Here is a 72,089-nt window from a genome sequence, read left to right as displayed (position 1 = left end):
GCACGTTCCAAGCACCTACCACTCTCTGTGTCAAAAAAAACCTGCCCCACACATGCCCTTTAAACTTTCCCCCTCACACCTTAAAACTATTCCCTCTAGTATCCAACATTTCTACCCTGGAAAAAAGATTCTGACTGTCTGTCCTATCTATGCCTCTCATAATTTTATAATCTTCCATCAGGTCTCCCCTCAGCCTCCAATACTCCAGAGAAAAGAAGATTGCCAACCTCTCCTTATAGCTAATACCCTCTAATCCAGGCAGCATCTTGGTAAATCTCTTCTGCACCCTCTCCGAAGCCTCCAGATCCTTCCTGTAAGGGGGCAACCAGAACTGCACACAATACTCCAAGTGCAGCCTAACCAAAGTTTGGTCATGTTCCTGATGCAGGCAGTTGACAAAAGCTGGCACTAAACTGCTGCCTGACAAAATCTGGCACCTACAATAATGTTGTAATTGGTACAGCTTGTTGCTGTGGGCATATCTTGAGGCTTGCCCGATGAGATTCCTCAAATATTCCCAGGTTTCTGGAGATTGCATAATCCTGGTGTTTAGGATTGACTTTTGTTGGTTAGAAAAAGCATAAAGGAAATTAGGCATCCATCAATTGTGTACAGAACAGCCCATTTCCCTTTGAAACAAATAAGTTCCTTAAAAAAAAGGGCTGTTGGCAGCTCTGGTTTCAGTGGCTTGGGAAAATGGCAGAGAAAGTTGATTAGATCCCAAGGATGCAGACAGTCTCACTGGCCATGAATCCTTGTGTCTTCATGACTCCCAGTGACTCTGATACAGTCATAGAACATGGAATATAGAACAGTACAGCACAGGAACAGGCTCTTAGGCCCACAATGTCTGCACTGACCATGATGCCAAGTTAAGTAATCCCATCTGCCTGCACATGGTCTGTATCCCTCTATTCCTGCCTGTTCATGTGTCTGTCCAAGTGCCGCCTAAACATTGCTTTGTGTCTGCTTCAACCATCTCCCCTGGCAGCACCTTCCAGCCACCTACCACTGTCTGTATAAAAAACTTACCTCACAGATCTCCTTTAAACTTTCCCTCTCTCACCTTAAAGCCATGACCTCTAGTATATGACCTGGGAAAAACACTCTGACTATCTACCCTGTCTATGCCTCTCATAATTTTATGTATTTCCATCTGGTCATCCCTCAGCCTCTGATGCTCCAGGGAAGACAATCCAAGTTTGTCCAACTTGTCCTTGTAGCTAATACTCTCCAATCCAGGCAATATCCTAGTGACCCCCTTCTGCACCATCACCAAACCTTCCCAAAGTGTGGCAACCTGAAGCGCACACAATACTCCAAAAGTGGCCTAACTAAAGTTTTATACAGCTGCAACATGACATCCTGACTTCGATACATAATGTCGCAACCAAAATGGAGTCATCCTCCATTTCCAGCAGTTTCTGTCCAAAAAGTGGGAACATTGGTTAACATCTAAGTTTTTATATATTACTAGAACTGGAAGATTGTAAAGTGCCTAATAGTTGAGCTTCTGTTCCTAAAGCTTATGCTTAACATCATTGAACAAGGTCAAGGGCAGAGAGATAAAAATGAGGGCATGATAGAAAATGTCATCTATCAAGTGATCATAAACTTAAGGTCACATTAATACCCTGAACAAAGATATTTAGCAAAGCAATTACCTAATCTGCATTTGGTCTCCAAAATCCTGAGTAACAAATACTATATACATAGTTAGAAGAGTGCAAGAAAGTTGCTGATTAACCTGCTTTGGCCTTTGGAAAATGGGAGGGAAGGGGTGGGAAAGGTAGTTTATGCATCTCTCCATTCCCAGAACCACAATGGGATTCCTCTCATTCTCATTTTCCACTCCACTAGGATTCACATTCAATTGATTTTCCTCTGTGATTTCTGACAGGATGCATTTTCCCATCCTCTCCACTTCCAGCATTCTGAAGGGACCATTCCCTCTGGGATCCTCTAGTTCACACTTCCACCTCCACCAATACCACTCCCCTCGGCACCTCCTCAAGGAACAGTAAAAGGTGCAACACTTGCTCTTTTACCTCCTTTCTTCCCAACCTGAAGTCTAAGGCATGGCTCTGGAACGTTACTTGTTCAATAGTCATTCAGCTTGGGAACCAGTTTAGGACTCAATCCTCAAAGACTTTCTACCTGAAGCAGTGATTTTCTTGTACTTGTTTGATTTAGTATACAGTATTTGCTGCTCACAATGTAATCTCCACACTGATGAGAGTAAACCCAAACTGTGTGATCACTTTGCAGAATGCCTTTGTTCAATCCTCAGCTTCCACCTCCCATTCTGACCTCTGTCTTCAGCCTCCTAAACTGTTCTAATGAAGCTCAACATGAACTTGAGAAACAGCACCTCAAATAACTAGGCACTTTAGCTTTCTATACCCAACACAGACTGCAACAAGACACAAGAAAGGTCTTGACCCGAAACGTTGACTGTATATTTCCCTCCATAGATGCTGCCTGACCTGCTGAATTCCTCCAGCATTTTTTGTGTGTTACAGACTACAACAATTTCAGATAATCAGCATTTCAAGCATTTTTGCTTCAGATTTCCAGCATTCCTTTCAAATTCCTTTGATACTTTGAGATAATCATTCTGCATTCTCACCTCTGGGCTTTTGTTATTTTCCCTTTTATCATTTAATCTCTCCTGCCTTCCATTCTATTTCAGACCTTCCCATCCTCTCTTTATATCACCAGTTCTCTCATCCCCTCTTTATATCTTAAAGTTCGTGTGTACTTTTAACAGTATCCATTTTTGATGAAAACTCATCAACTCGAAATGATAATCAAAAAAATTGCAGATGCTGGACATCTGAAATAAAAGCATAAAATGCTGGAAACATTCAGAAGGTTAGGCAGCACGTGATTTTATTGAATGATAGGCAGGCAGATGAATAACGGTCACCGTTGAGGACATGAGATCAGTCTTCTGGAGAGTGGACTCACAGAAAGCATCTGGTCTGGATGGTGTCCCTGGCCCTACATTCAGCTCTGGAACATCTGGACAGTAAAGACACATACATTAGACTATTGTTTATTGACTACAGCTCTGCCTTCAATACAGTAATTCCAAGCAAGCTTGTCACCAAACTCCGAGACCTAGGACTCAACACCTCCCTCTGTAACTGGATCCCTGACTTTCTAACAAACAGACTGCAATCAGTGAGGATAGGCAGCAATACCTCCGGCACGATTATTCTCAACACCAGTGCCCCACAAGGCTGCGTCCTCAGCTCTCTACTCTACTCCCTATACATTCATGACTGTGTGGCCAGATTCTGCTCTAACTCCATCTACAAGTTTGCAGATGATACCACCGTTGTAGGCCGTATCTCAAACAGCGATGAGTCAGAGTACAGGAAGGAGATAGAGAGCTTAGTGGAATGGTGTCATGACAACAACCTTTCCTTCAATGTAAACAAAACTAAAGAGCTGGTCATTGACTTCAGGAAAGAGGGTGGTGTACATGCCCCTGTCTACGTCAATGGTGCTGAGGTCGAGAGGGTTGAGAGCTTCAAGTTCCTGGGAGTGAACATCACTAACAGCCTGTCCTGGTCAAATCACGTAGATGCCACGGCCAAGAAAGCTCACCAGCGCCTCTACTTCCTCAGGAGGCTAAAGAAATTTGGCATGTCCCCCTTGACACTCACCAATCTTTATCAATGCACCATAGAAAGCATCCTATCTGGATGCATCACGGCTTGGTATGGCAACTTTTCTGCCCGGGACCACAAGAAACTGAAGAGAGTTTGGACACAGCACGTCACGGAAACCAGCCACCCCTCCATGGACTCTCTCTATGCTTCTCGTTGCCTCGGTAAAGCAGCCAGCATAATCAAAGACCCCGCCCACCCGGGACATTCTCTCTTCTTCCCTCTCCCATCAGGCAGAAGGTACAAAAGCCTGAAAGCACGTACCACCATTTCAAGGACAGCTTCTATCCTGCTGTTATGACTATTGAACGGTTCTCTAGTATGATAAGATGGACTATTGACCTCACAATCTACCTCGTTGTGACCTTCCACCTTATTGTCTAGCTGCACTGCACTTTCTTTGTAGCTGTGACACTTTACTCTGTATTCTGTATTGTTTTACCTGGTACTACCTCAATGCACGGTGTAATGAATTGATCTGTATGAACGGTATGCAAGACAAGTTTTCTACTGTACCTCGGTACAAGTGACAATAATAAATCAATTCCAATTCCAATTCCAGAAGAGGGGAAATGGACCGTTCCTGCTGCTATCAGTTAAGCTCTTATAGCAAGGGTACATCTCCATCTCATATTTCACAGGCTCAGAGTCATTGAGATGGAGTGCAAGTTGCAGGCTGTCTGACGCAAAGAAGCAGGAAGATGCTTGGAAGTTTGCTCCTAACCTCGATCACACCTTGTAAAGAGGTGCAGAATCAATTTCACCAACTCCTTACCAACAACTAACCCGCAAAGTTAATATGCCACCGTTTCCTGCAATCCCTTTCAACTTTGCAATGTACTCCAAATGCAGAGACCGTAAATGTAAGGTAATCCTTAATAAAGCCAAATAGGAACTGAGGAGAAACTTCCTTGCACAGAGTGTGGAAAGATTGTGAAATGTGCTTTTATTTGGAATAGGTAGTTTAGAGGTAAAGAAGTCCATGGTCTTCTTGGGTGAGATATGGGTGGAGGGACAAGTTAGGAATTTGATGAATGTGCACCACCTCCACGTGTATTGCATTATAGTTTTAGAATAATAAATTCTTTTGGACTACGTTTCCATTTTGTCCAGAATTTATATTTACGGTAATGCTTTCTGAATCAGGATATAAATTTTCAGGCAAATAATATCAAATGGAGCAAAATGATGGATATGGCGGTTGGTTGTTCATTCAGAACACATTTTCAACATTGTGCTGCAATGAGTTTGACATTTAGTTGAAGTTATTGTGACTAGACACTGCTGAATGCCTTCTTGGCTGTTGTTCTATTGCTTCAGATTATTGTTCAACCTATCCTCCTTGACAATAATTTAGCCTTCCTCAGCCACTGGTTGTATCTTGTTGGTAACATTCCAAAGCCTAAGTTAGTAATATTACACAGGTTGTCGCACATGCCTCAGGCATGTTTTCTATTATACTTGATTTCAGGTACAGTCTGTGCTTGCAGACTGTTGTATCTCTGATCTCCCAGGGTACATCCATCAATCTAGCTATTCTGATAAATAATGAAGACACTGTGGAGCTAGCATTATATAAATTAACTGAGCCAGCTGGCATTCACCTTTGTAATGTGGTGAAAACAAGCACATTCAACCTGTGCATTGATTTAAAGGCAACAGAAGCCTATAAATATCAGAGGGTGAAATAATAAACCATGTAGACCAAGGGGTTCAGGATCAGTATGTAGTTGAGGCTAGTTGGCTCCGATCTTTGACATGCCCTGAGCTATGGAGAGTATACATTAGTAAGAGTTCCTTTTGATGATGAAATGATTTTGCTGCAATATATGTGTTGAGGCTGTTTGGCTAAGCTATTGACAGCTGCCAACAATGATGGAATTATTCACAGCAAGAATCATAGCTGGAGCTACTAGACATTGTGCTTGGGAAATCATATCTTACAAATCTGATTGAGCTTTTTGAAGAGGTGACCAAGAGGATTGATGAGGGCCTTTAGCAAGGCCTTTGACAAGGTCATGCATGTAGACTGGTCTGGAAGGTTAGGTCACACGAGATCTAGGGTGAGCTAGCCAACTGGATACAAAATTCACTGGGTAATGGGAGTCAGAGAGTGGAGGGTTATTTTCACTGTTGTTTATTGTATATATTAATGATTTGGATGACAATGTTGTAATATTGTTAGTAAATTTGTGGATGACACCAACATTGGTGGTGTGATGGATAGTGAAAGAGTTTGCCTAAGGTTACAACAGGATCGGGATCAACTGGGAAAGTGGGCAAAGGAATGGCTGATGGAATTTAACTCAGACAAGTGCAAAGTGATTCATTTTGGGAAGTTAAACCAGAGCAGGACTTACACAGTAAATAGCAGGGTGTTGTAGAGCAGAGAGACTGAGGGGTACAAATACATAGTTTCCTGAAAGTGGCGATATGGGTAGACAGGGTGGAGAGGAAGGCATATAGCAAGCTTGCCTTTATTGGTCAGGGCATTGAGTACAAGAATTGGGATGTCATATTACAGCTGTACAAGACAGTGGTGAGACCACATTTTAGGATTGTGTGCTGTACTGGTCGCCTAGCTTTAGGAAGGATGTCCTTAAGCTAGAAAGGATGCAGAAAAGATTCACAAGGAAGTTACTGGGAATGGAGGGCTTGAGTTATAAGGAGAGTCTGGATAGGCTGGGGCGGTTTTCCCTGGAGCGTAGGATGCTGAGGGGTGACCTTACACAGGTATATAAAATCATGATGGCCATAGATAATGTGAATGGTTACATTCTTTTCCCCTAGGGTAGTGGAATCTAAAACAAGAGGGCATAGAGGGGAAACAGTTAAAGGAGATCTAAGAGGCAAGTTTTTCGCACAGAAGGTGGTAGGTATATGGAACAAGCTGCCAGAGGAAGTGTTAGAGATGGATACATTTACGACATTTAAAAGACATTTAGACAGGTTCATGGATAGGAAATGTTTAGAGGGATATGGGCCAAATGGGACTCGCTCTGGTAGGCAACTTGGTCGGCATGGACAATTTGGGCTGAAGGGCCTGTTTCCATGCTGTATAACTCTATGACTCCGTGACATTTTAGGGAAAAAGGAGAGAAAACTTGTTTCTGCTCTCTAGTAATCCTGATGTTACCAGTTGTTCCTCTGTTAGCAAGTATCTGACTGGATACTTGGATAATCCCATTTTCTGTATAATGGAGTGGTGGAAGACTGAGATCATAGATCAGGGTTTAACTTATCGACACACTGGAAGAGGCAGAAAGGAATTGATCTTTCAAAGGGTGTATCTTGTTTCACTGAATGTGATACTGGAGCTATAGAAAAACTGCAGGGGGATACTTTCAGCTTCCAGTGGGAGGAAGAAGGTTGCCATTGAAGTTAAAGAAGCAGTTCTGGAGGATTGTGGGACCACACTTGGTGGTACAATACTAAGAAAGTTTTGAATAATATAAGCAGTGCAGGAATGGAAGTACAGTAGCCCATTCAGAGGCCACAGGACATTCCAAACTGTTTTCAGCTGGGCAGGATTGCTGAACCTCAAAGGACATCAACATAATGTTTTACCAATAATCGGAAGGAATATATGATGTACTGGCAAGCAGCCCAGCCACACTATAGAGATTTGGTCAGAATTGGAGGAATCCATTTCACGAATTTGCGGCATAAAGTTAGTAGTCATTGCAGTGGTGTCTTATGATTTTTTTATATATAATCATTCAAGGGATGTCAGCTTTGCAGGCTGAGCCAGCATTTAATTGTCCACCCCTAGTTGCCCTTGAGAAGATGGTAGTGAGCTGCCTTCTTGAACCACTGCAGTCCTTGAGGTGTGGGCAAACCCACAATGCTGTTAGGGAGAGAGTTCCAGGATTTTGACCCAGTGACAGTGAAGGAACAGCGATATAGTTCCACGTCAGGATGGTGTGTGGCTTGGAGGGCAACTTCCAGCTGGTGGTGTTCCCATGCTTCTGCTGCCCTTGTCCTTCTAGCTGGTAGAGGTCGTGGGTTTGGAAGGCGCTGTCTGAGGATTCTTGGTGAGTTGCTGTAGTACATCCTGTAAATGTTACAAACTGCTGCTACTATGCATCAGTGGTGAAGTGATGCGATGGTTTGTGGATGGGGTGCCTATCAAGCCAGCTGCTGCCGTATGTCCTGTATGGTGTCGACTTTCTTGAATGTTGTGGAAGCTGCATTCATCCAGGCAAGTGGAGAGTGTTCCATCACACTCCTGGCTTGAGCCTTGTAGATGGTGGACAGGCTCTGGGGAATTAGAAGGAGAGTTACATGGAACATCAAACCCATTAAGTGAGTAAGGCCAGCACACCATAAATGCTTCTCTAAGTTGGACACTTTATATCTCAGCCTTGACCCACTGATTTGCAGTGAAGTGTTGTCCAATTCATTGGCAGTATTGATCAGCAGCTGGACCATGAGAGAGAGATTGGTGAATGGGGGACATGGAAGCAGAAACACTGCTCAAAGCCTGCCCACTCAGTAAATCTTCTAACTACTGCCAAAAGGTGAAGTCTGCACCTGTATAATGTGAAGGTGGAGCAACCTTTGCCAGCACCTTCACCGGCTCCAAAACCAGAAGTCATCAGACAAGAACATCTCAGAGTGGGGATCTGTTTCACCTGCCTGCCTCTACCTCCACTAAAGCCAGGTGTCACACCACATAGAAAGGTTAAGAAAGGGAAGAGTAAAGCTTTGTAAAAGAGGAGTCTCTGACCTCGGGTAGATTCTCAGGCAGATGGGATTGGGTCGCTGGGCAACATAGTCAGCATGGAAAGTTGGGCCGAAGGGCCTATTTCCATGCTGTATTACTCTATGACCTGACACATTAACTCTGTTGCTCATTCCATTGATGCTGCCATGACCTGCTGAGTGTTTACTGCATTTTCTGCTGTTAGTTCAGATTTCCTGCGTCCACAGATTTTTGATTTTCAGTAGGGTTTGTGGTTCATTGAGATTATGCGCATGGATGTATTACACAGATTGGGTTGGAGAGTTTCTGTTTAATTTTGAGACAGCTAAATATTATTCCTTTCCAGCCCTTTATTAACTTTCCTATTTTTACTTACTGGCTAAGAAGTCGCCTTTTGTTATGAACAGTAAGTCACTGAACAATGCAGGGGCTTTGTAATTTGTGGAACTGCTTTGTGTTGGGTGAAAGAGTGTTGGATGGGGGTGGGGAATGGATTTTGCACATCATTTTCAGATAGATGTACCAGGAGAACCTAACATAATCTCCCAATAACAGTGCATTCCCAGCAACAATGTATTTCACTTCTGGTACACTGACTGCAAAATGTCCTGTCTCTTGCTAAAACTGCCTGAGGTGGCTCTGCACTCTGTGCCTTGTTCCTCTAACAGGTCCAAACCTTCTTGCTGCACCATCACAACCATAGTCATCCTAGAAATCAACTCCAGGCCTTTCAAGGTACCTGAAGAACATCTTCAGCAAGTACGAAAGCATAGACACAGAAGCCAGAGAGAAGGGAAAGTGAAACATTGCAGATGCTGGAAATCTGACATAAGTATAGAGACTGCCGGAAATACTCAATAAGTCTGGGAGAGTTTGTTGAGCGAGAAACAAATACGATGTTTCAGGATGATGACCTTACATGTGGTGAATTTTTCCAGCATTTTCATCTTTCAGTCAGAGAGGAGGACTTTGCTGGTAGTTCTCTACAAGATCACTGGGTAGTGGAAGATAAGTCTCAGCCCATTTTAATCAATATTAACCCACTGAAATTGGTCACTTTCCAGGGTGGGGGTTGCTCACATGTAGCCTAATATTCTGCGATTAAATGCGGAAGGCAACAGGTTGGAGATGGTTGCCTAATGAACCAGTATTTCCCTAGTTTACAAGATATCCCTTTTCCCACTGCATCTTCTCCCAATCTATGTGTTTCCACATATTAAAATAATGTCCACAGCAACACACAAAGGAGCCAGAGGAACTCAGTGGGTCAGGCAGCATCTATGGAGGCAAATGAACAGTCGACATTTCGGGAAACCCCCCAGCTCCTTTGTGTGTTACTACAGATTTCCAGCATCTGCAGTCTCATGTCTCTCTCTTAAAATTCTGTCCCATGTGTGCTCTGCATTCTTTGTTTGAAACCACAAAATGCTGGACTCAGCAGGTCAGGCCCTAAGTGTAGAGACAGAAAGGGTAGAGACAGGTTAGTGACCTGCCATCAGGATATTCCAGAAAGTTCTATTTTTATTATAAAAGAATTAATGTTTCAGGTCAATGACCTTTCAACAGAGCTCCCAGAAGTGAGAGATTTAACAGTTTAAAAAGGTGGTTAGGGAAACAAAAGAGAAGGAATGTAATGGGGTGGAAACTGAAAGAATATATGACAAAAGGGACAAGCTTGCATGGCAAATTGGAATTTTAATGAAACAAAACCAAAGCAAAGTGGGTTTAGAGGAGGTGCAGAAGGTCACACAGACCCATTTCAAGTGACTGCTGTCCAGGAAAATGGGAGTGGATGTTATAACCTAAGGTTGTTGATCTTGAACCAGTGTGATTTGAAAAAAACTTCTAAATTTTCACTGCCATTTCTTCTTTTATAGTCTAACAACATCTCCTCTTGCTGACCATCAACACAGGTGCACCTCAGGGCTGAGTGCTTAGCCCCCTTCTCTACTCCCAATACACGCACGACTGTGTGGCTAAGCACACCTCCAATGCCACCTTCAAATTTGTCAATGACACCACTGTTGTTGGATGAATCACAGGTGGTGATGAGTCAGCTTACTGGAGCGAGATAGGACACCTGGAGACACAAGAAATTCTGCAGATGCTGGAATCTGGAGCAATATACACAAAATGCTGGAGGAACTCAGCAGGTCAGGCAGCATCTATGGAGGGAAATAAACAGTCGATGTTTTGGGCCGAGACCTTCATCAGGACTGGAAAGGAAGAGGGCAGAAGCCAGAATAAGAAGGTGGGGGTAGGGGTGGAGCACATGCAGGCAGGTGATAGGTGAGTTCAGGTGGTAGGCAGGTTGAGGTGAGGGGGTGGGAAGGTAGATAGGTGGGGGAGGGGGAAAGATCTAATCAGCTGAGAGGTGACAGGTAGAAGAGGCAAAGGGATGAAGAAGCAGGAATCCGGTAGGAGGGCAGTGGACCATGGAATAAAGAATGGAGAAGGGGAGGAGAGGAGATGGGCAGATCATCAAGGCAGGGAAGGGAGCCACAGGAATAAGGGAAGACAAAGGAGTGGGGGGGGGGCCGCGGGAGAAAAAGAAGGGGTGGTGTTACCGGAAGTTAGAGAAATCGATGTTGAGGCTGTCAGGTTGGAGACTCCCAAGGTGGAATGTGAGGTGTTGTTCCTCCAACCTGCGTCTGACTTCAACATGGCAATAGAGGAGGCCATGGATAGACATGGCAGTATGGGAGTGGGATGCGGAATTGAAGTGGGTTCCACATCGGGAGGTCCTGGCTGTTGCGGCAGATGGAGTGAAGGTGCTCGACGAAGAGGTCACCCAATCTGCGTTGGGTCTCACTGACGTACAGGAGGCCACGCCAGGAGCACTGGATGCAATAAGTGACACCCTCAGACTCACAGGTGAAGTGTTGCCTCACCTGGAAGGATTGTCTGGGGCCCAGAATGATGGTGATGGAGGAGGTGTAAGGACAGGTGTAGCACTTGGTGCGGTTGCAGGCATAAGTGCCGGGGGGAGGTTATCAGTGGGGAGGGATGAGTGGACAAGGGAGTCGTGGAGAGAGCAGTCCCTGCGGAAAGCAGAGAGAGGGGGTGAGGGGAAGACGTGCCTGGTGGTAAGATCCCGTTTGTGCTTGGACTTCTGGCAGTAGAGGAGACCAAGGAGGAAGAGCAGCTCACTTTCCACCATGGAACCTTGCAGCCTAACAGCATGAACATTGAATTCTCCCACTTTAAGTAATCCCCACAACATCCCCCCACCCCCCCCCCACACACACCCAACCATTTCATTTCTTCCCTTTCCTAGCCTATCTTTTTTCTATCCCCCTTTTTCCCTCCATACCTTTGACCCATCCCCTGATGGATCTGCTCCTCCCTCCTCCCCCGCACCTGCCTGTCACTATCTCTTACCTGCATCTACCTATCACCACCTTGTGCCCACCCCACCTCCCCTCATTTGTCCACCTATCACTGCTCTGCTTTTCCCTCCTACATATTGGGCTTCCACTTCATCTATCTTCAGTCCTGAAGAAGGGTCCTGACCTGAAACGTTGACTGACTGCTTTTCTCCACAGATGCTGCCTGGCCTGCTGAGTTCCTCCAGCATCATTGTGTTTTTCATCTGGATTCCAGCATCTGCAGTCCTTTGTTTCTCTAACTTATCAGATGACCTGTCCTGCGCCCTGCACATGGATGCACTCACGAAGGAAAACGTGCCAGCATCTTTACTTTCTTAGGAGATTGAGGAGATCCGGCTTGTCACTGAACACTTTAACAAACTTCTATATATGTACTGTTGAAAGTATCCTGACTGGTTGGATCATGTCTGGTACAGTAATTTGAATGCGCAGGAACGTAAGAAGCTGCAGAGAGTAGTGGACTTTGCCCAATACAGCATGGGCACATCCCTCCCCACCATCGGTAGTATCTACAGGAGGCGCTGCCTCAAGAAGGCAACATCCGTCATCAAAGATCTCCACCATCCGGGCCATGCCATCTTCTTGCAGACACCATTGGACAGGAGGTACTGAAGCCTGAAGTCCCACACCACCAGGTTCAAGAACAACTACTCCCCTTTAACCATTTGATTCTTGAACCAATCGGCATAACCCTAATCACTAGAGTTTAGCAACACTATGACCACTTTGTTCATTTTTCACTAAAATGAACCTTTTTTTGTTCTAATTGTGTTCTTTCTTGTAAAAATTGTGTATAATTTATGTTTAATTTATGTTTCACTTGTGAATGCTGCTTATATGATGCAATGTGCCTGTGATGCTGCTGCAAGTAAGTTTTTCATTGCACCTGTGCACACATGTACTTGTGCATATGACAATAAACTCGACTTTGACTTTGACTATCATTTTGATAAAAATCACAGGTACAGTTAACTTTCTGTAACTCTCATTTGTTATCAAAAAGCAAAAATTTGCGGATGTCAGAAAAGTGAAATAAAAAGAGAAAATACTCTCCACAGATGCTCCCTGACACCTGCCGCACATTTCCAGCATTTTCTGCTTCTATTTCTGATTTGTTATGTTTTGTACTCTGGCACAGAAGCACCCGGATTTTAACCCAACCCCATCTGGTGAAAACGTCAAACAACAGCAGATGCTTGAAATTTGAAATAAAAACATAAAATGCTGGGAACACTATGCAAGTCAGGAGCATCTGTGGGGAGAGAAACAGTTAACATTTCAGGTCTGATTCCCAGGTCTGTTCACCATTTCCTTGTCCATAGATGCTGCCTGACATGCTGAGTTTTTCCAGAATTTTCTATTTTTATCCTACCTGGTCTGATCAGGGTGGGTTTAGATATTCAGTTCATACCCCATCCTGTTTTGGAGCTTGCCAATATCTTGATTCACTTTAGAGCTGGATGTTTTGGGCACTTTCCATATGGTGTATTTAGGGAGTGAAATTGTTTCACTAAAAATCAGTGCAGTTGGGCTTAAGTATTGCCTGCAGGAAAGTTTGCAATCATTGTATTAGTGGATGGACCTGATTTGTCTTGCCTCTTGATCTGGAATATTCTGTTCAGACAGGTCCCGTGGAAGTGGTTGAGCTGTCTGGCTTGTCTGCTGTACACTGTACATGTCTCAGAAGCATCGAGTAAAGTGGGTATGACAACAGCATGGTATACCTTCAGCTTGGCCTGTAGGCTGATTCCTCTTCATTCCCACACTTCTCAATCTTCCAAAAGCAGAGCTGGCTTTTGCTATCCTGTTGTTGACTTCATCGTCAATGTTGACTGATCTTGAGAGAGTGAATACTCCACATCAAGTGGCAAAACAAGGTTCCAGAAACACAGATTCTGTCCTAAACAAACCTCTCCAGCATTTACACATTGCTGAAAGAATCAAAATCAGGGGAGCAGGACATGTCAGAAGAATGTTTGATGACACAATACTAAAGCAGCTACTTTATGGAGAACTGATTGCAGGCAAACAATCAGGTGGTGGACAGAGATTCAATGACTCCCTTAGAACATCCCTGAAGAGCTTCAACATTGACACATACCATTGGGAACAACAAGCATTGGACCTGTTTGGTGCACCTGCATTAAAAGCGGTGCTCACTCTTTTGAGGAAGCTAGAATGGAGGAAGCAAAGAGGAAAAGGGAATCTCGAAAAGCAAGAACCACTGCCACTGCAGCATCCCTACACATCTGTCACCTGTGTGAAAGGAAGTTTCAAGTCCAGATTGGTCTAATCAGCCATCCCTGTACACATTGCAACACTATACTCTAGATGTCATGATCTTACTAATGCACAACAACAACAGGATGGACCTGCCTTTCAGTAGTTGGCAATGCATGCATCCTCTTTGAAAAGACTTAGTTGCAGATAATGCATAATGAGAGTGATGTGCAACTAGTAGAAAGAACACGCTTGATTCGTGAAATTGAAACTGAAATTGTGCCTCAGCTGGTGTGAAGCAATGAGTGCCACACTGTAAAATATGTCTCTTATTATCACCATAGCAACCGTATTGTTACGCATATGTGTTTATTGTGTACCCATTTCTTATAACAGATGAATGCAACAGAAAATGTCTCACAAGCAAGCCTCACAAGAGCTCTCAGAATCATCAGTAGGGTTAGGAATGCAACAATCACTCTTGTATCTGCTCTGATATTTGTTGGATCATGGCTCATTTGCATATTAACTCCTCTTCCACAGCTTTGCACCATATTCCTTAATAGTTTTCCCTTACAAAAATCTGCCTCAGTCTTGAATGCTCCAATTATTCCAGTATCCACAGTGTTTTGGGAGAGCAGAAACCTGACTCCTGAATGATCCAGGTCTAATTTTGAGATAATATTCCCTTGTATTTGATTTCCCCTATCAGGGGAACTATTTTCTCCATTGCTACAATTCTTTAAATCTTTTGAAAACCTTGACTAGATCATCCTTCAATTCCCCCATTCAATAGAATATATACTAAGTGTGTGGTGATTGTCGAAACATAATAGTCGCCCTTAAACCCCAGTATCATTCTGGTTTTTGCACTACACAAATTAAAATAGTCATTGAATGCACACCATAAAAATTTCCAGCAAAGCCCACATAAAAACGTAGACTGGGTGACATGGTGATGCGGATGGTAGAGCCGTTGCCTCACAGCTTCAGTGTCAACGGGTTCAATCCCGACCTCAGGTGGGATCAGCATAGAGTTTGCACATTCTTCCTATGACTGTGTTCTGGGTGATCTGGTTTCCTCTCACCTCCTAAAGAGGTGCAGGTTGGCAGGTTAATCAGCCACTGTAAATTGCCTATAGGTCTGTGGCAGAATCTGAAGGGAATTATTGGGAATGTGCGGAGAATAAAATGGGATTTATTAGAATTAGTTTAAGTGGTCCTTGATGGGAAATGCAGACTTGGTTGGCCAGAGGGCCTGTTTCTGTGCTGTATGTCTCTATAATGCTATAAAAGTATAGCAGGAGTAGGCCATTTGGCCCTTCAAGCCTGCCCTGCTATTCAATACAATCATGGCTGATCCTCTCCTCATACCCCTTGATAACCTCTGTGGCTAGAAGTTTATTCAAGGACTAGGGTTCCACAGGCTTCTATGGCAGAGAATTCCACAGGTCCAGTGCCCACAATCACTTTTTCCATATGCTTATCTCCATTAGTGACTTGGTTAACAAACCTGTCCCTGCTGTAGATTAGCAGCACAATGACAATGCAGCTTTGGAGATGCTGAAAGTGGGAGAAATGTGGATGTTAGGAGTTCAAGAGTTAAAGTGAGCTTTCATTGTAACTGAGTGGAGATTTCACAGTAAATCCCTAGCAAGAACTACTTTTTAGAACAGTTCATAGTACAGTGACTAATGAATGCTATATGGTCAGTATCATTGGCACCAAAAAGAAGATAACTGTACTAATTTAAAAAAAAGAAACTCGCTAATCATAAAATGATTCAATTATATACATGCAACTAAGAAGCACAGCTCTTTTATGATTTAGGACCACTGTGTAATACTTCAAATGAATGACTATAATAGCAACATTGAAGAACTCTGAAATGAAGCCTGGTTTGCATTGAGCAGTTTATCCAGTGAATCCTATAGGCCAGAAAGATCATGGGTTCATTTCCCGGACTGTGCTGACTTGATTCATTTTAATCAGGTGTCAGCATGTATAACAAACACAGCATGCATTTATATTGCACTTTAAATAAGATTAGAAAAAGCATTCAAAGGGGTTTCACATGAGTGGTCAAAACATGCACACCAAGCCACATGGAGAGGTTTTAGAAGATGGGATTAAAAGCTGGGTCAAAGGGATAGGCTTTAGTGGGCATCTTAAAGGAGGAGAGAGAGGTGGGGAAGAGTAAAGAAGTTTAGGGAGGAAATTTCCAAAGCAATTTGGACATCAAATAGACTTTATTACCCGAATGGATGATTAATTGTCAGTCAGACAGTGACTTTCTGCTCACCTACTACTTTTATAACTAACAAATGAAAGTGTACAAATAATTTTTTTAAGGATATGATTTTTTGTTTATTGCTTCCAGGTGCTGGCAGCAGTGTCCTGCAGATTAGTCTAATGTTCTTGACAGGTTGGTAATACTGTGTACAAACCATGAAGATATGCCTGTGGACCCCCTGGACGGCAACACAATTGAATGTTGTTCTTTGTCTTGTGTTGTGTGCACATTGTGACCTACTTTCCGGTGGGGTGCAGCTGCCTCTACTGGCAGAAGTGCAAAAGGGTTTATGCCACTGATCTCTGCTGTGCTGTCACCAGGAAATAATTTTCAAGGAGATCAGATTTCACATCCTTATAAGAAAAAGCAACAACATCTTGCATTGATATATCGCCCTTCATATAGGAAAACATCCCAAGGTGTTTCACCAGATAGACATCAAACCACATGTGAGGATATGTGACTAAGCAATGGTTTGTAAAAATCATCTTAGACAAAAAAGGATAAAGGAGGAGAGAAATTTAGGTAAGGACTTACGGGACTCTGAGCCTCTGTAGCAGAAGGCATGGCTACCTATGGGAGTTGATTAAAATCAGGAATGTATAAAAGGCCCAAGCAACAAACAATCTTCTGGAAAAACTCAGTGGGTCGAGCAGCAACTGCGGGAAGAAAGGAAATGTCAATGTTTCAGTCGAAACCCTGCATCATTGTTTAGTGCTCCAGATTTCAGCATCTGCAGTCTTTTGTATTTCCATGTGTAAAAAGCCCGAATTGGAGGAATGCAAACATCTCAGAGGGTTGAAGAGTGGGAAGATATTACAGAGATGGGGAGGGTTGAGGCCATGGAGGGACGAAAATAAGGGACAGAATTTTAATATAGAAAGTGGACCTGGAGATAGTGTAGGTGTAAGTTGGAGTGCGAGCTATAGAGTTTTGAATAAGCTCAATTTTACAGTTAGAAGCTAGCCAAGCAACCACTAGAATATTGGGTGTAGAGGTGGCAAAGACATGGATGAAGCAAGTAAGGCAACTGTTTCTAAAGTACTAAAGTAGCTAACATGTTTTGAAGCCATGACAGGCCATGAAAATGGGCCTGAGATGTATACATTGGAGACAACAGTTGTTACCGAAACCTATCATTGAAAGGCCTCTCCTTAGAGTCATATAGAGTCATAGAGCAATACTGCACAGATACAGGTCCTTTGACCCAACGAGTCCATGCCGACCATGGTGTCCACCCTGCTAGCCCCAGTTTCCTGCCTTCGGCCCATATCCCTCCAAGCCTCGCCCCTCCATGTACCTATCCAAGTGCTTCTTAAATGATACTGTTGTACCTGCCTCAATCACTTCCTCTGGCAGCTCGTTCCATATTCTCACCCCCTCTGTGTGAAAAAGTTTCTCCTCAGGTCCCTTTTGTATCTTTCCCCTCTCAACCTAAATCTATGCCCCTTAGTTTTGGACTCGCCTACCCTGGGGAAAAGACTGTTACCATCCACCTTATCTATGCCTCTCATAATTTAAACATCTCTATAAGGTCACACCTCATTCTCCTACATTCCAAGGAATAAAGACGTAGCCTGGCCAACTTCTCCCTATAACTCAGGCCCTCTCGGCAACATCCTCATAAATCTTTTCTGCACTCTTTCCAGTTTAACCATGTCTTTCAATTAACAGGGTGACCAAAACTGTACACAGTTCTCCAAGTGCAGCCTCACCAACAGTTTATACAACTGCAACATAATGTCCCAACTCCTATACTCAATGCCCTGACTGATGAAGGCCAGTGTGCTAAACGTCTTTTTCACTACCTTGTACCTGTGACGCTGCTTTCAATGAACTATGCACTTTTCAGCCCTTAAGTTCAAAAAGTTTTTGATTAAAGCATTGCACCCATTTAGGTTGGAAGCATTGCTTCTCTGATGGGTTTTGATGTAGCCAACCAAGAAAGGGGTATCTATTCTACCAGTGACATAGGAGTGTAATGTGGCCCCATTTTACGTGTCTGAATGATGCATAGTAAATGCTAAATCATCTATATTTGTGATCATGACGTGATTGTCAATTGTGACAATTATTTCAAATACAGACTAATGTTAAGGACAAAATCACCTTTGTAACCACAATAAATTGGACAAAGATTAACTAATTGGACAAAGATAAACTAACAAAAAGAGGAAGAATTATGTATTAATAGTCATTTGCAATTTAGGATTAGTTTTAAACCATTATTTTTTCTTCTGTATCTTTACTTTCTGATTTAGCATTTTTTTGTATTATAAGCTTAGAGGAATTTGGTTTTTTTTTCCTAAACATGATTCTAGAAAGATATTTAAGTAACCGTATGGAGGCAATCAGATGTAGATAAAACAATGCACAGTTAAAGGAGTGATGGTGGACATGTGATATAGCAAAACAAGGAGAATGTTAGGCTTTACTAAAGGGCAGAGAGATTAGTATGGTTTAACACAATGTCAGGTTCCACAAGAGGGCTGACGTCACCCAGTTGTATCTCATCAACACCTCTCTTACCCACCTTACCGCAACCCCCCCCCCCCCCCCCCCCCCCCCCCCCCCCCCCCCCCCCCCACATCCCCCAGTGATCCTGATAGACTGATTTCCAGCTCTGGGTCAGCAGAGACTTCTTCAAAATAAAAATGAGGAAGACCAAAACTTTTGGGCAGTATTTTGTGGGACTCAGTCTGCTGCCTGTCTTGCCTGCTCACTCACACTCACCTGGATCAGATGCAGAGGGCTGAGCTCACTGGCTTCAGGCAGCTAGGTGGAGAGGGCTGCCCCCTGAATACCCTGACAGGGCAAAGCTGGGGCTGGACCTTTGTCAGCTGTGAAATCGTTAAGGCATTTTAACACTTTTAAACTGTTTCTCACATTCAAAGGCATTTCAAAGCTACTAAAATTGAAGGAAATATTTTAAATAATTCTTTTTTCCAAAAATGTTGATTACTAGGGCACTACAGTGACTCAGTTGGTAGAGCTGCTGCCTCACAGCTCCAAAGACCTAGATTCAATCCTGAGCTGTCTATGTGGAGTTTGCAGCTTCTCCCCGTGACTGCATGGGTTTCCTCCGGGCGCTTCAGTTTCCTCCCACATTCCAAATATGTGCAGGTTGGTAGGTTAAATGGCCACAGTAAATTTTCTTTAGTGTTTAGGTGAGTGGTAGAATCCAGGGGGAGTTGATGGGAATGTGGGGAGAATAAATAGAACTAGTACAGGATTAGTGTAAATGGGTGCTTGATGACTGGGGCAGACCCAGTGGGCCGAAGGGCCTGTTTCTGTGCTGTATCACTCTATGACCATATAAACATTTGAAATGATTGAAGACATTAAACTAAATTAAAACAATTTAAAACAAAGAACAGAAGAACTCAGCAGGTCAAGCAGCATCTGTGGAGGCAAAAGAAGGTGTAAGTCGACATTTCAGGTTGAGATCCTGCATCAGGACTGAGAGTGAGGAGAAAAGATAGCCAGTATGTAGCAATACGTATAGGGGGCTGGAGTGGGACAGAAACTGGTAGGTGATGGTGGAGGGCAGGATGGATAGTTGGAACCACGTGAGGGGTGGGGCAGATGAACAAAAGGAGAAGAAAACTAGGTGGATGTGTGAGTGTGTGTGGGAGGAGAACCACAGGGGTTTGGGGTTACCTGAAATTGGAAAACTCAATGTTCATACCATTGGGTTGTGAGCTACCCAAGCAGAGTATGAGAGGTTGAAATTTAAAAAGTTTATTTACCTTTTCCTTTGCCTCTTAATCCACAGGCCTGGAAACCCAGTGGGGTTTCTGTTCTGATACCGGAGCTTACCTGGCACAGGGCTCAAGTGTTGATTCCTCTGTGTAACACTGTGGAAACCTGGGCTCTGCTGCTGGGTTCAAACAATGAAGCGTTGTGACAGGTGCAGGGCCATCTATCACTCAATGAGTCTCAGACTTTCGTGTTCACCAGTCCGTGCCTGGAATTCCGAGAGTTACTAAAGTTTCAACAGCTGAAAGGGGGCAACTCCAATCAGAACCACTGGCTTCAGCCCAGTGCAATTCAGTCCATGGGCTTTGAACCCTTCCCAAGCTACCAATTGACCCTCTCACTGGTAAATGTTGGAGGCTAAGTTGGACTGTTCACAATCCTGGTGTTGTGATAGGTCCTGAGGTGAACTATTGACCTCACATCTGTTCCACCAGGATTGTCCTGGTGTCACCAGGAATGGAAGATGAATCTCTGGAGCTCTAAACCATACTAGAATTAGACAATGTGTTTCTTTATCAGTTTCTCTGACCTTTTGGAAACCAGTAGTGAGAGACTGGAGGCAGCAAGTTGTGTGATGAAATCTCTAATATTGTATCAAATCAGAATTCATGTTATATGGACATTCAGATTAGGAGCAGGAGTAGGCCATCATTTAATAAGATCTTGGCAGATTCCCATCTGCCTGCTGTAGCCTTTCTGCTACCACAGCCTTAAAAATATTTAAAGACTCTGCTTCCACCATCTTTTGAGGAAGAAAATTCCAAAGACTCACATCCCGCTAAGGGAAATAACTTTATCTCTGTCCTAAATTGATGATCTCTTATTTTTAAATAGTGATCCTAGTTCAAGATTCCCCCTACAATAGAAAATACCTTCTCCACATCCACCCTTTCAAGATCCCTCAGTTTCTAACATGTTTCAATCAAATACCCCTTCACTAATGTAGCTAATTCAGAGGAGGGATCAGCCATGCAGGATGTCTGAAAGCTTCCCATCTATGGTCCCTTAATGCTGTAGTGTCAGCAGTTTCCCTTTACAGTTGGAATCTGTATTGCAGGAGCAAAGTTGTAATTAACATTAACACATGAGCAAAATCATCCTCTGTAGGGAGGAGATGTTCCATTTCTCAAAGTATTTTGCATTCAATTAATCATTTAAAATAACAGTTTGTGTTCTAAGCAGAGGTCTGGTTTTCTAGGTGTTGACTGCCTTTCACTTGATGTTTGCCCCTGCTGCACACACAATGGCTTAGTTGGGAACACTCTTGCCTTGGAGATGGATGGCTATATGTTTAAGACTCACTCTTCAATCCCTTGAGCACAAGAATCCAGGCTGACACTTGATTCCTGTCCTTTCCCTCGGATGTGAAGTCAAGTCTGCTCTCTTAGGTAAGACTCTCATGACATTATTTTCAAGAAGAGCAGGGGAAGTGGCAACTAATATTTATGCCATGGGAGTTCCGGGCAATGATGGTCTCCAACAAAAGGGATTGTTGATAGTGAGGAGGGTAGTTTTAGCCTACAGGATGACATTAATCCGTTGGTAAGATGGGAAGACCAATGACAGATGATAGTTAATGCTGATAAGTGCAAGGTGATGCACTTTGGGAGGACCAAAAAGGGTAGGACATGCATAATGAATGGTGGGGCCATTAAAATTTTGAACGGTACGGTAAAATTTTGATAATCCACTATCTGACTATTCAGAAATCCCAATAGTTCATCATTAGTCTCACAGGTGATGTTTCCCATGCTCCCCTGAAACTCACTGAGGCCCTGGTTCCCGCACTTCCCTGAATCTCACTGAATAGGGTAGATAGTCGGAAACTTTCCCCTATTGCAAAGGTGTCTAAAGCCCGAGGGCACAGGTTAGGTTAAGGGGCAAGAAGTTTAGAGGAGATCTGCGGAAGAATATTTTCACCCAGACAGTGAAATATGGAACAACAGTACGGTTGGAACACACTGCCTGAGTGGGTGGTGGAGGCAGAGGCTCTCACAGCATTTAAAAAGTATCTCGATGAGCTCCTGAACTGCCAATGCATAGAAATCATGGACTAAGTTCTGGTAAATGGGATTAGTATAGATGGGGTTCTGATGTTCAGTGTGAACACGGTGGGCTGAAGGGCCTGTTTCTGTGGTCTATGACTCTATTACTCTATGGCTATGACATTAATCTTTCCATTTGCCTGGACGAATGCAGCTCCAACAACGTTCATGAAGATCAACACTGTTCAGGACTGGCAACCCATCCACCACACTGAACATGCACTCCTTCCACCTTGGCACTTCATGGCTGCTGTGCGTACCATCTACGAAATGCACCGCAGGAACTTGCCAAGGCTACTCCAGAAAGAATAAAAGCAGGAGGCACATGATGTTTCCCAGTAAGTCTCATTCCACACTCATTTGGAAATACATGATTACTCCCTCATTGTTGAAGGGTCAAAATCCTAGATTGCCTTGGCTAGAGTGTGAGAGTACCTTCACTATAAGGGTTGCTGTGGTTCAAGAAGGTGGCTCACTATTACCTTCTCAGCAGCAATTGGAGATGAGAGTTAATGCTGGCTGTGCCAAAACACTAGTTACCCCGAGTAAAATAGAAATGCTGATTAAATGCAAACTTTATGGGGCAGAATACATGGGCTTCTTGCACACTTATTCTTAAGATGTATCACAAAATGCAAAATATCCCAGGGGACAGAGGAAGAGGATGAAGATGTTGTAAGAGGCAGCACTGGATGTCCTGGTAGTGGAGGACCAGAGCTGGAGTAATTATCCTGTGCCTGCAGTGGGGAAGGATAATGATTTATCTTCCTGTCCCTCCTTCCAACAAGTGTTGATCTCCCTGACTTCATGTCCTCCCCCCTTTCTTCAATCAACCATTACCAAGAACTTGTTTTCTCCTGGTGACACCTATAAGGTTTCCATTATAATGGAGCAGTGCAGCTCTTTTAGGGTGATGTTGTCAGAGAATTTCCAGAATAAATGTCACCTGAGCATTCGTGAAGCCTTGATGAAGGATCCTAGGAAGTCTCCCGATGTGTTTCAGAGGTCTTCTTCCCAGTTCCCAGCAGCATTGAACATGAAGCAGTGACTATTTCTTTCTAGGGTTTAAAATCAACGCTATTGTAGTATTTTCTTGATGTGTTTAATGTCCTAGAAGTATTATGAAGCAACAACAAAGTTATATCTTAATGAAAAATAAACACATCCCTGAGCTAAACCAGCCTTCTGCTAAAGACATATGGAGAAAAATGATGAATTAGGCAGCACTAATTTTTGGAATGCTCCAAGTGACAGAGTGTCAAAATGGACCACATGTTCACAGCCGTGATGCAAAACCTGCCAAATGCCATCTCAGTGCAGGTGTCAACTCTGAAAGCAGTGCAGTCCAGGAAAATTTTGATGGAAACTGCATCTGGTGTCACAGCCACTATTTGGAATCTCATGTGCCAGCCTTCTCTCAGGCTTGCACAGTTCAACATATGTTAAGCATCTGGAAGGGCAAGTTTTTGAATGTGGCACTGGTGTTATTTAACCGATTAGTTGCTGTTTGATTTCTTCTTGCCCGAGTTGTTCCAAGGTTCAAAGTGGTGCTGGGAAGATGCTTTGCTGAGTTCTGATAAAAAAAACAATCGATCTTAAAATATAAGCTCTGTTTCTTTCTTCATAGGTGCTGTCTGACATGCTGCGTATTTCTAGTATTTTGTTTTTATTTCACATTTTCAGAATCTGTAGTTCTTTGCTTTTGGATGGCTCATGTGATCTTCACCTCAGCTCTACTTTCTTGCTTGTTCTTCATAATCCATGACTCCTCAAAATACCAAGAACCTCTCTGTCTCATCTTTGAACATATTCCTCAACTCTCTGGGGTAAAGATTTCCAAAGATGTGCCGCCCTCCTCACCTGTGTCCTCAATAGGCAACTCTTTTTTCTGAAACTATGCCCCCATTGTTGTAGATGAACTTCTACACATGCCTACAGTACTGACCTTTTAATTGCTTTATTTAATTATTTCAGTTACTTAATTCTCCAATTGCTACAGTGGCACTTGAACTCATCTCTCTGGGTCATCAGTCAATTTAATTACCATGCTGCCATCCCTCTCCCTCCCAATCTCTGTGCCCTGTTTGAGGATCCACCCAATTTAATCCTCAATGTATCCAAACAGCAGCTCCGAAATCAGCAGCACTATATTTTAGTTTGCAATTTACCCTGGATCTGTTTTAAATTTGACCTTCATTTACATGAAACTTGCATTGTAGTACTCTCTGTAGGTGCAGATGTGCAAAAGACAGAGATAAAATTCAGATACTGTCCAATTCAGGACAAAAATCTAACTAAAACCTTTGAGTCTATTTTTCTTCTGTGGCTTGTTTATTTTCAATGGCACTGGCAAAGCAAAATGGGGATTTTGTCTTTCATATTAATCTCTTCATTCAACTATCTTTTTATATAGTCTTTACTCATTTGTCTTAATATTAACTCCTGAAAACAAGTGGAATGGAATCAGATCAGAGGTCTGACTTGGGAATCTACCCACTTCCAAATTTCAACAGTGGCAAGATGAAGAGTTGGCAACAAATCCCTTCACAAGAAGTGGTTATTATTTAAATATTATAATGAGGCTTCCTGCCTGTATTTATGAGTTCATCTGCCTAACACTGGCTAACACTCAAATCTCAGCAAGTATTGCCAAATAAACAGATTGACTAATCTTGCCCTGCATAAATTAACCTGTCAAGTTTGCTCCTCAAAACAACAGTGACTCCAGTGCAACAACAAGTAATTGGTTGCAAAGTACTTTAGGACATGCTGAAGATGTGGATCATATAAAAAAATAATCAGGACATGGGTCAGTTTGCTACTAATAGACCTGCCACTTGCCCACCTCACACTTGCCAATCCCAGACATTCCAGACTTCCCCTTCAATGATGGAGAAAAATCTCAGACACAATGTACAAGTAGGTGATATGATATTGGCTCTTTTGCACCGTTGCCAAAGTTCAAAGTTCTGCTCAATGTATTAAAAATTGTAACTCAAACTTGCTACTGTTCAGAGATGATGAGTGGAAGAACTTTTTGTGTATTTCTAACCCTTTAAGCATGGAAAAAAAACCCTGATTGTGGGGTAGATGAATGCAAATATGGACTTGTGTTTATTTTGGCCTGGCATATAGGGGAGAATATTGTACATATCAAGTTTTGGAAAAGGGTTCTTTTAATTCCGATGGCAGAAAAACACCTCTGACAAGCCCATAAAGGAATTGCACTGACTAAAATAATGGGTCCAAATTGTGCAGAGGTGTCACAGTGTGACATTAGTAATGTTCAGTAGTGGTGTGCATATCTACATTGTACCAGAACTTCATGAGTTGACTCCTTTCCAGTTAGAGTGTTACCTTTAAAAGCCAAATTATTCTTATGATTGCCAGCAGCTAAGAAGGAAAGTGAATGGCTCACAGGTGGCTAGTTTGACTGGATGTTTTCAGGAATACAGTGCAGCATATACCCAAGTCAGTTGAAGAATACGTAAAGGGGCTGGCGTACAGGCATGGAAGGAAACTCAAAATAACAATGAGCGAATCCTTAAAGCCTCCTTGGGTTTTCCTCTGGGCGAAGAAATTTTTACTCGTCTCTGCCTTGAAAGAACCAATCCTTAACTTGAGCCTCTGACCCCCAGTTATAACATCTGAGCCAGGGGAAACATTAAACCCTTTTCTATCTTGTCACACTCCTCAAGAATACAAGAGTGCCGGCATAGTCTGCCTAATCCCTCCTCAAACCACAAACGCGCCATCCCAGGAAAAGATGGAGCCCCATGTGGGATCACAACTTCCCGAAAATTACCCATTGATTCCTACCCTCTCTTTCAATTAACCAATCCATATTTCCTATCGGGATATTACCTCCAATAACATGTTCTCTAATTTTATTTGATTTTGTTTTAAATTGGTCATACTTCAGGATCTTGGTATTGCTTTCACTGTCCATCCTTAATTGCCCTTCAGAAGATGGTGGTGGGCCACTGCCCTCAACCACTTTGTTGAAGCTACTCCCACAGTACTGTTGGGTAGGGAGTTCCAATGATCTCCACCCAGCAAAAATGAAGGACCAGTGATATACTTCTAAGTCAGGACGGTGCGGCACTTGGAAGGGAATCTCCATGTCACGGTGTTCCCATGCACCTGCTGCCCTTGTCCTTCTTGACGATAGCGATCGTAGGTTTGGGAGGTGATGTCAGAGCATCCTAGGTGAGGAATTGCAGTGCATTTTGTGGATGGTACAGTGTGGCCACCAGTGGTACAGAGAATGAATATTTAGGGTGATTGATGGGATGACATTCAACTGGACAGCTTTATCCTGGACAGTTTCGAGCTTCTTGAGTGTAATTGGAGCTGCACTTATGCAGGCAAGTGGAGAGTATTCCATAACACTCCTGACTTATGCCAGCTAAATGGCTTTGGGTATCAGGAGGTAACTCACTCACCGCAGAATACCCAGCCTCCAACCTACTCTTATAGCCATGGTATTCACGTGACTGGTGACTCCAGTAATATTGATGGTATTACCATCAAAAGTCAAAGGTAGGTGATGTGACACTCTCGTTGGAAATGGTAATTTTCTGGCACTTCAGAATGTTCATTAAATCTTGCTGCACATAGGCATAGCCTGCTGCTTCATTGCTGAGGAGTTGTGATTGGACTTGAACAATCAGTATATACCCCACACCCCCTAATGGAAGGAAGGTCTTTGATGAGGCAGTTAAAGGTGGTTGGGACTAGGAACCACCCTGAGGAATGCTAGAGAGATGTCCTGGGGCTGGGATGATTGACCTCCAGCAATCACGTCTTTCTTCATGTGAGGTGTGACTCAATCGATGGCATGTTCATCCCTTAATGCTTCTCTTATGTGGCACCTTATTGAAAATGTTCTTACAGTTTAAATATACCACAATAACTGGTTTACCCTTATCTGTTTTGCAAGTTTTAACTGCAAAAACAAACTCTTACCTATATTCCTTTTATAAATGCATGTTGACTCTGCCTAATCCTATTATCATCTTCCAAGTCCTCTGTTACCAATTCCTTAATACTAAATTACTGCAATTTCCCTACTCTGGATAGCCACCCTCTGGCTGAAGAAACATCTTTGCAAGACACATTTTCAAGATCTGTCCCAATTTAGATTTGAATGATTAAGATAGAGAGATCATTTTCTGTCCAATACCCATGCTGAGTGGGGAAAGAAAGCTACTTCTGTATTGTTTTCATATATTGACTTTTTTTTCTATCAACTGCACACGGTGTATTCATGTGTATAATGTAAATTGATTTAAGCTTTGGCTTAGTCTGAAGAGGGGGCTGAAGCAGTTCACATCCAGTTATGAAAGGTGAAGATTATATTTTAGAAGCCAATTTACAGAAAAAGGACCCATGATTAAAATCCCAAGTCATGGCTTTATTTTAGAACGTAAGAAATAGGGGCAGGATTACACCATTTGGCCCTTCAAGCCTGTTCTTCGATTCAATAATATCATGACTGGCCCTCTTCCTCAAGTCCAATTTTCCTTCCCTCTTCCCATTTCCCTTTATTCCTTTAATATCCCATAATCTATGGGTCTCTGTTTTGAATGCAGTCAATGTCTAAACCTCAACAGCCCCACGATTCAGTGAATTCCATGGATCTATCACCCTATGAATGAAGAAGTTTCTCGTTGTTTCAGCCCTAAAAGCCCTACCCTTTGTTTTGAGATTGTAACCTTCCAAATTTTGACTCTTTAGCCAGGGGAAATATTCTCTCCACATCCACCTTTGGTTAATATCTATAAGAACTGTATACGTTTCAATGAGGTTAACTCTCATTCTTCTGAACTCTAGAGAATGGAGGTCAAGACAGAGTCATTCTTCAGCCCTTCGAGTCCATGCTAACCATCAAACACCCATTTACACTAATCCTGTACTAATCCCATTTTATTCTCCCCACATTCCCATCAATTTCCCCCCAACCCCGCTGATTCTGCCACTCACCTACACACTAGGGGCAATCTATAATGGCCAGTTAACCTACCAGCCCACACATCTTTGGGATGTGGGAGGTAACCGGAGCACAAAACCCATGCAGTCACACCGGTACCATGCAAACTTCACACAGCCAGCAATGGAAGTCAGGATTAAACCTGGTTCACTGGAGCTGCAAGTCAACAGCTCTACCAGCCGCACTACTCATTTGACAGACTTGCCCACCCAAGAACCAGTCTGGTGAATCTTCATTTCACTCCCTTGATAACAAGTGTATTCTTCCTCCAAAAAAAAGAACTAAACTGTACGTAATACTCCAGGTGTGGTCTCACTAAGGCACCATATAATTATAGTTAGACATCTGTACTCTTACTCAAAACCTCAAGCAATAAAGACTAACATACAATTTGCCTTCCTAATTGCCTGCTGCACCTGGACACTGGCTTTCACTGACTTGTGTACACCAGGTGTCTTCAAGTACCAACATTTCCCAATTTTTGATCATTTAAAAAAAATAAGAATCTGCGCTCCTCTACTAATGGATAACCTCACATCTTTCTGATTTGTCTTCCATCTGCCATGTTGCTGCCTACTAATGTGGCATGTCCAGATCCCCTTGTAACCTCTTTACATCCTCATTACCACTTACATTCCCACTTAGTTTCTTGTCATCAGCAAACTTAGAAATATTATATTTGATCCCCTCAACTAAATCATTGATATTGCATATAGTAGGATTCTAAGAGTACTGATGTGTGCTGTACCCCACTAGTCACAGCCTGGCAACTTGCAAAGGACCAGTTTATTTATACTCTATTTTTTAAAATCAGTCAAACAACTCTCAATCGAAGCTAGTATATTACCCTCAATTCCATGTGTTTTAACCTTGTTCACCAATCTCTTGTGTTGCACCTTATCAAAATGCACCTCAAAGTCCAAAAATATGACGAGTTGCTTCTCACCTACCTTATTAGATACATCTTTAAGAAAAATAGATTAATCAACATGATTTCCCTTTTAAATCCATGTTGACTCTGCTCAAACATATTATTACTTTCAGTGTCTTAACATCACATCCTCACCACTCCCCCTTCCCCTCTCAGTACTGATGCAGAGTTTTGATCTGAAATGTCAACAATTCCTTTCCTCTCCCCCCACCCACCACAGATACTGTTCAGCCCACTGAGTTCTTCCAGCAGATTGTTTGTAGCTCCAGATTCCAGCATCTGCAGCCTTGTATCGCCATCACATCCTATATTTTCCCTACTACTGATGTCAAGCTAATAGGGTGATAGTTCCCATTTTCTCCCTCCCTCTTTTTTTAAAATAGTGAGATCACATTTGCCACCCTCCAATATGCAGGAACCATTGCAGAACCAGTAGCATTTTTGAGGCTCCACTATCTCCATTGCAATCTCTTTCTCAACTCTGTAGATAATTTGATATTAAGTCAGCAACTAAAGACATTCTCTGAACCATAATTACAATGTAAAAGTATTTAATTGGGTGCAAAGCACATTAGAGGCCATGAAAAGCAATATGATAACTGCAAGTTCTTTCCTTGAGGGAAATTCTGTGCAAATATGTTGATTTTATCTGGAGCAACATTAAATAACTTGCCTTTCAACATATCTAGTGAGACCACATCTTATTTTATGAAGTGCAGCTTTGGAGAACTTCAACAGCCAAGCGCGAGTACTAAGCATAACTGCAGTTAAGCAAATTCCTACCTCCCGTTCACTGAACTCCTAGTGGCTACTCTCAACCAAGTCTCACTAATAGCCTGTACATTCAAATGCATGAAGTTACAGCTGACTTGAAATTTATTTAATTTCTACAAGTGAGCCAATTCATTCACTAAATTATATCATGTCCTGCTCAAATGGACATTCTTAAAAAAAAACTTGTCAGCTAAAAGTTCACTCGTACATGAGGTTATTTTTAAATGTTAGTTTGTGAGATAGAAGAATGAAGAAAACTAATTAATAACAAGACATAAATCAATTGTCAAGCTGGTTGTTACTTCGTCAGTGGGCTGTCACAGAAAATTCACTGATGATTGACATCGGCCTATGAGGTAACAGAAGAATCAATCATATTGATAGATAAGTGCCCTCTGAATGGCCTTGAAAGCCCTCAGTTGTACCATGACCACCTCCAAGAAAGGAGACAAAACTGAGTGCTGTAACTAAATGATTTTCCTGTGATCTGTCACATGGAAAGTTATCCTCAATAACATCCTCCGAGTGACTGAAGAACTGCTCTCTAAATCAGAGACTAGACTCTATTCCTCTTAAGCCACAGTGGACAGTATCTTCAGTATGGGACAACTTCAAGAGAAATTCAGGTGGCTGCACCACCAATCACTGTACTTGGCCTTTTCCAACCTCACTAAAAAGCCTTTGACTCCAGAGAGGCACTGTGGCAAATTCTCCACAAATTTCGTTATCCTTAGAATTTAATCTCCATCTTCCATCCAGCAAATACAGGATGGAGATTAAATTCTAAGGACAGCCATATTTGAAGTCATGCAAGCTATGATCCTGACTGACAGGTCATTAACAAATCCAATCTCAATGCTGACCGGTGACAAGAAGGGCTGTATTATTGTTCTGATACTTTTTACATCCTTTCTTGTTGCAATGCTGCACATCACCTCCAATAAACTTTCTGGAGTGGAATTAATCTACAGGACAGATGGGAAACTTCAACCTACATCGCCTCCACTCCAGAACCAACATCACCCAACCTCAGTAGGAAAGCTGCAGTGTGCAAATAATGCTTGCACCTGTACACGTTCAGAGGCTGAGCTCCAAGTCACTATAAGCTTGTTCTCTAAAGCCCAAGAGAGGATGGGCCTTACACCTAACACCTGCAAAACAAAGGTCCTCTACCATCTCTACATCACTGCCCTCTGAAAATAAAGGCCCACATCAAGAACCTGGAAAATGGGCCTCTTCCAACAGCCTTTGCACCCCCCAAACCCAACTGTCCCATCAAGCACCTCTTACCTCACTTGTGGCAAAATCTGCAGATCCCATATTAGCCTCATCAATCACCTCACATGCTAAAGAACTGGAATGGAAGTTATCTTTGACAACTGCGACACTAGCATCCACCAGACAATGTGGAAAATTATCTAGGTAGGTCTCATTCACAAATGCAAGACAAATCAAATCAAGCTACTTATCACCCAGTCTACTCTCAATCATCAGCAAAGAGATGGAAATTGTCAACAGTGCAGTTAAACTTCACTTATTCAACATCATGTCCTCGTATACCCAGTCTGGGTCTCACTGGGACCACACCAGATCTCACCACAGCTAGATCAAAATGTGGAACAAAAGCTGAATTCCAGAGGACAGCTGAGAGTGACTGTCCTTGATGTCAAAGAATCCTGGTAAAACTGGCCTACAGGAAATCACTCCAATGATTGAAGTCATACCTCACACAAAGGTCCAGATGACTACCCATTTACCTCCACAGCTGCTGCTTGACCTGCCGAGTTCCTCCAGCAGCTCAATTTTTGCTCCAGATTCCAGCCTCTGCAGTGTCTTGTGCTTGTGCAAAGGAAGATGGTTCTGGTTGTTGGAGGTCAATCATCCGTGCCAGCGGACAACCATGTAGGCAGCATCCCAAGCCCAACCCCCTTCAAATGCTTCAACAATGACCTTCCTTCCATTACAAGGTCAAAAGTAGGTACATTCATTGCCATAAGATGATGAAACATTTGCTTTTATTTCCACAGATGCTGCCTGACCTGTTGACTATCTCCAGCACTGTTTTTGTCAGAATTGCTATCAGCATGCTTTTTCTTGCTACTGTTCCAACATTTAGAATTTTTACTTCTTTATCAATTAATTAGCTCATTGCTAGGTTAAGAATCTCAAGGTAAAATAATGATGGGTCCATTTAAAAAATATTCTCCATGACCCCAAAAGGAAAAGATGACAAAATGCACATTCAATCTTGAAAGTCAGGTTCAAATTTTCTAAAGGAAAAGATTTTGGGTGGACCTCCTACTAAAAGACAATGATTGTATCTGCCAACTTTTAATTGCTTAATTGTCAGAAGTTTACAACTGACAAGAGAAATTAGAAATCCCAAACCTCTAATCAATTGATCATAGATCTTAGGACAACTGAATTGGGTAGGTGAGAGTAACGTTCTGAGGATTTCCCAAAACTTAAACTGGGAAGCCTGCTTGCTGAACTCTGCCAAGTGCAACAATTTCATTGATTTAAATGGGAAAAGGGAGCTGCAAACACAAAAGTTAGTACAGGCAGTTTATTTTTGACTTGATTAAATGGTATCGATTTAAAAGTATTTAATTGTTTTCCATTTGTGTTTTAAAACATGTGTTGTAATTTTTGTATTCAATCATTTAAAAACATTTTTGTAATTTTTGAATAAATTGCAATGTTTGTGAAACATTGAACTTTGGTAGTTTTGACAGCCAGTAACCCCAAGGACAGGGCTTCTTTGCCATCTATCAAGCCAATCCTGGGTGTGAAAGCCAACAGTTTTACTCAAAGGCCATGCATTACCAGCAGAAAATTGCACCTGGAGACTAGCTGGAGCATAAGCAGAAAATCCAGACAATTAATGCAAATTTAAAGAAAATCCATGGAAAAATGGTGTTGCCCAAGGAATCATGGTAGTTTTATCCAGAGACATGGGGAAGTAATTTTTGTGTATCTGTGATATGTACGATATGTGCATATGCAGCGTGATGTCATTGTCTTTGATGCACTCAAAGCATAATTTCAGTAATCATACACAGAGCACAATCTACATGTTCAATGTCGTGAGGTCGTAATGTATCTCAGCTGAACTTTGCTGCAAATAGTGGGCTCTTTTGCGTGACCTCCATCTCTTGAATGACATTGCAATAGCAGGTACAGATAATTGGGGAAAGGAAGTGGGTAAGTGGCTGCCCCCTTGCCAAAATAAGATCTCATTTGCAAAATGTGAAAAGATCTGGTCCATTGGATCAGAGTTCTAGGATAAATTTCCCAACAATAATGCATACAGGAATAGTCCATTAAAGGAACACAGCAGCAGACTCACCTCCTTCTATTGAAGGTTCCATGTTACAGCCTGTGCTCATTCTTGCTCATATATTCAGGCTCGTGATAGGGCAGTAACATCAAATGTTCATTGCATGCTGTGACATTGCTACTGCATTCCACATTCATAAGTCTAGGTTCAATGCAAGATTGCAACCTCATTTCAGTCAATTTTATACCAATTGAAAAGTACATAAAAATGTGTTGCACTAACTGTACTAAGTAAATAGCATTATAAACATTTTAAAATTCAGTCATGGAGTGTAGGCATTACTGGAATGGCCCAGCCTTTCTTGCATGAGAAGCTGCTAGTGAAAATAAATAACTTGGCAGTTTGCTGATCTAATTGACAGTGGTGTGAAACTGGAAATGAAAAGACAAAATAGTTATGCTTCACAATCAAACAATATCTTGTTGGTTGGATTTTTATAAAATTTCACATACTGCCATCTTGGGATATGAATGCTAGGTTCTCTTGACTTGTTAGTGCAGTAGTAGTATCTTGAAAATAAACAACCCATGGAATAAAGATCTGTAGATCTGAAGCCGACACATTCAGAACCATAGAGACCATTCATCAATAGGTTACAAACCAAACTATGGGATTCAGTAATGCAAATAGTCACCTGCTGGGCCAAAATCAATTTGGAGCACATCCCAAATCTCTTGATTAAAAAAAATCAGTTAAGTCAAGTCTGAAATCCTAATGCCAAAGGTCACATTATATGTTTGTCACCAACACTAAGTCAAAGTTCAAAGCAAGCATCCAGTTCACATACATTAATTACAATAGTTCAGCAAACAACTATATGCACAAAACAGTCACGATTTTTTTTAAAAAGATCACTTAAGACATATTGCATTTCTGATACATGCAGACAATGCAGCTGTTGAGATGCCACTGAGCTACATTCAAATTCAATTCCTGGTTTGGGCTGTTTGCAGATTTCAGTGGCCCAGTTAACTGTTTACAATTGGCTTTAATCTTCCTTGGCAAGAAAAAGGAAGATGAGTGTGCTCTCTATTACAATCCAGTAAGGAAAGGTAAGCTGAGTAAGTTAGATCTTCAACCTTTAATGGTTGAACAACCTATCAATGGTCACAAAGGTAATGGGAATGTTGACAATGTTTTAACCAGAGTCAATTGCAGGTTGTGGATAAATCTGGTCTGAATTCCAATTTCTGATCAGTATATAGTCACCTCAAAAATATACTTACTTCATCATTAGATAAGGATATGGTCAGGTCCAATTGTGATTTCTTTGCCTCTCCCATCAATGGTTTGAAAATGCTCATCATGTAGATTTACACATAGTAGTGATGTAACAAAAGAAACTTGACAAACTGTATTGCAATACAAGAAATTAATCTGACATTGTAATTTATACAATCCAACCAGTGAGCCCGATTAAAGATGAAGAAGGCAACGATGGATTAAAAAACCAATTGCTAGAACATTACATGCTAGAATGCAAAAATGCCTTCTGGAAATCTATATACCAAAAAGAAAATGCAAGTGGGTAAGATGGTAACTTTGATACATGGGTTAAAATTGAATTGAATTTAGGAGGTAGAAAAACAGCAGGGATGAAGTTATGCTGAACCTTTACAGAACCCTTGTTCGGCCACAACCAGAGAACTGGTACCACAGTTTAGGAAAGATGTGAAGGCCCTTGAGAGGATGCAGAGGAAATTTACCACAATGCTTCCAGGGATGAGGGATTTTTTAAGCTACAAGTTGAGGAGAGAGAATCTGGGAATGTTTTCCTCAAATTCCTCTGTTCCAAGGGAAGCTTTGATAGGTGAGTTATTTAGACAAGGTGGATGAAGGAATGTTGTTCCCATTATTTTTTTTAATGTTTATAAGAGCAGATAAGAGGGACTTGGGAGTCCTTGCAATGAACCACTGAAAATTGATATGTAGCTACTGACTGCAATTAGGTATATCTTTATTATATGGGAATGAGACACCTTGCTCCAATTATATAGACTCCTACTGAAACTACATTTGAAATATCATAGAGTTCTCATGTCCTTATACAGGAAGCAATGTGCAGGTGATAGAGGGAATTTAGTGAAGATTCATCGGGGTTAATCCTGAAGTGGTGGGTTTATTGGACAACAGATTAATACAGTACCAAGTCTTGAATTTAGAAGAATGAGAGCTAATCTCATTAAAATGTACAACATTCTTATGGGGCTCAACAGGGTAGATATGGGGTTGACATTTCCCCTGGCTGGGTATCTAAAACCAGGAGTTAGTGTCTCAAAAGGGGTCTCTTCACCAGAGATAAATCTCGTGAACTGCCTATTGCTTCTACTTCTTGTGATGGTAGAAGGATTCAGGAGGGGAAGAATGCAAGGAAAAGCTTTATGTTAAAATGCAGCAAGGGACCTGAAACCTACTGACTACAAGGATGGTGAAAAAGGAAATTGAATCAGCACTAAGAAAATAAACAGAGTTTATAGGATTAAAGAATAATGTGATTGAATGGACTAGTGTACAAAAAAAGCTGGCATGTACTTGATAAGTTAAGCAGTCTCCTTCAGTGCTTCAAAAACTGTAAGGATAGTTTTATACAAATCAGTTAAAGAATACCAAGTCTCATGAATCCTTTAAGTTTTGTGTCCAAAGTGAACTGTATTGGTTGGGTCAGACCAGCTGAAGCCTAAAAATTTGCAGGTGTTTTTCTATGTACACCCTCAAAATGTTGTGCCACTTTCAAAGATCTTGACATATAAATCCCAGATTTTTTTTTATTCCTGCACATACTTTAGAATGGTGGCATGGAAGTACTAGCAAGGGGTAGGACCAATATTCTAGAGACTAGTTCCCCCCAACCCCTCCCCAGTACTGACTGTTGTCATGTTCCTTTCCACCTATCCTGTCAGAATATATCATCACACACTGTCTTGTATTCAGTTTCACCTGCCATGCTTCTACTGCTAGCCCATTGTCCAGGTATAGTCTACTGGTATCATCCTGTTTACTGCATCTCAGTTTGAGATCAGCATATTCAGAAATTTCAATGCTTCAATATCCCAATTTATAAATATTAAACAAACCAACTGGCAGCAATGCCTGGGAATACCATCCTACTATGCTCCAGCCTGAAAAAAAAACATTGATTCACCATTTTGTCCTTCGGGTGCCTTTTTTTCCTAAGCTGACAGCCACATACCAATGTCACAAGATTCAATTTCGTTAATTGGCTTCCCGCAGAACTTCATAATTTTTTTTTACAAAGATGTCCTTGCATTCCCTTTATCAACCTTGTTACTTCTCAAAAAATTCAGTTAGATCAGTCATATACAAATGGTCCTTAACAAATTCATGTTCAATTCAAAGTTCTGCAAGTATTTTATAAGTTTTTCTCTCATTGTTTCTAAAACCTAACCTCCACTTACACTAAGTTGGCAAGCCTGTATTGGGAATCTTTTGAATCAAGCCCCTTCCTCTGTATCTAGGGATGATCAGAAAATTATGGCAAGTCCTTCGACTGTGTTAATTTCCACTTCCCTTAGCAACCTGCAACATAAGCCATCTGGACCAGATGACTTAGCTACACAAAGCATAACCAGTGTTTCCAGAACATCCTATCTACCAGTTTTCACAGTATCCTTTACCTCCATCTTCAATTAAAGTTATGAAGAAATACAGCACAGAAACAGGTCCTTTGATTCTGTGTGAAACATTAGGTACCCATTTTTATATTAATTCTACCCTAGCCAATTTTATCCTTCCAAATTTCCAATCATTCCCCTCCCCCACCCCAAATTCTCCCACTTACCTACACATTAGGGACCAGTCAGCTTAACAAGTTGCACAGAGGATGTGGGAGGAAACCAGAACACCTAGGAAAATCCATCCAATCAAAAGGGAGAACGTGCAAACTCCCAGACAATACTGGAAGTCACAGTTGAACCCAGGTCACTGGAGTTATGAGGTAGCAGCTGTCACCACTGTTTTACTCCAACATTTTCTACATGCTCTTCCTTAGTAATTAATGACAATATCCAAATTATATATATGTAATTAATGACAATATCCAAATTATAAATATTGCTGCTGCAATAAACTTGATCAAGATGGAAATTTAGCCAAATGGATGCAAAACATGGGATAGAATAGTCAATACTGAGGTAAGTTTTAGCTCATTTAAATATTAGATTTCAGCACCATTCCAAATGATTAACATTTTCATTTTTACAGGTTGACCATTAGATAGTCTTCCATTCCTAAATGAAAATAGCATTGTCTTGTTTTTTGCGTCTGGGAATTTTATCAGTCTTTAGATTTACAGATGCTTTGTTTTTTTAAAAAAAAGGACACACACAGATGAACATTCAATCTTACTATTTAGATGGGAAGGAGCAAGAACCTAATCCAAATGGTAAAAGACCAGAGATCTGCATTAGCATCATATGGTCAACAAGTGATTTACAGATCCATTTCTAATACTTCAATTTTAGAACACTCCATTTCCTTGCTCCATTCTATTGCTGCAACTATCCCCACATAGTTACCATTCTATTTCTCACATCTTGCACCCAACCAGCTGTTAGCAAAGATTTTAATTTAGCCTTCTCCCCTTCAAACACCATTTCCTTTTTAAACAAGCAGCTTTTGTTAGACCTTTCTGAACTCCATGGTACAGGATCATGTGTAATGCTGCAAATATTCCCAGTGGCTCAAACACTAAAGATGCTAAATGCAAACTATTCTTGTATAGCTCCAGGCAGAAATGCATTTACCATTTTCATCTTTTCCACTCATCTCATGTATTCTTAATTTGCTAGTTCTCCAACTGGAGAATACCATCTGATACAATTCTAGTAGTACTATAACTCTTGAGATCAATCACCTAGTTCCTGTTCATTACAAGGTAGGTGAGGAACATCCTGTAGGGGTGCTAAATATTAGTTTAGGCTTTATTTCACCCGAATAAATTGGTGTGGAAGAAACAGGAATAGCAAGCTGCATTGACACATGATCAATGCATTAACCAAATGACTTGGACCCTCCCAGACAGATGAAATTACTTTTCACAGAAATTACACACTAGTGGCTGGATATCAAAGCACAAGTCAGTGACCTTTAAGTTCTAAACATTCATAACTACTATTCTGTAGTTTGTGCAAGACCAATGATTTTTAAAAAGGACATCAATTGCTCCCTTTTACACCTAGGTCCTCATTCTTCTTGCCCTCAGTTTGGCCAATTGGAGCAATAAATATCCATAAAATGTTCACAGGGATCAAATGTACACTTTCCTGGACTAGCAAAGCTAATTAAAGTTTAATCTCAATCATGAATCAATTGAATAACTAAGGTCAAGCTAATATTATGCTTTACAATTGGAATGCTGGAATAAAAAGATTGAGGCACTTCCCACTCATTGAGAATTTTTTTAAAATGGATAAATGTCTTAAGGTACTTAAACAACCTATTAGAAAGCAGTATTTTGTCTAATAGATACAAAATTTACTGCTCAAGATGTTTTTGAGAGAGAGAGAGTGTGTGTGTGTGTGTGTGTGTGTGTGTGTGGGTGGGTGGGTGGGTGGAGAGAGACCATAACTTGGTATAATTTCTTTTGGATGTGCACCATGTCTCACTGTAGATTGAACAGTCCAACCTTCATGTAAAAGCTGGTGCAGAGGGGGAAGCTGTCCCAGGGATATCAGGTTCATATAATAGAACAGCAGTCAACATGATCATTGGCTTTTACAAATTAAAATAGATAATATTCAAGGACTGCTTATGGATCAATAGAACAAGGAAATTTACATTAATTCTGTGTATGATTCAAAATAAGAAAGCAGAACTATTTCTAGTGGTGAAAGATTTTCCTATTTTCAGTTTTAGTTACTTATTCTCTGTTGTGGTTTTTCAAACACCTGATAATACCCTGAACATAGTTGTTCACTTTGATGCCCCAGTAGACTCCTCAGTATGATGACTACAGCTCTGCCTTCAATACTATAATTCCAAGCAAACTACTCTCCAAACTTCTTGACCTGGGACTCAACACCTCCCTTTGCAAATGGATCCTTGACTTCCTGACCAACAGACCACAATCAGCAAGGATAGACAGCAACACCTCCGCCACAATTATTCTCAATACCGGTGCCCCATAAGGCTGTGTCCTCAGCCCTCTACTCCCTATACACTCACAACTGTGTGGCCAGATTCTGCTTTAACTCCATCTACAAGTTTGCAGATGATATCACCGTAGTGGGCCATATCTCAAATAACTAGTCCAAGTACAGGAAGGAGCGCATAGTAACATGGTGTCATGACAACTACTTTTCTGAGGGGAAAAAGTAGTTGTCATGACACCATGTCAGCAAGAGAGCTGGTCATTGACTTGGGGGGAAGGGGGGGGGGGGGCGCGTGCACATGCTGTTTACATCAACAGTGCTGAGGTCAAGAGGGTTGAGAGTTTCAAGTTCCTAAGAGTGAACATCACCAATAAGCCTGTTCTAGTCCAACCATGTAGATGTCACTGCCAAGAAAGCCCACCAATGCCTCAGGAGGCTAAAGAAATTTGGCATGTCCCCTTTGACCCTCACCAATTTTTAATCAATGCACCATGGAAAGCATCCTATCTGGATGCATCACAGCTTGGTATCGCAATTGCTCTGCCCATGACAGCAAGAAACTGCAGAGTTGTGGACACAGCTCAGCACATCACAGAAACCAGCCTCCCCTCCATGGACTGTCTACATTTCACGCTACCTCAGTAAAGCAGCCAGCCAACTTAATCAAAGACCCCACCAACCCCATTCTTTCTCTCCCCTCCCTTCGGGCAGAAGATACAAAAGCCTAAAAGCACATACCACCAGGCTCAAAGACAGCTTCTATCCAGCTGTCATAAGACTATTGAATGGTCCCCTAGTACAAGATGGACTCCTGATCTCTCAAATCTACCTCATTATGGCCTTGCACCTTATTGTCTACCTGCACCGCACTTTCTCCGCAACTAATACTTTATTCTGCATTGTTATTGTTTGACCTTGTACTATCTCAATGCACCGTTGTACTGAAGTGATTTGTATGGACAGTATGCAAGACAAGTTTTTTGGTACAGGTGTTAATAATAAAACAATTTACCAACTGAATCCATAAAGAAATTAACTGTCTTGGGACACAAATTTGGTTAGGATTGCTAGGCAATTAAAATTACTTTCATGTGCTTAAATAGAACACCAATATTCTTGAATAGTCTAATTAAAATTCATGGCTTTTATAATCTCTATTGCAATATGGACTTGCCGCACTCTAACAATTTCCAGTTCATCAACCCTCCAGCATGTTCAATTTCTTTTGGACCTCTATTGTTGACTGCAGGAAGTATCAACTAATTTGGTTACACTTAGTAGCAACTTGCAGGATCACCAGAAATATATCTGCATATAAATACTGGAAGGAAAAAGTTCAGAGCAGAGAAGACCTGCGAGGAGACTGGGTATGCTGGTCTGGATTTTGAACTCCACATTCTCCATGTTTGGGTACTGGTTACCAATCCAGTTAATTTAGGGAAATGCAAGCATAATTTAACACAAAATTAATTCAAATCTGGACAGAACCAGAGGGGAATAAGTGACTGCCCGTTACAGTGAAATTGCCTCAAACCTTGGCTGCCCAAAGCAGATGTTAAGTCAACCAGTCACCTGCTTTCAACCCAGTTCATTAAATCTGAATGTCTAGAAGACTACTGCAATCACAAACCCAGAAGGTAATCCTAGTAAGTAAAACTTGATCAGAATTACTTTCATTAAGCTTTAATGCATAGAAACCCTTACCTGGGACAACCTAAAACAAAGATGCAGTCTAATAACTCACCTAAAATAAGTAACATGAAGCTGAAACCATCCCATGAAGCTGGCAACTAACTTAGCCAAAAAATATATTCTATAGAAGCCCATATCTGTTCCTTCCCAACAACTCATCACACGAGGTAGAACATTTTAAAATGTCTTATTTAACATTAAGTAACACTTCTAGTGACATCATTGACAGGGATCAACCAACAAGCCTATTTTTTTATGTAACTTATCACATCTTCATGAGAAAAAGTTAAAGCTGGACTTTTAACATCGGCTAAAACTAGATGAAAGCAGAGTTAAAGCTTTAGGTGACATTAGGTCCCAAATGCTCAGTCAGGTGCACTCTGGACTTTTGACACATCTGACTACCAAATCCAACAGAGGACTCAGGTGGGTGATTTAAACATTTTGATGTTAACATGCAATTGCCACATCAAAAATTAACATCAACATACTGCTGAGGAAAACTGTACATTAAGATATAATATTCAATCCTTGGGGAGTTAATGTAGGGAAACATATGTAGAAAAAATGGACATTTGCATCCAGCTTCAGTTTGAGAATTATAGAAACCTGCAGTTACAGCCAACCATTCAACACAAATTTTAGGAGACACTAAGGAAAGGGATGGAAGGGAGCACAAAGACAAAAGTACAAAGACAATCTGGAAACTCTTATTTCTGTTCTTCATACTATTCCAGATATTTAATTTTGTTTTTGGTACATTTATTCTTTACCCCGAATGACAAGACAGTACAGATTTTGCTGTCAAAAAAAAAATCAAACTGTTGGTTCACACCAGTTAACAGTTACACTTTTTCCTGTAGCTGGTTCCTTCTTCACTGCCTCCTCTCAATTTAGTATTGTTTTCTCATTTTGGTCTTTTGTTCCCTTATGGTCCATACATTTTTCTGCCAAACATTTCTGCATGGGTTGTATTAACTTTGATAATCAATGAAGGTTAAACAAAAATCTAATGCTAACATTTTCAAAGGGTAATTGATTTATTAACATAGTACATTGGAGTTGCCATTGTAAAACAGGTTTTTTTAAATTAGGGAACTAGGAAAAAATACCACTATAAAGCTACCGGTAAAGGATGTCCACCAAAAAAAAGCAAAACCAGGCCATAAGTTTTTGCAGATGATGCATAATTTTTGTTTTACTTTTATGCACAGCAAAAGGATTTTCAGGCAAATACTGAAAACACTGCCAATGTACTATTTACAGTTAAAATGGAGGCTTACCATCCATTCATTTAGGCTTGAACAGTTTCAGGAATAGGTCAAGACATTGTCAAATAACTAATCTAGGTTGAAAATATGCTGAACAATTATTCCTTCATTTATGAGGCAGCAGTTTGAACATTTATCCAAAGCTTCCAACTTCATACATCCAGACTATATTTGTGAATTCCATTCCACTGGAGACACAAATATCAGCATATAATTTAGTAAATCAAATTGAAATTTAAAAAAATCCATTCATAAAACATTTTATTCCACTTACATCAACTTTACACATTTTCTTGATAACAATTATGCTTGTGTTCTTATGAAAAGTCCAGAAGACATGAATGCAGCTAGCCATACAGCAATATATCTCATTACTTCCCTGTTAACTATTTCACAGCCACATGCGTGTTAGGCAATCAAGACCACAAAGCAAAAACTAAAAAAAAAACAAAAAAGGAAGTTACCAGATAAACACATGGGAAGGTCTTTACCTCTTAAACATACATTATCAAAGTTAAGCATTTATTTTTACTGCATGTTTGCTTGTACATTTGTTCTTACGTTGACAATAATTTCTTTTAAATACAAATAAAATGTTCAGATGTCATGTGTAGCAAAATGAAGACATGAGCAATGGTGAATCTTGCAACTCATGGAATGTTAATCCTCCTCTGCCCTATCCCAAAAATCCTGAGACACGTAATAGATGGTGCAGGTTTGATCTACAGATCAGCAACTCTCTAGAAATTGCACGACTCGTACTGAATCTGCTATTTCCCCAATACAGACACTAAGTTATGGGCATCCTTCTTTGCTAGTACAGGAAACAATTGACATTAGCTTTGTGGAAACCACAGCTACAAAGAGTACTAACCAAACATTTAAAACTTGTATAAAAATTCCACACCCTGAATTTACATTGGCCACCTGAAACATACAGTACAAGAGTTCCCAATATGAATTGGCTCTTCTCCCCTATCAAACACAAACCACATGGGAAACACAGAGACCCAACAAAAGTGACAGAAGCTTTCCAAAGACCTAAAATAGAAACTAGTGGGACAGCAGAGATTACAAATAGTCTTGATGGTGAAGATTCAGGAATGAGGCAGACAGAACTAGAAGGCGGAAGTTTAGTTCTCTCCTCCCTCGCCAGCATCAGCTTCTTCCCCCTGGTTGTCTGAAGTCCACAACTGGAGAGAGAAAATTCCAATTAGTGCCTTGGTATCATAAATCAATTGAGGCATTCCAGCTAGCAAGCTAGGCTGTACAAAATAGAAAAAAGTTCAAATTATCCTTTCCTCCTGGGTCATCATTTTGGAATAACATTCTAAAGATTCAGTGCAGTCATTTAGATTCCAAAACCTTACATTTACTTCATTTGCATCAGTTTACAATCACTACAGTTTAAAAGGTCTCCCACAAATTGCTCACACAGGATGGGCAAAAGTTAGAAGGGCAAAAAGAAACATTTGTGCCTCGTGTCTGAACTTGAAAGATTACTTACGCTGCAGCAACACCAATTTTTCCATAGTAGACAAGTCAGGCTACTATGCAGAGGCATAGAAATAGACATGGTTCAGAGGACAGCTGGAGAAGAAAATTAAAGCAACTAGCTTTAACTAATCACCTTAACTTGTACATTCTAAACTGCTGCCGCCTTTACAACCAGCAAGTCCAAATTATTTACCCTTGAACTTGAACTGCTAATTCAAATCCTTGCATATAGTTAAATAATGTACAAATTCCAATCATTTATTGAAAAGCTAAGCATTGCACCTGGTCGATACCATTCAGTGCTCTTGGATATAAAAAAAAAACTCATTTTGGCTTTTCACATTTCATTAAGTGTTCAAGTACTTACTGTCAAGTTATCTCGCAATAACTGCATTATTAATGTGCTGTCTTTGTAAGAATCTTCATTCAGTGTATCAAGCTCTGCAATTGCTTCATCAAATGCCTTTTAGAATGAGAAAATATAGTTAGATGTAATAACCATGTAATAGACTATTTTACCGAAGTGAATTTTGCCTGTACTTACAGCCTTTGCGAGAGTGCAAGCTTGTTCTGGAGAGTTAAGAATTTCATAATAAAACACTGAGAAATTAAGAGCCAGTCCCAGGCGGATAGGGTGTGTTGGTTGCATCTCTTTTTTACTGATTTCAAATGCTTCTTGATAGGCTTGTTGCGAATGATGCACTGTGACTAAAAAAAGAATCATAGCTCAATACATAGCATTCATTTTAAAGCATGCAGATATATACAGTAGCCCAAATTCATGGGCATTTCATGCAATACAATTGAAATTTAATACCAATGCTCAATTCAATTGTTTTAAATCAAACCTGTCATTAACTTCTACCCCAATGAATGCATTACAAAAAAATACAAAGTGACTGGTATGAAAGAGTTCAAACAGCATATTACAAATTATGAAGGTCTCTCCAACTGGTGTTTTAAAAATGTAACTGAACACTTTACAGAACATTATACATTTGTTCCAGAGACGTACAGTTGCACTGAACACAAGGCATAATAATGTTGAAAGATGGAATGCCTACCCCAGGCATGCAGTCAGTCACCCAACCATAATTTCTGAAACATACCCCACACCTTATCAAACTTTCAATTATTCAGAAAATTATTAAATCCAGTACCCTGATGCCTAGTGAGAACTAGATTAACTGTCTAAATCCTGTTCTGTGCATTTGCAACAAGAGAAATTTCTTTCAAATTGTACTGGATTTTGGCCAAACTATGAGCAAAACCCACCAACCACATACTCCCTTATTCTTGAATTTCATAAATTCACTTTTCTACACACGATTAAAATTCATCTTTGTGATAATACAAACAATTTCAACCCTGAGTTCTAGGAGAAATGTGATGAGTTTTTCCAAAGTCATACCCAAGTATACAGGTCAGAGCAGTTGATGTTATTTACATGAACTTAAGGCATTTTGACAAGGTCCCAAATGGAAGGCTGGTCCAAAAGGCGAAGTCCATGGGATCCAAAATTGGCTTTGCAATAGGAGACAGTGATGATACTTTTGTGATTGTAACCAGTATACCACAGGGATCAGAACTGGGACCCTTACTGTTAGTTTTATATAGATGTTAATACAGGAGGTATGATTAACCAGTTTGCAGATGACAAAAATTGGTGTTGATGGTGAGGATAGTCTCAGACTACAGAAAGATTGATTAGCTGGCTAACTGGGCAGAGTAATGGCAGACAATTTAATCTTAGGTGCAAGTGATGCATTTTGGGAAGTTAAATAAAGGTATACCTGAATAGTGAATTAGGTCCCTAGGGAGTACAAGGAAGGCCCTTAGTGTACAAGTCCAAAAGATTCCTGAAGGTGGCAGCACAGGTAGATAGGATGACAAAGCATGCAGAATACCAGCCTTTATTAGCTAGGGCATAGAACACTAGAGCAGAGGAAGAAGGTACGGCTTCATAAAACATTGGCAAGGCCACATCTGGAATAGTGTGTGTAGTTTTGATCACCACAGTATAGAAAGGACATTATTGTTCTGGAGAGGGTGCAGAGGTGGTTTGCTTAGGATGAGCGTCTTAGGAGAGACTGGATAGGCTCGTTTTCTTTTCCTTGGAACAGAGAAGGTTGAAGGGAAGATCTGAAAGAAGTGTACAAAGTTGAGGGGCATGGATAGGGTAAGTGTCAAACTCCAACCCCTTCCCCCCACCCCCCAAAAGCACCCACTTCTATAACCCTTGGGCGCAAGTTCAAAGCAATGAGCAAGACGTTTTAGTGGGGATACAAAGAAGATTCTATTCAATGTTGGCTGGATTTTGGAATGCACTGAGATAGGGAGGAAATTTAAGGGGAAGCTGAAGAGGCAAGTTTTTTTTGGAAAACAGCTGTTGATATCTGGTGCATGATGCCAGAGGTGGTGGTGGAACCATATACAATTACTATGTTTAAGAGGCATTTAGACAGATGCTTAAATAGGCAAGGCACTAAAGGATGCAATCCTAATGCAGGCAAATGGGGAAAAAATGTCAATAAGGATGTTGTGGGTCGAAAGGCCTATTTGTGCTGTACAACCCTATAACTCTGCAAGAGAGAGGTGAAGGCAGAGACTCAACATTTAATTATCTAGACAAGTGCTTGAATTGTCAAGGCATGGAAGGCCACGGTACAAGGGCTGGTAAATGGGATTAATGTAGATGGGTACTTAGTCACCATTGATAGTCATGTTCAATCTTTTTAAATGGTAACTGAAATCACAAAACCTTCCAGGTCCTAAAACTAATTTCTCATCCATCCTGCATTATTACAAAGGAGCCATAATGACATATTAGACCGTGGCTTTCCTGACTTACTGAAAGGAGAATAAAAGCAATGGACAACTCCACACTGATAAACTGTTTTCAGCTTGGCTTTCACATCAACCACATCCCATGCATCTGTAAACACTAAAAGCATGAAGTGTTGAAGTGCAGTGAAGAAAACATTGGCTTAAGCAGTCTTTCCCTGAAGCATATCACAACAGTATATGAGCATAGCAATGACAAGCTTCACATTTCCTTGGAACATTGCCATGAGTAATTTTGATTGGAAGGCACTTTTCCTAACTTATTTGATAAGTGATTTAACACTGAGTGACACCAATTTCACCCCTTTTTGGGTAGTGCAGACTTTACTTGGTTCTACATTACCACAACTTTTAGCTTTAAAAGCTGCTCTAACAAGGCCTTCAATGCATCAATACTGCTACAGAGTACTGGAATGACTCCAAATTACCTTAATTTTTTTCAGACAACTTAGGTCATGGCAAACATACTTTCCAAACAAGAGGTTACAAAATCAGCATTTGATATGATTCTCAATGGCTTCAGAGAGCACAAGTTCCACTGCCTGGCAAAACTGAAAATTCTTGTAGGCCCCTTGAGATTTGCTGATGGAGTCCCAACAATCCCAGGTGAACACCTACACCCTAGCACAGATGCAAGGCCTCACATGGGTGACCATGTTATATCATGTTTTTCTAACACAAAACCTGATGGTCAATTTATGCTCAGGATTTTATTTTTACCTCCAGCCAAAAGTTTGACCCACCAAAGTACAGCAAGCCATCAAAGAACCCATCAATTGGTGGGTTCAGGTATGCACTCCTTTATCTCAATCACAAATGCCCCAGTTCCAACTGTAGTAACTGAATGGATAGATCAATTTCAGTACACCTGCGCAAAAAAGTGACAACACTGCAGCAATAAAACTTTAGAATGACTAAAATCCCAAATGGCAGACGTACTAAAAACTAACAGAATCCAAAGAAAAACAGGATGGATACAAAAGCGGCTGTGACAAAACAAGTGTAATGGTTCAGCTACTGGAAGACCATTGCAAGGGAACATTGTGGACTGTGACAAGATCCCTCATTCATAAAGGTATACAATGATTTAAGAGACCATTGCGATCATTAAAAAAAATTGGCCTATGATTTATAAGCAGCAAGAAAGCAGTAGATTGCACAAGTTATGAAAATGATTATGTGGGCAGAAAGCTGACAAACAGAATTCATGCCATATAAATGAAGTAATGTACCCGGGGAGGTCAATCAAGGGAATAAACAATTAGCAAGATACTAGAATGGGAATCAGAAGAACGTATGCAAAAGGTAACAGGCCAGGTAGGTAGGGTAGCAAAGGGGAAACTTAAGGTTAGGGCCTGGGAGAATGAAAGCAAGTCAGTCAATACTGGAGCTACGTTAGATGTCTTCAGAGGTGTATTGTTATAGTCATCACATTACCGAAGGGATGATTAAACATTTTCCTTTTCATTCCTAATGGTTGGTTCTTTGATGATCTCATTGAAACAATATTCTTAGAGGGCTCAACACTAGATGAAAGCAAGGTGCTTCCTCTATTGGGGTGGTTAGAGCCAGAAGAGAGTCTTCACCCAGAGGATGAGCAACTCTGAAATGTACCCATGAGAGCTTTAGGGGCTCATTTGTTAAGTATATTTCAGACAGATTAATAGATTTTTTGAAACAAATACAGAATAGAGGGACAAAGACCAGCCCTGATCTCACTAATGGCAGAGCAGACACAGGAGGCTAAATGGACAACTCCAGCTTTATTATATTCTTACTAAACTTGAGTATGTTGCTGGGGATGGCAATTTTGCTGATAAGGATAGACTAGCTTGGTGTGGTTCTTTATTTGAAATAAAGGTCAAAGTTGAGATTTAATCACAACTCATGATAATTAAGCTAGAAAGGACCTGTTTACCACACCAGAGGTCAATAACTAGGAGTGCATAGATTTAAGGTAATGTCATAATTACAGGGAATTGGATGGCTTTTCCCCCTCCTACCCACCAGCAGAAAAGTGTAGGAAGTAGGAAGCCTCAGCACAAGGCCACGACTAAGGCTGTAAAGCGAGATTAGTTTCAATAGCTTTCTTGGCCAGAATGGGCATGGACAAATTCAATGCAAATGTGTACGACTCTAAAAAGATGCTATATACTTAAAAGTTTAATTGAATGCAGTGGCGAGGTGCAGTAGTTTAGTGAATAGTTCCTCACTGTGTATAGTTTTTGCCTGAAATTCAAATACCTAGTACTTAAAGGCTGTCAGGTCAGTTGAAAACTCGTTCAAGGCTGAGGTAGTAAGCAAAAGAAAGGATCTGTAAAGGACAAAGCTGTAATGCTTATTAGGAGCAAAAAAGCTGCTGGAGGAACTCAGGTGAAGCAACATCTATGGAGGCAAAGGGATAGCTGACATTTCGGGTCAAGGCCCTGCATCAGGACTGAGTGTAAAGGCAAGATAGCCAGTAAAAAGAGGAAACACAGTGGGTCGAGGTAGGAGGCAAGTGGATCCACATGAGGAGGGGCTGCTGGACAGAAGGAGCCAGGTACGAAAGAGGAAGGTGGAGATAGCCAGAAACTGGAAGGTGATAAGTGGAGACAAAGGCTGCATATTATGGAATCTGATGAGTGGAATCAGATAAGGGAGGGATGCAAACAGTAGGGGAGGGATAGGGGACCTGGTGGGTTGAGTGTGTGCATGAAAGGCAGATGAAACCAGTTTTTTGGGGGGGGGGGGGGGGGGGGGGAGGAGCAACTGGCTAACAGGGGGTTTGAGGGGGGGTTCTGGAAAGAAATGGAGAGAGAGGACCTGGGTGGATCAAAGAGGGGTGTGGGTTATGTGAAAATGGAGAATTCATTGTTCATGCTGTTAGGTTGATTACTAGAAGAACAGCACCTCATTCCTCCTGGGTAAACATTCTATTTAGTGATGCAATCCTTCAATGGTTCAAAGAATCTAACATGGAATAACTGAACAATAATAAAGCCATAATCTACTGTTTTGACACAAGGGAATGCAATAAAGTGCTGTAACCTTGGATACTTGTGAGATTATCTGTGATAGCCTAACTTGAAATTACATGAATCTCAGATTACCAAGATGAGAAACAGCTATCAAAAAGTCATTGATCCTAATACAACCCTTTTGGCTTCCATGAAAATAAACTTTATCATTCGAGACCAGACAGGTCCACTAAGTTTGGTTTATTTCCTATCCAATACTCCCATACCACAAAAATCACTAGAAAACAATCTTGAAAATATTTTAGCCTACATAAGATGTAGCACAAATCCATTTCCCATGATTTTTACCAACTATACTGCCATTAAAGAGCGAGGAGAATCATAAATGACCAATATACATTATCTTAATGATGTACAAGATAATAACTACATCCTAGTCGCAAGTGCAAGCTTCGAGCTTGCACCCCAACTTTTCAACTATAGATCAAAACTCTACAATTGCCTGGAAGCAGCACCAAGATGGCAGCCCACTACATTCTCAGAGCAGAAAGGGGTTGGCAATAAATTTAGTCTCATTACAGCCACCCATAGTTTAACTGTATGGTCCTAAAACATTAGGACAAATGAAACTGCGGGTGCATCCATGAGTTTGAGATTAGGATCAAGTTCATTCCCATGCTTCTAAATACCAAGACATTTATCTTCACTTTTAATATTTACCCAAATTAACATGCAAACTAACTGCTTATAAAATTGAGAGAGACAGTTTTTTTTTGGCTGAAGCAAATGGCAACAGTGATCCTTCAGTTGCATCACCACCTTACAACTGCAAGAGAACTATCACTACCAAAATTTGAAGTCTTTAAAACTCACGAGTCCATCCAGTTACCAAATATATCCCCCTCTGCTACTCCCTGCACCCCTCCAAAATACCTACTGGGGTTCCTACCATGGTTAACCACAGACTACTGCCACAACACTTGCCCCAATAAAATAAATGGATCCTTGATGAAAATGAGCCAGGTGCAGTGCCACCCATTCCTATCAAATATAGAGACATTTTCAGTGATCTGCTGACATCAAATTCCCATTAGAATTGCATTTTATCCAGAGAAACAAATTGGAAGCCAGTTGGATTACTGTGCTGGGTTTGATTTGGGCTGAAAAAATATTTATGGATGTTAAGTACAAAATCTTTAACTTTACAGAATTTCCATCCAGCCTGTATCAAGTTGTTAAAAGGTGTGTTTCACTGATTCTACAAGTTCACAGGACGTGCATCTCAATAGCAATGTCAGCATTTATTATCGACCCTTGACTGTTTCAAGTCAGGAAGAATTAAGAATCAACCACTCTGGTGGGCCTGGAGTCACATAGGCCAGAAAAACATTAGTGAACTAGCTGGGGTTTTGCAAAACAGTAATTTCACATCACCATTTCCCAAGATTAACCCTTCTTTAAAAATTCCAGATTTGTTTAATTACATGAATTTAAATTCATCAATTGTAGGATTTGAAATTAAGAGATTAACTCGGCTAATTACTGGAATGAAAGTGTTGTCCCTACCAAGAAAGGCTAAAAGGGTAGATCTGTGTTCTTTGGAGTTTAGAATGAAGAGTGATCTTATGAAACATACAAGATCTTAAGGGGCATTGGAATGTTTCCACAAGTGGGAGTCTCAATCAAGAGAACATAGTTACAAAGGGAACAATCATTTAAAATGTATAGTAGTCACTTTTTGGAGTATAAATCTCTGGAATTCTCCATCCTAGAGAATTGCAGAGGCCAGATCACTGGAAGGATTTAAAGCAGATAATTTTTTTCAAAGATCAGGTACTGAGGGATATGAGAGCCATGTCTAGAACCAATAAACCAATGATCATATTGAATGCCAGGGAAGGCGTGAAAGGCCAGTGGCCTACTCTTGCTTTTTTATCTCCCCCCCCCCCGCGCTCTGGTCAATGTCAATGGTCCTGAACTCTGGCTGCAAACTCAGTGACAACCACTATAATACCAAGCCCCATTTTACAGAATTGTTATTTAAAAACCAGCACTTTCCATTGGATTTTTAACAACATTCACATATGGTTTAACTAGTACATGAACACCATCAGTATGTGATGGAAATGAGCTACAGATCAACAAATACAACATGTATCCATGGTTCCTCAAGTATTCCAGAAATAGAATCTCAGTGGCTAGACTAAATTACAGAATTGCTAGTTTTAACAATAGATTTACTGTATCACACTGATCAAAACAAACAATTTAGACAAATTAAGGATTACATAGAATATTGTAGTACCAAATTATTAAATATTGAAGTTGCAATTCTCTTGTGCAAAAAATGTTGTTCTTAATAATTGAAACTAGATTCATTCCAATATTTCACATTTCAACATACCTTTCTTGTCATCCCCAGAAGCCACTTCAGCTAAGTAACGATAGTAATCTCCCTTCATTTTCAAGTAGAAAACTCTGCTCTCTGGAGAAACTAGCATTGGCAATCAAGTATTTATCAAGAAGGCCCTGTTAAAGTGAAGTACAGGACAAAGATTAAAAATACAGTACTACAAGTTTTAAATGTAAACAATTTGTACATCTCAAAATACATTTTAAATTCACAAGGCATTCATATTGTACAGAATTCAAACATGAAATTAGAAAATTCAAGAGTGAACCAAATTTCTGTTAAAGCATGTTCTTACAACATAGAAGAGGTATTGGATTATGCTGTAAATATATTATATTCCATGTGTACACCAAGGAAAGCATTAACATACCAGAATTAAGTAATGCTCATTTTCACTTCAAGGAGTTTGCATTCAGTATACTTCCAGGACCACAAAGAGGCGCAGACTTCAGCAGCCAATTATTGGTTTGTGCCACTACATCCAAGCTCCACCAACACAGATTACCCCTTGACTGCTGGGCAACCATTTTTAACTGTAAAATCTTTAGATAATATTACACAAAGATCTTGGTCTTCATTTGACAATTTGTATGGATGGATTTCACTAGCGAGAATTCCCACTAACAAACTGCTCCATACTACAAGTAGATATAGAAGTGACATAATGGGTTAGATATATTAAGCAACATAAACAGTCAAGCTTCCTTGCAGAGCTATATTAGTATAGATTTGGAAAGCAATTCTAGCTCTGCCTCCTTACGCACTCAAATGGTATTGGAACTGTATGATCACTTGAGACTTATAACATCTTGTATCTTACTATGTTCCTTATTCAGCCAGAAGGACGACCACATTGGTTTTCTCTTAAAGTCCTCACAACAGAATCCATCTTCAGTTAATTGACCCCATGACGTATTAATGGCCGAAAACACTGCACACAGCAAAGGCTATGGATCAGACAATACCCCCTAGCTGTAGTACTGAAGACCTGCACTCCAGAAGCAGCCACCTCTGCTAATCAAGTTGCTCTGCCCAAATGTGGAAAATTGGCTAGGTACATCCCATCCACAAAGACAAATCCAATTTGGCCAACTACCACCCACCTTGATTAAAGTGATGAAACAGCTTACCACAAATCTTCACAATCTCCTCACCAATGCCCAGTTTCATCAAACAACTCATCCCCAGACCTCCATTGTCTTGATCCAAGCATTGACTAAACAAGAGTTCTAGAAGTCAAGAATGACTGCCCTTAACATTGAGGTAGCATTTGACCAAGTATAGCATCAACATGCCCTGGTAAAAGTGAAGTCAGTGGACATAACAAGAAAACGATCCAGAAGTTGGAGTTACATCTCTCACAAAAAGGAGATGCTTTGTGCATGTTGGAGGACAAACATCCCAGCTCCAGAACATCACTGCAGGAGTTCCTTAGGGCAAGTACCTTGGGCCCCAACTATCATCTGCTTCAATGACCTTTCTTGCCTCATTAAAAAGTCAGAACTGAGATGTTCAACGCCCATTCATCTATACCTCAGGCAAATGAAAAGTCTGTACTGCACACAGCAAGACCTCAACAACAGTCAGGCATGAACTTAAGGACTAGTAATGTTCATGCTACAAGTGTCAGGCAATGACCACCTTCAAGATTTGGAGCTCAAGAGTATCTAGTACAAAACAAGTGCTCGACTCCATCCTTTTCACCACCCAAAACATTCGTTCTGCCCCACCACCACACTGTGACCACCATATATCAAAATGTACTGCAGTTAACCATCTGACCTACCCTAACAATATCTCCCAAACCCACTTCTTCTATCACTAAGTAAAAGGGCTTCAGGCTCATGGGAACACCACTGCCTAGATGCTTCCGACCCAAGTCGCACACCATGCACACTTGGAAATATCACCGCTTCTTCAGTGTCACTGGGTCCATTCATGGAAGATTCCAGTTTTGTGGAAGTGACTCCACCAGGACTGCAGCAGTTCAAGGTGAAAGCTAACCACCTTTCCTAACATCAAATAGGAATGGCAATAAAATTCTGGCATTGCCAATGACACCACCAATCCAAAACACAAATGATTAAAAGAATCCTCAACAGGCTAGAGATTAACCGATTTCTCATGGGAAAAAAAAAGCTTTTAGAAAGCAATAAAAAATTCAAGGTTAAACTAACTCTCATCATCTTTGGCCATTTGCACGCTGTTTTATAACTTTCCTGAAACTCTCTATGCTAGTCTGGCTGCAGCAGAAATATTCCACAGACCTGCTTTTTTTTAAAAAAGAAAGTGTCTCAAACAGAAGAGGCATGCATCAAATTCTCCCAACAGGCTCAGACAGAATCAGCAATTGGAAAGATTGACCTCTGCATAAGAGCCATACAATAATTTTTGTAGGTAAGACTCCTTGGAATAGACCTTCAATCTTGGGAATACAATCCAACTTCTAGGAATACCAGGAAAACTAAACCAGGGCATCAAAGGCATCTTAAATGGAATACAACATGCAATGAATAAAACAACCATAAGCAAACGTTACAAGTATTGTATTAATTTTAGCCTTTCACTAATTAAATTCCCTACTGAAGGAGAGGACTGCTGCACAGAAATCTGGTGATCCTGATCTGTGCAAGAAATCGAAGTATGACCTTCGGAAAGCTATCAGGGATGCCAAGAGACAATACCGACTCAAAATAGAGTCCCTGACCAGCCGTCAGTTATGGCAAGACTGACATGCCATAACAGGCTACAAGATGAAGTCGGGTTGCATAGCTAACAACAGCGCATCCCTTCCGGATGAATTTAACACATTCTATGCGCGTTTTGAACAGAAGGGAAGTGGATTGTCACCATCCACCCTAACAGCCACCAATGAAGCTGAACCGGTGATCACTGTGGAGGACATAAGATCAGTCTTCCGGAGAGCGAACACGAGGAAAGCACCTAGCCCAGATGGTGTACCTGGTCGTGCACTCAGATCTGGTCATGGCACGCATCAACTCTAGCCTATCAGACAATCTGGACCCATTGCAATTCGCCTATCGCTAAAACAGGTCTACAGCGGATGCAATCTCCCTGGCCCTACGCTCAGCTCTGGAGCATCTGGACAGTAAAGACACCTATGGTAGACTTTTGTTTATTGACTACAGCTCTGCCTTCAATACAATAATCCCAAGTAAGCTTGTCACCAAACTCCGAGACCTAGGACTCAACACCTCCCTCTGTAACTGGATCCTTGACTTTCTAGCAAACAGACTGCAATCAGCAAGGATAGGCAGCAATACCTCCAGCACGATTATTCTCAACACCGGTGCCCCACAAGACTGCGTCCTCAGCCCTCTACTCTACTCCCTATACACTCATGACTGGGTGGCCAGATTCTGCTCTAACTCCATCTACAAGTTTGCAGATGATACCACCATTGTAGGCCGTATCTCAAACAGCGATGAGTTGGAGTACAGGAAGGAGGTACAGAGCTTAGTGGAATGGTGTCATGACAACAACCTTTCCCTCAATGTCAACAAAACAAAAGAGCTGGTCACTGACTTCAGGAAAGAGGGCGGTATACATGCACCTGTCTACATTAATGGTGCAGAGGTTGAGAGCTTCAAGCTCCTGGGAGTGAACATCACCAACAGCCTGTCCTGGTCAAATCACGTAGATGCCACAGCCAAGAAAGCTCACTAGTGCCTCAACTTCCTCAGGATGCTAAAGAAATTCGGTTTGTCCCCTTTGACTCTCACCAACTTTTACCAATGCACCATAGAATACATCCTATCTGGATGTATCACAGCTTGATTTGGCAACTGCTCTGCCCAGGACCACAAGAAACTGCAGAGAGTTGTGGACACAGCCCAGCGCATTATGGACACCAACCTCCCCTCCTTGGACTCTGTCTTTACCTGTCGTTGTCTTGGTGAAGCAGAGACAGCGTAATCAAAGACCCCACCCACCCAGGACATTCTCTCTTCTCTTCCATCAGGTAGAAGATACAGGAGCCCGAAGGCATGTACCACCAGACTTAAGGACAGCTTCCACCCCACTGTGATAAGACTATTGAACAGTTCCCTTATACAATGAGGTGGACTATGACCTCACGATCTACCTTGTTGTGACCGTGCACCTCATTGCACTGCACTTTCTCTGTAGCTGTGACACTTTACTCTGTACTGTTATTGTTTTTACCTGTACTACATCAATGCACTCTGTACTAACCCAGTGTAACTGCACTGTGTAATGAATTGACCTGTACAATCGGTTGTAAGATAAGCTTTTCACTGTACTTCAGTACAAGTGACAATAATAAACCAATACCAAATTGATAGATTGCAATGTATCCTTAATTCTCTTTTAGCTCACATGATAACAAGTCAGAATACATAAAACAGATGAGTTGAACAAGTGTTTCAACTTGGTCTCATGATACAATTTGATATGTTGACTTTTCACCAATACTATAATGGCTGGTAGTGTGGTAACCTAGATTCTTTCTCAGAACCTTTGAATTTTAAAAATCAATGAAAACCATCCTAATGCCCCTGAAATGCATCAAGTCAGCTTAAAAAGATCAACGCTGCACTACTTGGAATTCCACAGATCAGCATTTCACATGCTTTAATTTTTCAAATCAAGGTCTGAAAGTTTCACCTTTTACACCACCCCCAAAAAAGGAGCAATTTTAAATTTCCTTAAAGAAAGGCAAATTGCTAATCTGCAGAATTGGCAACTTTTAGTTTTAAATAGATTTAATGCTTAATTCATGGATGGCTTGTTAAATGCCAACTTGGAGACAATACAGGTTCATTGTACTCATAACACAGGACATGACTGTGTGAACAGATACAAGAACATTTTGGACTCAAGGACTTGCCACAAGTAGCTCCAACAAAGCGTTCCCATACCTGAAGCATGTTGTTTTAAATTTTTTAAACAGTTACACTTAGAAAAATTAATCTCAACATACTTCAATAATGCACAGATAGAGTTAAGAAAAAGGTATAATAAATGCAATAATGTCAGCAAAATTAAGTTTCATGTGTACAAGAGTAGCCAGAAATTAACTGTATTCTCATAACTTTTTGAGAAGTAAAATGCATGACACTTGTGCAAACTTTGACACATATGGAAGACACCAGTGCCTGCTCAAGTTTGCCCCAAGTGTAAACAAGTCCCCAAGTATCATTTCCTGGTCTCATCTGGAAACAGGCACTGGTATATTAAACTGTGGCACTTTTCTCAGTGGAGTACTGGAACGCCTTTCAAAATGCACTTGAAGAATTTACTTTAACTGATTTCAATTTAAGATTGGACACTCCAATTACTTGATGGCACTTTTCAAACATTTTGCCTTGATTTTCTTTTATGATAAAGAAACAAGGTTTAATTGTACTGTTCCAATTTGAGTGTCATAAAACTGAAGACTTTGTTCTAGAGTCCAAAGACCCAGTTAACACCACAGACAACTAATAGAAAGTCATGAAAAAAGTTGCCTACAGACCCAAGGCTGTATACCAGTCTAGTTTTAGATCAGCATTGCTTCTGTACTTGTTTAAATATTTATGTGAAATAAAATGTACCAGAGTTTAGATTACCATCCAGTTGTTTCAGTGGAATAGAACTGGCAATTTTAGCAAGAAATAATGCCTATTCTTAACTACTGCATTAAAGTCTAGTGCAGATGGAAGGGTAGTCAGCAATTGTAAGCTATGCCATTTTTATTTAGATGTGCAACACATGATCTAGCTCTGATTCGTCCATCCTCAAATGTCAATAATAAATAAAAGTAATAAAAATAAAAGGTACCTGAAGAATCAAGACCATGGAGATATTCTATGTAACCTTAAACTTTGAAGATTCCAATGCTTCCTCAACAATAATTCATATTTTGACAAGTCCCAACTCCCCAGAGATTAAACGGTCTGTTTACTCACTTCTGTTCATGTATTCTTTATTCATCCTACATTTTCCTCCACAAGACATTTTATACTCAATGAAATCAGGATGCTAGCTATGTACTAATTTTGTTAAACTTGTGTACTATGTAAAAAAAACCTTTTTAATGCATGTGGGATTTTAAAATTATAACATGGATTTATTATACTTTGCACATTGTTTCTGCAATTCTTGGTTCAAGTATAATGCATTAATTAACTGGAGTTTCGGACAATGTACTTATCAAGTCTAATTATATTTCCCACAATCAGAAGTGGTCAATTGTGTTACACATTATGGCACACTCACTCCAGCACTGATGCACAGTAGTAGCAGTTTGCTCCATCTACAAGATGCACTGCAACAACTCACCAAGACTCCTCTGACAGCACCTTTCAAACACTCTACCTCCATCAGCTGGAAGGACAAAGGCAGCAAAAAAAACGAAACGGGAACACCACCACCTGGAAGTTGCTGTCCAAGCCACATACCATCCTGACTTGGAAATATATTTCCGTTCCTTTACGGTCACTGGGTCCAAATCCTGGAACTTTCTCCCTAACAGCATCGTGGGTACACTCACACCTTAAGACTGCAGTGGTTCAAGGCGGCAGCTCAACACCACCTTCTCATGGGCAACTGGGGATGGGCTTTTAAATGTTGGCTCAGCCTGCAAAGCCCACACCCCTTGAATAAATGTATAAAAAATTCACTCATTGGCATCAAACTGACAAGCACTGGACAGCAAAGCTCAAGGACATACGACTTTAGTGCACACAGGACTTTTCCATAGTTCAAAGTGGCATCCCAATGGATTAATTCCTTCAGATACCAAAGCTTCAAGATGTTATTTCCTTTTTGCTTAGAATACACTCACCCTCGCGATTTTGATTACATCCTCAACTCACTTTGCCCTCTTCCCTGATCTCATGGCACTGTCCTCTTTCCAAAACAATCCCAATTATATCCAATTGCAGGAAGCTTTTTTTTAAAAAAAAGGGAGTCTTTCATGGCCCTCAATTACCAGAAATGTCATCTCACCAGTTATCCCACACGTCCAGCCATGTTACCCAAAGTCATTTACAATTACACTCCAAATGTAAACTCTCAATTTTGGTAATCCCATTCAATATCACTGGATCTGCCTGCCAAAATCCATAATTAGAATGAACATTACCAGATGTACATTGGCATCACCACTATTTTGAACTGAAATTGTTAAGACTACCCAATGTTCTGGAACAGATACAAGCAGAGATTTCCTCCAAATAATTGAATAAATAAATAATAGTAGGCTCAGCTTCTCAATAAACTGAAGTCATTGCTTTCTGTTCTTACTACGATGAGTTCAACAGCCAGAAATTATCCACTGCCTGCCAACTTGAGGGTGAACAAATAGTTCACAACCTTGGTGGCATATTCAACATAAATTGAAAACTATCTCTGCAGAGAATCAGAAAATTTATGACACAATCCATTGTTTATGCTGGTTGTAGGAGTGCTACCAAGCTTAATCCCACCTTGCCTCTACTGACAAAACCTTTCACCACAAATCTAACCCCCAATCATTCCAGTGCAAACTTAAACATCTCCCCATCAAAGGACTTTCACCCAACATTGATATTCAATGTGCCTCAGTCAAGCAAAAATTTTGAAATTCTCATCCTTATTCTAATTTATTTATTTTTTTTTTTGCAGAGGATTACCACTTACACATCTACCATTTCCAATACCAACCTTGGTCATCCTAGTTTTAGTTTGCTCTATCACTGCCTGCTGTCCTTGCAGCTCTTAACACCCTAAATTTTGAAATTCACATTTTCCTCCTTAGGGATATCCTTTAAAACTACTTCTGGTCAAACTCCATCTGCCCTAATATAACCTTAAAATGCTCAGTTCAAATTCTATTGATGACTCTCCTCTTCAGCACCTTGAAACACAGTTAAGTCATGATATAAATACATACAGGTACAATATAGGACACAGGGGTCATTCCGCACAGCAAAGAGCACATGATTATGACTGTGAGGGACAAATAGTGGCCAGGACTCAATAGTGTCTTCAAAATACAGCAAAAAGCTGTTGGCCAGCACATGCTGGACTTGAAAGGCACTGAATAATCAAGTGATATTTAATCAAGACTCTGCCCATCTGCTCACTCCAAAATGTCTTATGATAAAACATGCTGGATTGTAAGATGCCAGGTAAGGCTTTTGTCGTACGCCATACTATCATTTACTTCCACCCAGTAGTGTACACGAGGCCTTGATTTAACCCCTCCTCCAGAAAGTGGCAACTGACAATGCAACATCTCTCGTGATGAAGTTTTACCCAAAAATTACTAATGCTCCATAAAAGCCTGTCAGGGTCATTGCGAGATCAATACCCAATTCAAAGTTACCCATTTCCATCAAGCACTAAAACCTACCTTTAATTCAATTGACCAAAGTACTATGGCAGAGAGAGATAGAGAACTCATTATACAAATGGCATCTTTATTTATGGAAGATAATTTCTCTACACCCCAAATTCTCAACTCAAACAATGAATCAACATCATTGTCTGGCGTTCCATTTCCTTTAAGATATTTGTCACATGTACATCGAAACACAGTGAAATGTGTCTTTTTACGTTACTGAGAATGTGATCACCAGGCCATTTATGTTCTCTTTGAACACATTCCCAAAATGCAGTCTAACAATATGCACCTGAAAAACCTTAAACCCTTTGCTTGCAAACTGTTGTCTTTCCCTTCCAGTCCTTAAAAGTCTTTGGCACTTTTCTCAAAACTCCATACAAATCTTTACACTTCTACTCAATAAGAGACAACACTCCAAACTCTATCACAATTAATCCAAAGATCCTCAAACATTTAGTTTCTACCTCAACTAGGAGGCCTGAAAACAACATACAAAATATGATAATCAAAGGCAGCTAGAAATCATAAGCAAAGAAAAAATGAGTTCAGGCAGCATCTAGGTCAAGAGTCAGTATTTTAGGTCTGTGACCCTTTGACAGTTTCTAATGAAGGGGGACAAACCTGAAAGGTTCACTTTCAGTTTCCAAAGATATCGCCTGAACTGCTGGGTTTTTCCAGCAATTTTTTTTTGTTTCAAGAAATGCAGTATCTTTCTTATATACGTTGACATAGTGGTTCTCATGGCTATGTTCCTCAGCTGTAATTCCAGAAATTTGCTTAATATCCAAATTTGCTTAATGAGCCACTAAAACAATCAAAACCAACCTTCATCTTCAGCCAAACCCTTTCTAAGGCAATTCCCAAGTTGACAACCTGTGTAACTGTAGCATCATAACCCATCAAGTCAAGCATCTCATGCCATATTCTCCCCTTTAATAATGGCTATTTACACCTGCCTCTGTAAATTCGCCCATTTCAAGCAGCATCGGTATATTATCGTCACTTGTACTGAGTTACAGTGAAAAACTTGTCTTGCATACCATTCATACAGATCAATTCATTACACTGTGCATCGAGGTAGTACAGGGTAAAAACAATACCCTGTACTAACAGAATACAGAGTGAAGTGTCACAGCTAGAGGAAGTGCAGTGCAAGTAGACAATAAGGTGCAAAGTCATAACAAGGTAGATCGTCAGCCAGCATATCAAAGAAATTAAGACTGCAACCTTGGCTGGGTTGTGCTGACTCTTTACAAATAATGTATTATGGTTCAGCATTACAGGACAACATAGGGCTGGCTATTCGTGGACAGTGGGGAGGCTGTAGGTTATACAAGAAATACTTCCTATTTTTTGATGTACAACTTCAATGCATAGTCCAGTCAAGTATCAAAAAATTACAAGCCCTTTGAATTCAACTTCTAATGTACTTAAACTGACCTCTAACTGGTACATTTTTCTGCAATAAAAAGTGATGTAAACAGTTCCAATGGAATCCTTCTGCAGCAGCATGTTTCCATTATTCAGCTGAGTGGGACTGCAGTTCTAGTTCCTTTCTTATTTATCCTGCCATAGCCCAAAAAAGCCACAAGGACTTCACCCAATGAGATCTGCTTACAGCAAGCCCAATGTCCCCATCTACATTCTGCCTCTTGAGTACCCAAAGCATCAACCTTCACATATTTCCCAACACTGAACTCTTTTCCATCACTTCTTTAGCTGCATGCATTTCCACAGATTTGCCATGATTGTCTGACTTCAAGTTGTAGGCAGAATTTTTTTCCCCCCCATTAACACAGCCAGTTTCCAAAATCCATTATGAACTACATTCCCTACTTACCAATGGCATGCTGTCTCCAATCATCTTAGGCAGAACCAAATCACTTAAAGCAGTGGCATCTTAAGCAATTCAGCTAAGTTTCCAGGCCCATATTCTCTCCACATGAAGAATGGATTTTTTTTACCCCTACAATAATGTTCAGCTCATCTGCTATCATAAACCTTCATTCCTGCTATTGATATCTCCAGGTTGGATTATCCATTCATCTGGTCTGTTCCCCACTTTGCACACTCTATTAACTTCCAGCCAACTACCAAATCCACTTTACACCCACTCATTATGTCTTACATTGCAAGGGAAACCAGTAGAGCCTAAAGTTACCACTCATTTTAAATCCTTCAGCGGCTTTTGTCTCAGAATCTTCTAGTATTTCTGTGTTCACCAATTTTGACCTCCTTCACTGCACCTTTGACAGCCATGCCTTCACTTGTCCAGCCCACAAACACTTCCTGCTTCCCTAAATATGCATCTTGAAATGTTCTTGGGATTGATTACTAGTCCTAATATCCCATAACTTGGCATCAAATTCCATTTGAAAGTGATGCCCTAAGGTACTTTGGAACATTTACCATATTATTGACAACATAACAAGTTGTTTCAGAGATTGGTTTTAAGATATTGAAGCTCATATAGCTCCAGCCTAGAGCAGTGAATGAACATTGCAACATGGCATTTGACAACTCATCCTGCTTCTAATTACTATGAATTGTTTTAATGGACTGGGCAGGGAATGCTACTGGCACCTTCATTTGGTAGGTAACTATTCTGCAGCTTTTATCCAAAGTAATAGCCCAGAACACATTGTAGAATTAAAACTTTTTAAAACTTTATTTATACAGCACGGTAACAGGCCCTTCCAGACCAAGAGCCAACATCACCCAATTACGCCTATGTTAACCTACCAAACTGTAAAGTAGGGCAAACAAAAACTGCAGATGCTGGGAATCTGAAACAAAACAGAAAATGCCAGAAAAACTGAGGTCAGGCCACATCTGTAGAGAGAAAAACAGAATTAATGTTTCAGATTAATGACCCTGCACCTGGAGTATTTCAATAGTTTTTAAAATTGTAGAAATAATCCTGTTTGCCAAACTGTTTTGTCTCAAAGCAAAAATTAAACTGACAGAAGAATTCAGTGGGTCAAACAGCATCTGTGAGGCAAAGGGCATGGTCATATATTCATTTGCCTAGTATCTTTGTTAGCCACATTATGATGGTTCATTTATACAAGTGCATTTTTCCAAATTAAAGATTTAAATCAGATCTTTAAAATAAAAATCAAAGAGTTGCATATCAGAAATCAGCACAAACACACACAGAACTAAAATGTCATTGCTACTTAAGTTTGAAATATTACAGGAACATTAAATATTTAAATTGTTATCGAGCAGTTACAATTTATTCCTGTAAGCAATTTAAATGAATACAAATTATGCCCTGTAAAACAAATAATTCTAATACCGGAAACATTAGAACTCCTGATAAAAATAAAGTAACTGAATTCTCAACCCCCAACTTCTACTTTTGAATCCAATTTTGGTTTACACAAATCTCAGTTTTTGCAATAATGCCAGCACCACCTCCAATACAGTTGAAAAATGAAACCCAATCTGGAGTGATGTCACTTCACGACAGTCAGGGAATTCTTTCCTGGATTAGGCACAAATTTTTCCAAGTTATCCGAGAAATCCAGCTAGATTGAAGCCTGATACAGTCAAACTGACATTTGATGTTCCATGCATTCCCTCCACACACACGTAAGTGCAAACTCTTCAATTAATTTTCCCCCTTGCAATATGCTAGGAAAACCAAGAAAAAAAATCTGCTTATACTTAAAAGCACGATAACGCTAATCTGAAACAACTCGCGACATTTGAGAAGGGACAAGTGAGCTTCGTGCCTTTTGATGTCATACCAAACCTTTTAAAACTTAGTGAATGGGAAGTGCAGTTGGAGCTGTCCATTCTGTCACAGGTTGAAGAAAGCAGGCCTTAAATTTTAACACTTGAAAATACAAGTCTGAGAAATAAAAACTAGAAATCTTCCTCACATTACACTCAGACAATCCAGTACAAGTTAATAAAAATATCAAACCTAAAGTTCATATCATATTTGATTAAACAGGCCAAATAAATCTTTACAATCAAAACACTTGTACATGTTTATTCCACATTGCAGGCAGAATTTTCTGGAGTAGGGTAATGAAGAGTGGGAAAAGGGAAAGATAAACCTAGTCAGTTAAGTCTCCAATATTGTTCACTTTCTAAATGCTGCAGATAATTATTTGGAAATAAAATCAAGTACTAACCAATCTGCTCTACCATGAAAGCAAGAGCACTGCAGGAGAAGCAGAAAATGACCTCATGGTGCAAGAATTCCTTTCCACTCTCCTCCACTGCAACAAAAAAACCTACAAGGAAAAGTTCACCTGAATCCAAAGATAAAGAAACAGGGTGCCTAAAGATAAAGAAACAGGGTGCCTGCAATCTCACCTCTCCCCACCCTTTACCAGGTTTACAGACCAGTACCAGTGAGTAATTCACCAGCTCCTGATTTGTCATAATCCTTCAGTGGACTAGTCTCTCTCTACAGCAGTGTCACCTAAAGTAAAGCGTTATCAGCAGCCTTCAAAGGCACGCCCCAATAAAAACCAAGCCTAGTAACTGCCAATAAAACAGTAAAGTTAAACAAGGAGCTATATTTGCATGTGCATAATCCAAAACGATTAATAACAACTCTTTCCCTGCCAGAATGTGAGGGATGATGGGGTCATTTTTTAAAAAAACCCTAAATCCTTATGTACTTTTAAGTGATGAATTAGACAATACTACAAAATATTGCCGGGAGGCGTTTAGAGGAAGGCCTCGACTGGCAAACGCCCAAAAATCTGGCTGCGTTTCCTTCACCTAATCCGAGACTGCCCACTATTCCCTCCCAACAAAAACAGTCCGTTATAACTGATCTCAGTATTAGATTTCTTCGCAGACAGATTTAAAATTATTAGATTTATTAGAAACAAGGTCAAAGCGGTGACAAGTAAATGCTGCGGCTCCTCGGTAATAAGAATTCTAACATCTCAAACCACCACCCCTCCAACCGGAGAGTAGACTGAACAACCGCAGATTTCCTCCATTTACAGAAAGAAAGGGAAACGAGACGCGAGGGGAGGAGAAAGAAAATGATTTAAAAAAACCGATTGTAATATTGCCAGACGAAAACATTTGTAAACCGAAATACTGCCTTCATCGAGCTACAGTTTAACAGTACCTCACCTTTCTAATACAAAATCTGCACAAACTAAAACATTGTTCAGAAAAATGTATAAGGAATGCAGCTTTCTGGATTGTAAATGGCGACCTACCCTGTCTCTTACACGTTTTTTTTTTATAAAACAGATGAGGTAATTGGCTTGGGAAAATAACCGAGCACACTCCCACTCCCTTATTGAACTGGAGATGTTAATGTTAATTTTTGTTTTTTAATGAAGGGCCATTAATAGCCGAACATGGAGAGATCCACCCTGCCTGCTGTGCACCCTTGCCCTCCTCACCAGCACATCGTTGCAGATGTCCCGCAGCTCGGCCTCGATCTTCTCCCGGTACTCCCGGGCCATCTGCTGTTTCTTCTCGTTGCCCTCGGTCTTCTGCTCGATGCTGGAGATGACCCTCCAGGACGAGCGCCGTGCCCCCACCACGTTCTTGTAGGCGACCGAGAGCAGGTTGCGCTCCTCGTTGGAGAGCTCCAGGCCTTGCTCGGTCACCGCTTTCATCGAGGTCGCCATGTCGTCGTAGCGCTCGGCCTGCTCGGCCAGCTTGGCCTTCTGCACCAGCTCGTTTTTGTCCATGGCGGATGGGAGAGGGGGAGGGAAGTCGATCGCTCTCGCACTCTGCGTGGTGAGGGAGCGAAGGAGAGAAATGGAACAGATAAAGAAAATGGAGGGAGGAATAGTTTTTTTTAGAAAAAGATGAAATAACCGTGAAAATAAATCCCCTCCCTCCGTCCCTCCATTGATTTCAATCCTTCCCCACCCACTCTCCTCATTGTTAGTAAAATAGGAGGAATAAGGAGGTGAAGAGGAGGGGAATAGAGAACAAGGCTCGCTATTCCCCCCCCCCCCAACCCACACCCTTAACAAAAAATACAAATCAAAGACATTTCGACCCCTCCCCGAGGGAAACGCCCCGGATTTTTTTTAAAAAGAAAAAGGATCTCAATGAGAAATTCAGCCGCACTGCCGTTACAGGGGGCGGGGGGAGTAAGCGAGGGTCTCCGGGCTGCGCAGCCCAGCACACGCGGGGCCTCTGCAAGTCGCCCTCGCCCAGGGTGGCGGTGGTGGCGGCGGCAGCAGCCCTCAGTCCCTCGCTGCTGCCAGACCACCACCTGAGCCTCCGTTTCCCCCCACGGCTCCCATATAATTTTATTATTTTTGGGTTTTTTTTTTCCTCCGACCTCCCCGCACTGCGCGTCCTCCTCGTTTCAATGAATGAATGGAAGGGCTGAGGGGGAGGAGGAGGAGGAGGAGGGTGGTGGTGGTGGTTGGGAGGGAGAGAGAGAGGAGGCGGCCCGCCTTTACCTGCTGTCCGAGTGAGCTCACGGTGACTGTGGCGCTCAGCGATTGAGGAGGAGCCGCGCGATTCGCCTCACTTGACACTCGCTCTCACTCACTCGGGACGGACGGTGGGTGGGGGGAGGTGATGGAGTTGGGGGGAGGGGGGAGGGAGCCTTTTCCTCTCTCAGCTGATCCTTGAGCGGCTCTCCAGCGCACGGGGTTTCCTCCAATGAGATGCAGGGCGAAATGACGTCAGGTGCTGCTAGGGCAACGGCGGCATGATTGACGTATTAAATCGATTATCTCCTGTGTTAGAAAACGAAAGGCGCTCTTTTCTTGCATCTTTCCCACACCCCTGCTTTTTCCGACCCTCTTGTCAAATGCATCCTTTCCTCTCTTGCAGTTAAATTAATAAACAAGAAGAAAAGATATGCCTCCACCTTGGGTGCGTTAGCGCCTTGGGAGTGTTGCCAGGGGTATTGCTTTTTGCGCAATGCTACACGTGTGTAGAAATCCAGCAGGGGCAATGAGGGCACTTAACACGCCCAGCAGCAGCAGCTTTATTACAGCTCTGAGCAAACAATGCACTTCGAGAGAAGGGAGGGGAATGGAAGGTTATGAAAACGTGAACCTTTTCAATGCACCACAATTATTGCAATCTGCTAAGCATTGAAGCTTCCAATAGAATCAAACGCAATATATCAAGGAAGATGTAGTCCTTCCAATGCTTGTGTCAAAGGAACATCTCTATGCAAAACCCAAATGACAATTGTAAGCTTAAAATTGATTTTCCCATCTGCAATGCTGCTTTTAAAGAATTGTGTATCAGCATGGGTAGATCAGTTTCCCATTCCACTGATGGTTTTTACAACATTCACAATTTTGGTTTATGAAACTTTTTTCTTAGAAAGAATTAAGTATTATTTGGCCATCACATTACTTAATGTATAAAATTTTACCAAAAAAATCCCCCAATTTACAAGACACATAACTGATTTAAAAAAATAATGGACCCAACTGCCTTTATTCCTGTGGTCCATTAGGCATATGAACATTGCATCAGAAGAAAAAACTAACAGTTATTTATTGCATTTCATGACCTCAGAACATCTCATATGTTTTTATGACTAATAGTGTCTTTGAATGTAATGAAAACAGAAGATCCAGGAAGTACTGTCGCTGTGGATGCTGGCCTGACCCACTGAGTATTTCTAGCATTTTCTGTTTTTATTTCAATTGTTTTGCGTTTCAATTACTTTTGAACTATAGTCACCTTTATGAAGAACCTTGAAAGACAGTGTCTGCACAATAGGACTAATGGAATCTAATAAACCTTCATAAAATATTTTTGTGGCTTGTTTCATGGATTAATTTTGCCCAAAGGAATTCTTCCTCTTTCTGGATGTTGCCTGGGATGGAATGTTTCAGCTTTTCCACCATAAGCTATCTCCTGCATTGAAATTTGCAATTAAAAGTGAAGTCTTGTGCTGTGCATGGTTGAAACACCAATCCTTTACCCTGGGTTGTAGTCTTGAAACACACAGAATGAGGCCTGAAAATACCTATGGTCACCCCAGTTTTGAATCTGCTATAGCTTAGTATAGTCATTGCTCCCAGTCTTGTTCTTTTTCCACTCCTTTCTATTCATCTTGGCTGGTCCAATTACTTCCTCTCTCGCCCACAGAACTCTTAAATCAGAGGCCAGTTTAAAAATAACCTGTTGACAATTTACATTTTTCATGTTCAAGTTTTTTTTAACTCTCTATTTACACTGGGATGTCATCAGTCATGGAATTGTACAGTCACACAGCATGGAAACAGGTCCTTCAGCATACTATGTCCATGCTGATTATCAGTTAATAATCTATGCTAATCTTATTTTTCCAGCACGCGGGTCCATAGTCTTCTATGCCATGGTGTTTCGAGATGCTCATCTTAAAATTTTGTAAATGTTTGTGAGACTACCTGTTTCCACCACCACCCCTCAGGCAGTCCATTCCATATTCCAACCATCCTCTGGTTGAAAAATATTTTCCTCAAATCTGCTCAAAATCTCCTACCGTTCACTTAAACTGTGCCCTCTGGTAATAGACTGTTATGTTAAGGGGCAAATATTCTCAATATCTACCCTATCTACAACCCCCATAATTTTATGTACCTCAATCAGTGGTTCCCCTCTCCAACCCCCATCTCTCCTCAGCTTTCTCCACTGCAAAATAAACAAAACCAGGTTATCCTGTTTTTCCTCGTAGCTGAAAACATTTCATCCCAGGCAACATCCTAGTGAATCTCCCCTCTAAATACCGTACTTCTTACAGTATGGTGACCAGAACTGTAGACAGTACTCTAGCTCTGGCCTAAACTGGCATTTTATTAAGTTGTACCATATCCTCCATGCCCTTCTATTCTATGCCCTGGCTAATGAAGGAAAGTATCCCATATGCTTTCTTCATGACCTTGTCTACCTCTGCTGCTGCCTTCAGCTATACTTGGACATGTGCACCAAAGTTGCTCTGTTCATCAGTACTTCCAAGGGTCACTACCCTTCAGTATATTATACCCTAACCGTATTAGTCCTCTCAAAATGGATCACCTTATGTTTTCAGGACTAAATTACATCTGCTATTGCTTGGTCCATCTTACCAACTCATCGATATAGGTCCATAGCCAAAGACTACATTCCTCCCTATCATCAACACCTAGAATTTTCTTGCCATCTGTGAACTTTCTAATACATCCTACATTCATATCCAGATCATTAATGTATATATCAAACAGCAAGGGTTCCAGAACTGATCCATGCAGTATGTGACTGGTACCAGGCTTCAATCACAAAACAACTCCTTGACTTTCAACTCTGGCTCCTATCACCAAGCCAATTATCAGATTTAATTTGCCACTGGATCCATGAGCTCTTACTTTATCTACCAGTCTCCATGCAGGACCTTGTCAAAAGGTATGAATAAAGTCCATGTAGACATTTACTACCAAAGCCCATGTGAGGTCCACTATTAATATGGGTACCCTGCAGAATGTAACCTTGAAAGTTTTGCCATAGTCCAGTTCCTCAGTGAGCAATCCCCCAGGCAACCCCAGTCCTCACCTCTCTTCCACACAGACGAGTGGTATCTGGATAGAAAATAATCAGGAGAGTTTAATCCTCTTGTATAAATGGCTTTCACTTTCTTTCTATATTATGGACCAACTGTGCAAAATATTTTACTGCAGTTTTTCTGCCTTTCTCTCCTGAAGGGAGTGACTAATTCTGGGGCACAACTCCATAGCTAGTGGCCACATCTGCCCGAGCATGGTCTTCATTAAGAGTTCAGAATAAAATTGCGTTGTCTACCATTTTAAAAGTGTGAGTATTTTAGCTACATCTACATTATTCTGTTCTTACCAAACGTCAATAAATGTGCACTTTGAGTAGCATTTAGTGGATAGCAATCAACAACAGCAGACCAAGCTGATTTTCTCCTTCCAGGAATGCTGACATAAATTGCATTGTCTGCTCTGGCTGAAATAGGCTAACTCAGCATAGGTTACATTGACTATGGGAGTAAAGATAATTTATAACAATAGATATATAGCTGATCATAGAATTCACAAGTGCCAAGAGTCATTTTCCTCAAAAATAGAAATAAAGATAAAAAGTTTAACTGCTCCTTCCAGTTATATGAGCAAATGGTTCCTATACACATTTTAAATGTTGTTCAACAGGATATAGTGGCATTGGCAATGCCTGCATTTACTTATTACCCATCCCTTGCTTGCACTTGAAAGATATTGCAATGCAGCCTTCTTGATACACTGCTGTCCAGGTGTTGAAGGTACTCTAACATTGCTGTTGAGTAGGGAGTTCTAAAGTTTTGACTCAAACCTTGGTGAAGGATCAGTGAAACATTTCCAAGCCAGAGTATTATGGAGGAGAGGGGAGTGTTCTATGTGTTGTGGAGGGGAACGTGCAGTTGTGTGGTGTTCCCATACACCAGGTGCGCTTCATAGTAGTGATTATGAGGTTGGAAACTGCTGCTAATGAAATTCTTGGCAAGTTGCTGCAGTGCAGCTTATAAATGATGCACATTAACCAGGACATCTGAGGTCCCATGCCACATTTTCCTCTCCCCGATATGAGGTCATGAACTACTTCTCTGCCATGTTTTGGTACTTCAGAAGGATTTTGTCTGCTCCATGCACCTGTTGTTTTCAGATCATGGCTTTTCAACCTTTTGCTGAGCATGAATAATAATGAGTTCGTGCCAAATAGCATGCTGAAGAATTATGGTCAAAGACACTCATTGACAGAGCAACACACTTGAAATGCTGGAGGAACTCAGTAGGTCAGGCAGCATCTATGGAGGGAAATTAACAGTCAACGTTTCGGGCTGAGGCCCTTCATCAGTCTTTCATCAGGACTACTTGGAGTTCGTTTCCCTCCATAGATGCTGCCTGACCTGCTGAGTTCCTCCAGCATTTTGTGTGTGTTGCTCCAGATTTCCAGCATCTGCAGTCTCTCTGTGACTCACTGACTGAGCTTTGGTTGAGGAGATCTTCAAAGTGCTCCTAATGGGTGATGACTGCCTTGATATCTTTGATGAGTTTTTCTTTGTCTTTCATTGGAATGGGTATAAGGGCACTTGTGCAGTATACCGCTTTGCAGCACTGAAAGAATCAATGCATTTTGTAATTGCCCACCTTTTTGCTGGATCTCCTAGCTCTTTTCACCCACTAACTGTTCTTTAGATTTTTTTGTTTTCTTCTCTTTGAGTTGTAATGGTGCTTGCAGTCCATGTGTACCTTGCCTTTATGGTTCTTTAGCTCCTCATCTTTTCTCTTCAAGCCAGTCTCAGTGGTTCCTGTAGGGAAGCCAACGTACTCTTCACAGGTGCTAGTTAAGTCTGAACTGTCAATGTTGCTCCTATCGGTTGGGTAATCATCTAATTGACTATTGTCTGGTTGGCTGTGAAGCATTGACTGAGTAGTTTTTGGTTTGCATGGTCTTTGAATCCTTCAGTATTTATTTTCCTGCAGCCACATTTCTATTGCCATCGCCGTTTTGGGGCCAGATTGTTGGAGATGACAGATCAGGTGCTGGACAGTCCAGCAATCATTGGCTTCTGTCATGGCGCTTGTTATGCAGACGTTCTTGTTGTCCATTGCTCAGACATCTATACATGTATGGTGGAGAGCATTCTGATTGGTTGCATCACAACTTGGTATGGAGGTTCCAATGCACAGGATTGCAAAATCAGCCAGCTCCATCATAGGGACAACGCTCCCCACCATCGAGGACATCTTCAAGAGGCGGTGCCTCAAGAACGTGACATTCATCACTAAGGACCCTCACCATCCGGGACATGCCCTCTTCTCACTACTACCATCAGGGAGGAGATACAGGGTCCTGAAGACCCACACTCAATGATTCTTCCCCTTCGGCA

The 72,089-nt window shown here is 41.0% G+C and overlaps 1 protein-coding gene across 1 annotated transcript; it reads right to left on the bottom strand.

Moving 5' to 3' along the window:
- Positions 1 to 42,442: 42,442 nt before the first annotated feature.
- On the bottom strand, positions 42,443 to 66,813 carry LOC127574462 (14-3-3 protein beta/alpha-1-like). Its single transcript, XM_052023482.1, is given in 7 exon segments — positions 42,443 to 43,391; positions 44,063 to 44,158; positions 44,240 to 44,403; positions 51,904 to 51,991; positions 51,993 to 52,028; positions 65,653 to 65,988; positions 66,676 to 66,813. Coding segments are annotated over 6 exon segments (738 nt in total). The 5' UTR covers positions 65,947 to 65,988; positions 66,676 to 66,813; the 3' UTR covers positions 42,443 to 43,331.
- Positions 66,814 to 72,089: the final 5,276 nt, after the last annotated feature.

This window comes from Pristis pectinata, chromosome 9 (assembly GCF_009764475.1).
Source record: "Pristis pectinata isolate sPriPec2 chromosome 9, sPriPec2.1.pri, whole genome shotgun sequence".
NCBI lineage: Eukaryota > Metazoa > Chordata > Chondrichthyes > Rhinopristiformes > Pristidae > Pristis > Pristis pectinata.
The sequence above is the reverse complement of the archived record's forward strand: the minus strand, read 5'-3'. Positions and strand labels throughout refer to the sequence as shown.